The sequence below is a fragment of the Amblyraja radiata genome, unplaced genomic scaffold (assembly GCF_010909765.2).
Source record: "Amblyraja radiata isolate CabotCenter1 unplaced genomic scaffold, sAmbRad1.1.pri S100, whole genome shotgun sequence".
Taxonomy (NCBI): Eukaryota; Metazoa; Chordata; class Chondrichthyes; order Rajiformes; family Rajidae; genus Amblyraja; species Amblyraja radiata.
The window spans coordinates 26,118-87,500 of NW_022630093.1; the positions used below are offsets into that span (position 1 = coordinate 26,118).

A 61,383-nucleotide genomic window follows, 5' to 3' on the forward strand; every position below is an offset into this window, starting at 1 on the left:
TCTGTTGGGATATTCAACCTTATTAAAGGATTTTTTTTCTGTTGCTAAACTGCGGCAGTTGTTTTTCAGACGGATGAAGTTTTGACAATTGACCTATGGCACGTTATTGAGCAATGGGACTAGCGTAGATGAGGCATCTTGGTCAGCAAGTATGTCAACAACATTTCACATGTCTTTTCTCCAAACATCAGCAGTAATATCATTGTCTGCATCGCGTGTCAAGAATCACGAGATTCAAGAGTGTTTCGACTTCACACTTTAAAGATACAGCTTGAAAACAGGCCCTTCAGCCTACCGAGTTTGCACCAACCATCTTGGTTCCTGGTTTCTGTGTCCTCCAAAATATTCCAACTGGAATTTAAACTGGAGGTGGTGAAGGGAGGGATTAAGCCAGAGAGGGTTATTGGGAAGAAAGTGCGACTTTAAATTTAGTTGCATCTGGTTGGGTAACTATAGTTTGGTGGAGATTGTTCCATGCTTTAATTGTGCGTGGGTAGAACGAATTGCTGTACACATCTGTCTTTGTAGCTGGGATCACAAATTGGATCGAATGCCCTCGTCTGCTCCTAATTGGTTTGGGTTTGGTGTAGGTCTTGTGATCTATGTCTAGCTGACCATTTAACATTTTGTAAAAACAGGTCAAACGGTGAGCTTCACGTCTGTCTTGGAAAGAGTTCCACCCCAGAGAATTCAGAAGTTTGGTGACACTCGCTTCTCTCTCATAGGTGTTAGTAACAAATCGAGCTGCCTGTCTTTGGACACGTTCGATGGAAGAATTTTTTTTATTTGTGTATGGGTCCCATGCTGCAACTGCGTAGTCCAAATGAGGTCTAACGAGGGTGAAATATAGCTTCTCCTCGACAGAAGTTGAACAGTGATGAAAGTTGTGCCTCAGGAACTTTAGGACACCTGTTGCTTTCACCGTTGCATGATGAGTCTGACCATTCCAACGCAGATCATTCTGCAATTTGATGCCAAGATACTTGGTTTGTTTGGATTCTTCAAGGGTGGCACCAAGTATGTTGTTAGATGTTTCGCCTGGATTCCACTTTCTGGTGACACACAGGAAGAATATCGAAACTCTAAAGACAGCACCCGTGGTCAGGATTGAACCCGGGTCTCTGGCGCTGTAAGGTAGCAACTCAACCGCTGCCCCACTGTGCCATTCCGAGTTATCATGTACAAATATTATTCTGAATAATAACAAGTATCCAATCGGGGAAAGCAAAATTCTATTTGTGACCAAACAATAGCATTGACGTCACACCATATGTTGTTGAATAAAGTAAACTAATGACGAATATTGATGATAAGGCTCTAATGGCTACAAAGCACAGAGAGGTTCAAAGTTTAATAATTGCCAAGTCAAAATTATCTTACACTGTTTTCTATTCCAATAACATTGATTTAATAAGGCTTCGGTTTACTTTAATCAATGTCATATTGCAGAGGAAATTATGCATTTTGGTTCCGTCTCAAATTAGGTCCCATATAAATGAAAACAAAAATAACACTCGGAGACATTCAATTTACGCTGTTACAATCGTGAATGTACCTTCCTTTTATTTTAGAGTTATGTTCACATTTTGAGGAAATGTATAAAAATATGTTGTTTTCGATTATTTTTGAGAGACAGTATGGAAATAGGCCCTTTGGCCCACAGATTCCACAATGACCATCGATCGCCTCTTCACAAGAATTTTATTTTAACCCATTCTCTCATTCGCTCCCTACACACCATGGGCAACTTTTGTTTTACAGCAGCTAATTAGCCTCCACCTGCATGTAGTTTAATTTATTGTCAAGTACTGAGGTGCACTGAAAAGCTTTTGATCTCTGAAAAGTTATCAAGGATGCTAAGAGCCAACATCAGTACAAACTTGTCCCCTATAATCATTCGGACACACGCAGAATGTGGCAAGGTCTGAATCCTATAAACTGGCTGCAAAGCAAAGTCAGGCAACATCACTAGTGATAGTGCGGCCCTACCTCATCAACTTAATGTCTTCCATGCTTGTTTTGTGCAGAAGGCCAATGGGGCAATGACATCTGTCCCTTCAGACTCGTGTGCCTTTTCCCAAGGTGACTGTTGCAGGGGTTAGATCGGCTTTGTGATGTGATCTCTTTGGGATATGTGAGGAACCCGGAGCACCCAAAGGACATTTGCACGGTGACAGGTAGATTTATTCAACTCCACCCACAGCATCCGAGGTCAGGATCGAACCCGAGTCTCTGGTGCTGTGAGGCAGCAGCTCTATTAACTGTGCCATTGAAACCCGAAACGTCACCCATTCCTTCTCTCCAGAGATGATGCCTGTCCCGCTGAGTTACTCCAGCTCTTTGTGTCTATTGTCGTACCATCTGTAATGTTCTTGCATGCAATTCGATTATGGATTGATTGAAATTCATTGTAGGACACAGCATGGAAACAGGCCTTTTGTCCCAGCGAGTCCGCACTGACTATCATAGTCTGTTCGCACTTGTTCTATGTTATACCACTTTTGCATCCACTCCCTAAAACATGAGGGGCAATTTACAGAGGGCAATTGACTACAACCCCACACGTCTTTGGGACGTGGGAGGAATTCGGAGCACTTGAAGGAAATCCTTGCAGTCATAGGGAGTGTGTGAAAATTCCACACAGACACGTGAGATTAGGATCAAGCTCTGGAGCCATGAGGGAGCAGCTTTGCCAACTGGGTCATAGAAACATGGAAACATAGAAAATAGGTGCAGGAGTAGGCCATTCGGCCCTACCGAGCCAGCACCGCCATTCAATATGTTCATGGCTGATCATCCAACTCAGTATCCTGTACCTGCCTTCTCTCCATACCCCCTGATCCCATTAGCCACAAGGGCCACATCTAACTCCTTCTTAAATATAGCCAACAAACTGTCCTCAACTACCTTCTGTGGCAGAGAATTCCACAGATTCACCACTCTCTGTGTGAAAAATGTTTCCATCATCTCGGTCCTAAAAGATTTCCCCCTTATGCTTAAACTGTGACCCATTGTTCTGGACTTCCCCAACATTGGAAACAATCTTCCTGCATCTAGCTTGTCCAACCCCTTAAGAATTTTGTACGTTTCTATAAGATCCCCCCTCAATCTTCTAAATTCTAGCGAGTACAAGCCGAGTCTATCCAGTCTTTCTTCATGTGAAAGTCCTGACATCCCAGGAATCAGTCTGGTGAACCTTCTCTGCACTCCCTCTATGGCAAGAATGTCTTTCCTCAGATTAGGAGACCAAAACTGTACGCAATACTCCAGGTGTGGTCTCACCAATACCCTGTACAACTGCAGTAGAACCTCCCTGCTCCTATACTCAAATCCTTTTGTTATGAATAAGTTATTTGTTAAGGTGTTGTTCCCTCTGTAGTTATTATCCCAAATTCTTAGCTCTCTATCGCTGTGCACATACTGGAATTTTGGCTACAGGGAAAACATGATTAATATATTATTAGTTGCCAAGACTAGAGGGCCTGAGCTACAAGGAGAGGTTGAGCAGGCTGGGATTCTATTCCGTGAAGATCAAGGCGTATAAAATTGTGAGGAATAGATCGTGTAGACGTACATAGTCTCTCGGCCAGAGTAAGTGAATCAAAACCAGAGGCCGTAGGTTTGAGGTCAGTGGGGAAAGATTTGATGGGGTAACACGAGGGGTAACACAAAACATGAGGTGCTGGAGGAAGTAGTTGAGGCAGGTACTATCAGAACATTTAAGAAATATTTAGAGAGGTACATGGATAGGGCAGGTTTAGAGAGAGATGGGCCAAACACAGGCAGGTGGGACTAGTGTAGATGGTAAATGTGGTCGGTATGGGCAGGTTAGTCTGAAGGGTCCAGTTTCCACACTCTATGATGTTATGACTGCAAAATGCTATCTTAAATAAATAGGCAGAATCCAGCTCATAATGGAGTCAGACTTACACCTGCATATCCTGTTTGAATTGCTTGCTTTCCAGTTCATGCAGAAGATTACACTTGGTCACGCACTGGAAATATTAATGTCGTCAATTTTGTTCAGTCGCTAGCTCAATTTAGTTCTTTGAAATAACACTGTCTACATAATGAAGCACAGTTAAATATAGCATTATAACAACTTGAATTTTTAATATATAGCTTAATAGTGAAACAAAATGAGGCATTCCTCATAATTAAAACCCATGGGGAAATTGCTTTCTCCAATCTAATTTGGAATTAGGCAGTTAAATTGAATTTTAAATTTGACTATTCATATTGTTTTACGTTTGAGGAACATGCATGTTAATCATTTAAGGTTTATTATTATTCATTGAAGGATATTGGCTGCAACCTTTCCCCGCATCAATGAATTGTACACTGCAAGGGCCAGGAAGTGAGCAGGTAAGATCATCTCTGACCGCTCTCACCCTGGCCACAAATTATTTGAATCACTTCCCTCTGGAAGGCGACTCCGGACTGTCACAGCCGCCACAGCCACAGACATAAAAACTGCTTTTTTCCACAAGCAGTAGCTCTACTCAACAGCCAAAAGTCTGTAGCCTCCTTTAGCTCTGGTATTTTATTTCATTCTTCACATAGAAACATAGAACCATTGAAAATAGGTGCAGGAGTAGAGGCCATTCGGCCCTTCGATCCTGCACCGCCATTCAATATGATCATGGCTGATCATCCAACTCAGTATCCTGTACCTGCCTTCTCTCCATACCCCCTGAACCCTTTAGCCACAAGGGCCACATCTAACTTGCCCTTAAATATAGTTTAATTTATAATGTTTTATTTTTGATTGTCTACTGTATATCGTGTTGTGACTTGCGAGCAAAGCACCAAGGCAAATTCCTTCTATGTATGGATACTTGGCTATAAAAAATAGTTTGACTGGCATTTCATTAGAAACAGATAAAATCATATTTTTGCCGCACACAGCAGCAGTTATATGAAGGATAGATTTCACATAGATTTGGCCGGAGGAGAAACTTTTATCTGTTAGGGGGCGCTCCTCTGTGTGCAGCCAGTGCTGTCGGGGGGCGCTCCTCTGTGTGCGCGTCAGTTTTTCCAGCATTTAATTTTTTTTTTAGTATGTTTTAAAGTGTGTATGTTGTGTTTCTTCGTGTGATTTGTGTGGGAGGTGGTGTGGGGGGGGGGGGGGTGAGGGGGAAACCGCTTCGGTCGCCTCCTCCATGGAGAGGCGACTTTTTCCAGGTCGCCTCCCCCGTGGCCTACATCAATGATCGGCCCGGCCTTTCCCGGAGACGTGCGCGGGCTCCAGCGGCGGGCGCAGCGTGGACTCTCGACATGGAGCGGGTGAGCCCTCGCTGGGGCTCGCTGGAGGGGAGCGCTCCGTTTCGCTGGCCCGGGGCAGCCGGCAGCCTGAAGTCGCAGCCTGAAACCGCGGTCTGCAGAGCTCCAGCTGGTGCGGCGTCTACAGCCCGGGATCCCTCGCGGGGGACCCGGGGGAAGAAGAAACCATCACTGCCGGCCCGCGGCCAACTTCTACCGCGGGCGCGGCATGGACTTACCATCACCCCTGGAGGGGAGCTTCGACTGCCGGCCCTGCAGTCTACGGTGCTTCTGGCTGCGGCGGGGACTTTAAATCTCGACCGCCGGTCTGCGGCCTACAACAATCTAAAGCCGCGGTCTCCGGTGAGGAACAGCCGATCCTGGACTGACTGGACTCTGGTCCTGTACACGGGGATGAAATGGAGGAGGACTGGCCAAATTGTTGTGCCTTCCACCACAGTGATGAATGCTGTGGTGGATGTTTGTGTTACAGTTTTTTTGTGTGTTCTTTATTATTGTACTGCTGCTGACAACCCAAATTTCCACCAACCCTGGTTGTGTGGCAATAAATTATATCTATCTATCTATCTTTCAATGTCAACCTGACAGTATCCTGGACAGGAGGCAAGCATGACCACTGGAAGATGTTGACAAAGACTCGTGTTACAGTTTGATTAATCGTTGATGTTGGGATAGTTTACCTGGAGTCCAGTGACTCAGTTGTGAAAGATTGTAACAGGATCTGCATTGATTGGCCAGGTGGGCTTAGGAATGGTTGATGGAATTTAATGCAGAAAAGTGTGAGGTGTTGCATTTTGCGATGTCTAACATGGGCTGGACCTACACAGTGAATGGTTGGCCTCTGGGGAGTGTTGTAGAGCAGAAGGATCTAGGAGTGCAGGTACACAAAATTGCTGGAGGAACTCAGCGGGTGCAGCAGCATCTATGGAGCGAAGGAAATAGGCGACGTTTCGGGCCGAAACCCTTCTTCAGAGTGTATGGTTCCTTGACGTTCGAGTCACATGTACATAAGGTAGTCAAAAAGGCTTTTGGCACATTGGCCTTCATCAGTCAGAGTATAGAAGTTGGGAGGTCATGTTGCAGTCGTATAAGATGTCGGTGAGTGCTTTTAGAGTATTGTGTTCAGTTCTAGGCACCATGTTATAGGAAAGATATTGTCAAGCTTGAAAGGGTTCAGAGACGATTTACGAGGATGTTGCCAGGACTAGAGGGTGTGAGCTATAATGAGAGGTTGAGTAGGCTCCTTGGAGCACAGGAGGATGAGGGGTGATCTTGTAGAGGTGTACACAATCATGAGAGGAATAGACCCGGTATTTGCACAGAGTCTCTTGCCCAGAGTAGGGAAATCTAGGGCCAGAGGACATCGGTTCAAGGTGAACGGAGAAAGATTTAATAGGGGTAACTTTTTCACACAATGGGTGGTGAGTGTATGGAACAAGTTGCCAGAGGATGTAGTTGAGGCTGGGACTATACCATTGTTTATGGAACAGGTAGACAGGTACATGGATGGGACGGGTTTGGAGGGATATGGACCAAGCACAGGCAGGTGTGACTACTGTGTAGCTGGGACATGTTGGCCGGTATGGGCAAGTTGGGCCAAAGGGCCTGTTTCCACACTGTATCACTCTATGACTACTATAGACTACGTCAAACCTGCAGGTTTAACGATCAAAAAAGCCAATGCTGCAATGTTGTTCATCAACTCAAATTCCCTTGGATAGAGTCATACAGCATGGAACTGGGTCCTTTGGCCCAACTCATCAATGCGGACCAAAATACCTTATCTAAGCTGTTCCATTTGCCCACGTTTGTCTCATATACCTGTAAATCTTTCACATCCAGATAGTCATTAAAATTGGGATGCATGTTTCACTGTCCTTGTTTAGGAAGGAACTGCAGATTTAGTTAGATAATAATTGGTTTATACCGATGACGGACACAAAATGCTAGATTTGCTCAGCGGGTCAGGCAGCATCTCTGGGGAAGTGGAATAGATGACTGTTCGGGTCGAGACTGGGACGTAAGCCGGGTCCTGACACGAAACGTCACATATTCCATCCCTCCAGAGATGCTGCGTGACCCGCAGAGTTGCTCCAGGGGAAAGGGAAGCAAGAGATATAGACGGTGATATAGAGAGATAGAGAATACATGGATGAAAGGTACGCAAACAAGTAACGACTGATCAAGGGAATGGTCCATTGTTGGCTGTGGGCTATGTGAGGACGAGTTATACCAACAATGAATCTCACTGAGACGGTAGTGCAACAAGTACAATGAGTAGGGTGGAAGAGGGACGGAGAGAGTAGATGCAAGGATTACTTGAAGTTAGAGAAATCAATATTCATGCCGCTGGAATATAAGCGAAATATGAGGTGCTGTTCCTCCAATTTGAATTTGGCATCACTCTGACAATGACTCTCCTTCATCATCCTTAACTTTTTTACATATCTTTCATTCATTTGTTCTCTGTCTCTCTATAATCCCCGTCGAGTTGGAGGGATAGTTGGTGAGAACGGAAAGGTTGCCGACGTGACCGACGTTGCAGCGGCCCCTGCAGGCTGTCTGTCTTGTTTTGTTTTTTTTTGTCCAGTTGAATGTAGTTTGTTGTGTTCTTTTTATATCTAAACGAAGGAACATGGACTTTAGGAGGGCACATCATCCGAGGACGTACACACCATTCAGGATAAATGGGGATCCTGTGGATAGGGTGAACTGTTTTAAATATCTGGGAGTCCACATCTCCGAGGATACGACATGGACATCACACGCCTCAGCACTCGTGAGTAAGGCAAGGCAGCGCCTTTACCATCTCAGGTAATTGAGGAAATTCAGAGTGTCACCGAGGATCCTCCAGTGCTTCTACTCAGCGGCTGTGGAAAGCATCTTGTCCGAGAATATTACCATCTGGTTAGGGAATTGCTCTGCCCAGGACAAGAAGGCTCTGCAGAGAGTAGTGCGTTCGGCCGAACGCACTATGGGAATTTCACTTGCCCCCCTGCAGGAACTATACATCAGGAGGTGCAACTCCAGAGCCAACAATATCACGAGAGACCCCTTCCACCCATGCAACGGACTGTTCCAGCTGCTACGGTCAGGCAAACGCCTCCGTTGCCATGCGGTGAGAACGGAGAGGTTGAGAAGGAGTTTCTTCCCAGAGGCCATTCGGACTGTAAACGCCTATCTCATCAGGAACTAACTCTACTGAATGTTTTTCCTTCCATTATCTATTATGTAAAAGAATATGTGTGTTTATGATTGTGTTTATAGTTTGTTTGGTTGTTTGGTTGTTTGTCTTTTTGCACACAGTCCGCGAGCATTGCCACTTTTCATTTCACTGCACATCTCGTATGTGTATGTGACAAATAAACTTGACTTGACTTGACTTGATATTGTTTTTAACTGTGTATATGTGGGGGGCGGGAACTTTTAAATATCTTCCCTGCACGGGAGACCCAACATTTTTCCTGTCGGGTCCCCGTTGTCGTTGGGGCCTAGTACCGTGGAGCGGCCTCCAGCCGGGACGACATGGGGGCTCCAGTCGCAGAGCCTGCGGACCACTCACGTCATGGGGCTGGCCGGCCTCGGTGCTTGGGGAGCGATGGTAGCTCGCTGATGCGGCCCGATTCCGGGGCTTGGAGGCTCCAGCCGCAGGTCCGGTGTAAAGTGACATCGGGAGCTGGCGGGTCCCTGGTGGGAGACCGCTTTTCGGCGCTCCCGCAACGTAACTTCTACCGCCCGTGTCATGGGGTTGGAACGACCCGGAGCGGGGCTGTACATCGCCCGGCGTGGCTTTAACGGTCACGTGACATGCCGACGCCCTCCCGGGGCTCCCGCATTGAGACATTAAGACCTGGAGCGGCGCCGTACATTGCCCCGCGCGTCCTTAACGGCCGTGGGACTTACCATCGCCCGCCTGGGGGCTTTAACATCGGGAGAAAAATGGAACACAGCGGGGAGAAAAGACTTTGCCTTCCATCACAGGAGGAGATTCACTGTGAAGGATGTTTGTGTGAATTGAATTGTTTGTGTGTCTTGTAGGAATTGTTTCTTTTTGTATGGCTGTAGAAACAGAGTGTCGTTTGAGCCTCATTTGAGGTTCAAATGACAATGAATAAATATTGTATATTGTATTGTATCTCTAGTCTCTTGATTCTCAGTCTGAAGAATGTCTCGACCCAAAACATCATCCTTTCATTCCCTCCAGAGATGCTGCCTGACCCGCAGACTTACTCCATCTTTTATGTCTTTCTTTTGTTTAAACCATTGTGTAGGAAGGAGCTGCAAGTAAACTAAAGTTTACTTGCAGTTCCTTCCTACACAATGGATTTCATCAAAATAAAACCAACACGGGATACACATGACTAAGTGCAAAGCAAATGCTTTAATAAAAATGTAGTAAAGAATGTTAGTTTGAAAAAAGTGTAGTGCTAATTGACGTTGTGGTTAAATCCCGAATGATGTGCAGTAACTGAATGGGCAAGAGTTAAAAGATTTGACAGCACCTCTGGGTGTGAGGGAGGTAATTGGTTCAGGAGTCCAATACCAGTGGAGAAGAAGCAGTTCTTAAGTTTAGATATCTTAGCTTTCAAGCCCCTGTGACTTCTTCCAGAGGGCAGAAGAGGGAAAAGAGAATGGCCAGGGTGGCAGGCATCCTTGATGATACATTGAGTATAGGAGCAGGGGGGTTCTACTGCAGTTGTACAGGGTCTTGGTGAGCCAACACCTGGAGTATTGCGTACAGTTTTGGTCTCCTAATCTGAGGAAATACATTGTTGCCATAGAGGGAATACAGAGAAGGCTCACCAGACTGATTCCTGGGATGTCAGGACTTTCATATGAAGAAAGACTGGATAGACTCGGCTTGTACTCGCTAAAATTTAGAAGATTGAGGGGGGATCTTATAGAAGCGTACAGAATTCTTAAGGGGTTCAGCAGGCTAGATGCAGGAAGATTGTTCCCGATGTTGGGGAAGTCCAGAACAAGGGGTCACAGTTTAAGGATAAGGGGGAAATCTTTTAGGACCGAGATGAGAAAAACATTTTTCACACAGAGAGTGGTGAATCTCTTGAATTCTCTGCCACAGAATGTAGTTGAGGCCAGTTCATTGGCTATATTTAAGAGAAAGTTAGATGTGGCCCTTGTGGCTAAAGGGATCAGGGGGTATGAAGAGAAGGCAGGTACAGGATACCGAGTTGGATGATCAGCCATGATCACATTGAATGGCGGTGCAGGCTCGAAGGGTCGAATGGCCTACTCCTGCACCTATTTTCTATGTTTCTATGATATGCAGGGAATGGTGAGATAAAAATTATGTGCATGCAGATACGAGTTGGGCTTGGCATCATTTTCGGCACAGACATTGAAGGCCGAAGGGCCTGTTCTTCTGCTGTAGTGTTCGATGTATTCAGACGGTCTTTAGTTCTCGTGTCAGCACACCCTTTTTTCCAAATCTCAACACTTCATCTTTGTTTTTCCATAAGTACAGTATTATCTTCCCCTTAATTTTACATCACGCACCATAAAGATCATTGTCCCTTGTCAATTCTTCCCTTCCCTCCCGTACCACCCCCTCCCCGGGCACTTTCCGTTGCAACCGCAAGAAATGCAACACCTGTCCCTTTACCTCCCCCCTCGACTCCATTCAAGGACCCAAGCAGTCGTTCCAGGTGTGACAGAGGTTCACCTGTATCTCCTCCAACCTCATCTACTGCATCCGCTGCTCTAGATGTCAGCTGATTTACATCGGTGAGACCAAGCAGAGGTTGGACGATCGTTTCGCGAACTCCTCCGCTCAGTCCGCAAGAACCTACCTGAACTCCCGGTGGCTCAGCACTTCAACTCCCCCTCCCATTCTCAATCCGACCTCTCTGTCCTGGGTCTCCTCCATTGCCAGAGTGAGCAACACCGGAAATTGGAGGAACATCACCTCATATTCCGCCTGGGTAGTTGTGTCCGGTGGGCATGAACATTGAATTCTCCCAATTTTGTTAGCCCTTGCTGTCTCCTCCCCTTCCTTAACCCTCGAGTTGTCTCCTCCCGTCCCCCCGCCCTCGGGCTCCTCCTCCTCCCTTTTTCCTTCCTTCTCCCCCCCACCCCCTATCAGTCTGAAGAAGGGTTTCGGCCCGAAACGTCATTTATTTCCTTCGCTCCATAGATGCTGCTGCACCCGCTGAGTTTCTCCAGCATTTTTGTGTACCTTCCATAAAGATCATGATGGATTTTGAGTACAGTGTAGTGTTACCTGCTGGTGCTGGTAGGCAGTGAACCCTGCGGTCAGTTACCTTGGTTATGATTTTTATTTTTGCGCGTTTTCTGGGCTGGCCCCTGTCATTACTTCCATCACCGTTGTGGTAACATCGTTTGTATTAGCTGTCGTTCGATCCTTGTTGTTTTCACTGCTTTGTTAATAATGCTCGTTTGTGAAAACGACTGTCGTATCGACTCGCTATATTGGTGCCCACCTCCGTGCGTTGTTTCAGCGTCTCCGCGAGCAGGACCTGGCCATTAACCCCGTGAAATGCCAGTTTGGCCTCCGATCCATTCCTTTCTGGGGCACAGCGTGACCCCGCAAGGCGCTACCCCACTCCCTGCGAAGGTCGTGGCCATCAGGCAGTTCCCCAGACCACTCACCGTAAATGGACTACAGGAGTTTGTCGGCCTGGTGAATTTTTATCACCGTTCCGTGGCGGACAGCCATCATGCGGCCCCTGTTCCGGGTGCCTGGCGGGTAAGCCGCGGGACCTCGTGTGGTCCGAGGAGGTGGATGTGGCTTTCGAGGGTGCCAAGGCAGCCTTGGCTAACGCCACCATGTTGGTGCACCCGCGTGCTTCAGCCCCCACCGCTCTCACCGTCGACGCCTCGGTTGCTACTGTATGGGGGTGTTCTGGAACAGCTCGTTGTTGGCCGCTGGCAGCCGTTAGCCTTTTTCAGTCGTCAGCTGCGGCCTCCAGAATGCAACTACACCTTTTTCGACCGCACCGTAAGCGGTTGGCTGCCTGGGCCCACACCTGTGTCCCTTGTCAGACCTCCAAGGTCCAGCGACACATGCGGCCCCCCCGTACAGGAGTTTGCGCTCCCGAGGGTGGGTTCCTGCACATGCATGTCGACCTGGTGGCTCCCTTGTCACAGTCCCGTGGTATCACGCACCTGCTTACTATCGTGGACCGTTTCACGCGGTGGCCAGAGGCGATCCTGCTCTCTGATACCGCCACCGCGGGATAGCCAGGTTTGCGGTGCCCACCGACATTTCCACTGACCGAGGGGGCCCAGTTCACCTCTACCTTGTTGTCCGCCCTGGCCCAGCTCTACGGTGCCCAGTTGCATAGAAACATAGACAATAGGTGCAGGAGTAGAGGCCATTCGGCCCTACGAGCCTGCACCATTCGCCATTCAATATGATCTTGGCTGATCATCCAACTCAGTATCCTGTACCTGCCTTCCCTGATCCCTTGAGCCACAAGGGCCACATCTAACTGCCTCTTTAATATAGCCAAATGAACTGGCCTCAACTACCTTCTGCGGCAGAGAATTCCAGAGATTCCCCACTCTCTGTGTGAAAAAAGTTTTCCTCATCTCAGTCCTAAAAGATTTCCCCCTTATGCTTAAACTGTGACCCCTTGTTCTGGACTACCCCAACATCGGGAACAATCTTCCTACATCTAGCCTGTCCAACCCCTTAATAATTTTGTAAATTTCTATAAGATCCCCCCTCAATCTTCTAAATTCTAGTGAGTACAAACCGAGTCTATCCAGTCTTTCTTCATATGAAAGTCCTGACATCCCAGGAATATATACGATACGACTGCTTACCAACCGCAGGCAAATGGTCTGTTTGAAAGGTTCCACCGGCAACTTAAGTCGGCGGTGAAAACTCGACTTACAGGCCCGGACTGGGTGGACCAGTTGGCCTGGGTCCTGATTGGGATTCGCACCTCACCCAAGGAGGATTTGACTGCTTCCTTGCCGAGCTCGTGTACGGCTCGGCCCTGTGGGTGCCCGGGAATTTCTGCCCACCGCTCACGGTCAGGTCCCATCGGCCCCGGCGCTGCTGGAGGGCCTTCGAGAGCAGGTGAGCACGTTGGATCCCATTCCCACGTCCAGGTACGGTTGATCCGCGGTGCATGTGCCCGCGGTGTTACAACAGTGTGCATGTTTTCATCCGCAGGGACACTCACCGCTTGCCGTTACAACGGGTCGATGAAGGGCCATTCCGGGTGCTGCGAGCAGGAGTCGCCACGTTCACGGTGGACGTGGGAGGCCGGGAGTAGTTTGTCTCCGTCGGCCATCTCAAGCCCGCCCACGTGGATGTAGACAGCCCGGTGGTTTTTGCTGCGCCGCGACATAGAGGTCGTCCACCGCCGCCCGCCCGTACTGAGTACGCCCGTTTCCTCCAACCCTGTTCATTCTGCCCTGTTGCCTGTCTCTGGTTTTGTTCTGCAATGTTATGTCCGCCCCGTTGTCACAGACCCCGCGTCCTCCAGGCCCTGTTATACCGGTTCCTTCTGTACGTCCGCCTCGCCTTCATGGACCACATATTCTGATCGTTCGGTATGGGTCCCCGCTCGGTTCCGTAGCTCGGGTTCTGGAGGGGTCCCGTAGTGGCACCTGCTGGAGCTGGTAGGTAGTCGAACCCTGCGTCGGTTACCTTGGTCATGTTACTGTGGGAGGGGATTGATTTTTGCACGTTTTCTGGGCTGGCCCCTTTCATTATTTCGATCACCGTTGTGGTAATTGAGTTTGTATTAGCTGTCGTTCGATCCTTGTTGCTTTCACTGTTGCGCAGTGCTAGAGTTGCTGCCTTAAAGCATTAGAATCCTGGAATCGATCCTGATCTCGGATGCTGTCTGTTCAGAGTTAGTACGTTCTTCCTGTGACCGCGTGGTTTTCTCCAGGTGCACTGGTTTCCTCCCACATTCCAAAGAGTTGCAGGTTTGTAGGTTAATTGACTTCTGTGAATTTTCCTCAGAATTTAGAATTGAACATTCACGTGGACAAGCTTTTCCCATTGAGTGTAGGGAAGATTCAAACAAGAGGACATGACTTCAGAATTAAGGGACTGAAGTTTAGGGGTAACATGAGGGGGGACTTCTTTACTCAGAGAGTGGTAGCTGTGTGGAATGAGCTTCCGGTGGAGGTGGTGGAGGCAGGTTCAATGTTATCATTTAAAAATAAATTGGATATGTATATGGATGGGAAAGGAATGGAGGGTTATGCTCTGAGTGCAGTTAGATGGGACTAGGGGGAAATAATTGTTCGGCACGGACTTGTAGGGCCGAGATGGCTTGTTTCCGTGCTGTAATTATTATATGGTAATATGATAACTAGTGATCAATGGTTGGCAAGGACTCGGTGGGTAGAGGGGTTTGTTCCACCCTGTGTTACTAAATTCTCAATAAACTCTAAATGAATTGCTAAACCAAACTAGTTGAGCTTCCCCTCCCTTTGTGTCACCCACTTCACACTCTGATCCTGTAGCGCAGAATAAATCAAATGTTTGCAAGTTATTCACTGAACATGACTGATGGAATTTAATAAATGATTTAAAAAAACTGCAAGATGCTGAAAAACATTTATCCAAACAAAATTCTGAAAACACCAAGCAGGTCAGGCCGTATCAAGAGAGAAACAGTTATTGACCTTGCATCAGCTATATTTCTGTAGGAAGGTCAATGGTTTGAAATATTAACGGTGTTTCTCTCTCCTCTGATGAAACATGACTATTTCAAATACCTCCTAATTGTTTTAATAAACCATCCACAAAAACATCGTTGTATATTAATTCAAATGAAGATGCCAGCTGCTGATTATACCTGGCAATTACATATCCCAATAATTTAGGTTTGTGCCTCATAATTGTTTTACTCTATCTCCGATCATGTCTTGATTATATTAGGATGTGCAATGGAGTGCCTGAGGGAGACAGGTATGTGCATTCGCAAGGCACAGAGCCAAGGTCAGATATTATCCTGCTAATGGTCACATGTTCGCGCTGTATCTCTAAACTAAATTAAAGCAGGTTGTCAGACAAATGTTCAGGAGTCACATTAGTGGCAAACTGCGGGCCATCTGCTGAAGAAAAGCAAGAACACCATAAAGAAGAGTACAGGGATTAAAATTCATATGTGTAGGAGGGAATTGCAGATGCTGGTTTCTACCGAAGATGGACACAAAATGCTGGAGTAACTCATCGGGTCAGGCAGCATCTCTGGATAGAAGGAATGGATGATGTTTTGTGTCGAGACCCTTCTTCAGGCTGAGAGTTAGGGGGGAGAGGGAGACAGAAATAGGAAGTGTAAGATGTGAAAAGGAGACATGAAAGAAGATGGGAATCAAGGAAAATGTAGACTGGATCATTGTTAGCTAGAAGGTAACAACAAAGCATACAGAGAAGAAATGTAATCATGGGTTACTCCGACCAGTCTGACAGCCCCCTTGATTACATTTTATCTTTGTGTGCTTTGTACCACTGTGCCATCCCAAAAGTATAATTTGATGTAGTAAATGGATGAGTAAAGGATGAAATACATTACCCAGTCCCTCACTCTGATGTTTGCCGGGGCTTCACGGATAAGTGGTGGCTGGCAGCAAGGGATCTCATGCCCTGTTGCCCATTTCGGGCTCCTTCTGGTGAAGGTTGGCCTGGAGAACTCCATGGTCGTGGCACCGTTCTGATCCCAGTCTGACGAGAAGTCTATAGTACATAGCGGGAATATAGAATCAGGTGCTGGAGGAGGTTATTGAGCAGTATTATACCTGCATTTAAAAAATGATTGGACAGGTACATGGAAAAGCAAGGTCTGGAGGGACATGGGGCCAAATGGGATTGGCTTAGATGGGATATCTTGGTTTTAGTTTTAGTTTTAGAGATTCAGTGTGGAAACAGGCCCTTTGGTACGCCGAGTCCGTGCCAACCAACGTTCACCGGTGCACTAGTTCCATGTTACCCCACTTTCACATCCTGCACACTAGGGGCAATGTACAGAAGCTGATTACCCTATAAACTTGCGCATCTTTGTAATAATAATAATAATAATAATATATTTTATTGACATTGCACGTTAGTGCAACAAGATTTAATATGCAGCTCCACCAATGTACAAGAAAAGTAAAATAAATAAATAAGCTGTGTGAGGTGACCATCCGAAGGAGACTGTCCAGGGGGGTGGGTGGGGGGCACTCAGCAGGTCCGGTTCAGAGCCGCTATAGCTCTTGGAATAAAGCTGTTTCTGAGTCTGGAGGTTCGGGCGTAGAAGGCTTTGTAACGTCTGCCGGAGGGAAGTAGTTCGAACAGTCCGTTACAAGGGTGTGATGAGTCTTTATGGATGCTGACGGCCTTCCTGAGGCACCGTGTGTGGTAGATGCCCTCCAAGGCTGGTAGCTCTGTCCCAATGATCCTCTGCGCTTTGTGGATGACGCGCTGAAGAGCTCTCCTCTCCGCCTCCGTGCAGCTGAGATACCACACAGAGATGCCATACGTTAATATGCTCTCTGTGGCGCAGCGGTGTGTATGCGCTCTGTGGTCAGCAGCTGTTGGGGCAGACCAGTCTTTTTTAATATCCTCAGGAAGAACAGTAATTGCTGTGCCTTCTTGACCAGCGCAGCGGTGTCGGTGGACCATGTGAGGTCCTCTGAAATGTGAGTGCCCAGAAACTTAAAGCTGTACACTCTCTCCACACTTTCCCCGTAAATGGAGACTGGGGCGTATTGTCCATTATGGGACGTCCTGAAGTCAATAATCAGCTCCTTGGTCTTGGAGGTGTTTAGTGAGAAGTTGTTATGTGTGCAGTGGGAGGAAACTGGAGCAGGCGGTTGTTTGGTCCATGGAGTTGGATCAAAGGGCCTGGTTCCATGCTGTATGACCCCATCACTCCATAACTCATTCCCAGCATGCTCTTATAAACTAAAATACATATTAGCGATGAAGAAGCTTGAGATATTAAGAGAGGGAAGCCTTATTAGGGAAGAAGCCTTTATTAAGTTAGCACTTCCTCCCTAATCTACAAACGACAGTCAACTATTTAAACTAGGGATCCCCCTTTGAGATGGGAACAGGGGTTGTGTATTACATTCAGATGCCCAGCCACACTCGGGCATCTCCGGGAAGAACAGTTTGTCTTGTCTTACTTCTAAATTAATTTGCAACTCATGATCTGAAGGCTCATGCTTTAACGGCGCTTCTGTCCCCAATCAGGTGGAGGTGAATCAGTCGTTACCCAAGTTTATGGAAGGATCATTCAAAAGCCGGATTACAGAGGGGAAGAAGCTGTTCCTGTGTGCGCATATTCAAGATTCTGTACCTGCTGACGGATGGGGGCAGGGAGAAGGATAAATGGGTATGAGAATGAGTAGGATGGGATGTTTTTGATTATGGTGGCTGTTTTATCAAAGACTTATTCTAATCTGGTCATTCCTTCCCTATTAGTCCCTACTAGTATTTTACTTCAAAACTCTTGAAACATCACACCTCATTAATGTCCCTTTCCATATAACCATATACCCATATAACAATTACAGCACGGGAACAGGCCATCTCGACCCTTCTAGTCCATGCCGAACACGTATTCTCACCTAGTCCCATCTACCTGCACTCAGACCATAATCCTCCATTCCTTTCCCGTCCATATAACTATCCAATTTATTTTTAAATGATAAAATCTGCCTCCACCACCTTCACTGGAAGCTCATTCCACACAGCCACCACTCTCTGAGTAAAGAAGTTCCCCCTCATGTTACCCCTAAACTGCTGTCCCTTAATTCTCAAGTAACGTCCTCTTGCTTGAATCTTCCCTACTCTCAGCGGGAAAAGCTAATCCACGTCAACACTGTCTATCCCTCTCATCATTTTAAAGACCTCTATCAAGTCCCCCCTTAACCTTCTGCGCTCCAAAGAATAAAGCCCTAACTTGTTCAACCTTTCTCTGTAACTTAGTTGCTGAAACCCGGGCAACATTCTGGTAAATCTGCAACTTTCTAGTGAATCTATGTAATTTCCTATGTAATTTTCCAGAATGCTTCATTACAGTTTATATAAAATATGATATTTTGTTGTATGATTGATGCCTGCAGAATTTACACCTGCAAATCTTTTGCCAATTGTACATTGTTCCGTTTGTTCCATAAGAAATGCTATAAACTCAATTTATTCCCTTGACTTTTTTAAGTTTGTTTTCACTTTCGAATACATTCACGCATTGAAAAAAAAACCTGATGTGGAAACAAATGAATAATTCAAAGATTTAACTGTGAAATTATGAACCAAAGCTCAACAGTATCATTTTCAAGGTCAGAGCAAAAAATAAATTTGGCTTTGACAAAATATTATATGTTGTATGTTCATTAGATTATATTGCTTCAGCCAAGTTGAAATGTTGGATATGAAAAGTTGATTTTTCAAATTGCAAATTGTCTCTATTGGATAGAATAGTGTTAGTGTATGGGGATCGCTGGTCGGCGTGGACTCGGTCGACCGAAGGGCCTGCTTCCACTCGCTTTTTATTTTTATTTTTTTTACCCATACTTTTTATCTGTTGGAGAAAATCTATTTTTCAGACTTGTTTTTTGCCAGCCCATTATTCCAGCATATACAATCTTTATTTCAAGGTCTTGATCTCTCATCAATTGTAGTCACTGCAGGCCTGTGGGCCTGTAGACACTAGTCCCACAGGCCCGCGCGCAGCCCATATCACTCTAAACCTTATCAATCCACGTACCTGTCCAAATGTATTTTAAATGCTCTTAGAAACATAGAAACATAGAATATAGGTGCAGGAGTAGGCCATTCGGCCCTTCGAGCCTGCAATGCCATTTGATATGATCATGGCTGATAATCCAACTCAGTATCCCATCCCTGCCTTCTCTCCATACCCCCTGATCCCTTTAGCCACAATATCCACATCTAACTCCCTCTTAAATATAACCAATGAACTGGCCTCAACTACCTTCTGTGGCATAGAATTCCACAGATTCACCACTCTCTGTGTAAAAAATGATTTCCTCATCGGTCCTAAAAATCGACCCTCTCATCCTTAAACTGTGACCCCTAGTTCTGGACTTCCCCAACATTGGGAATAATCTTCCCGCATCTAGCCTGTCCAACCCCTTAAGAATTTTGTAAGTTTCGATAAGATCCCCCCTCAGTCTTCTGAATTCCAACGTGTACAAGCCGAGTCTATCCGGTCTCTCCTCATATGAAAGTCCTGCCATCCCAGGAATCAGTCTTATAGTGGCTGCCTCAACTACCTGCTCTGGCAGTGTGTTCCATATACCCATCACCCTCTGTGTAAAAAAGTAGCATCTCCCTGGAAGAGCGACATAGAATATGATTTCAATAAATAAATCTATTTACATGCATACAGTCATAGACTTATTTTTTCCTGTGGGAGGAGTGTCTGGGGGGGGGGGGTGATTGGCAGTCACCGAGGTACGTTGTTGAGTAGTGTGACAGCCGCAGGGAAGAAGCTGTTCCTGGACCTGCTGGTCCGGCAACGGAGAGACCTGTAGCGCCTCCCGGATGGTAGGAGGCTAAACAGTCCATGGTTGGGGTGAGAGCAGTCCTTGGCGAGGCTGAGCGCCCTCCGCAGACGACGCTTGCTTTGGACAGACTCAATGGAGGAGAGCGAGGAACAGGTGATGCGTTGGGCAATTTTTACCACCCTCTGCCGTGCTTTCCGGTCGGATACAGAGCAGTTGCCATACCATACTGTGATACAGTTGGTAAGGATGCTCTCGATGGTGCAGTGGTAGAAGTTCACCAGGATCTGAGGAGACAGATGGACCTTCTTCAGTCTCCTCAGGAAGAAGAGACGCTGGTGAGCCTTCTTGACCAGAGTTGAGGTATTGTGGGTCCAAGAGAGGTCATCGGAGATGTTGACCCCCAGGAACCTGAAGCTGGAAACATGTTCCACCTCCGTCCCGTTGATGTGGATGGGGGTGTGCGTGCCGCCCCTAGACTTCCTGTAGTCCACAATTACCTCCTTTGTCTTCTTGGCGTTAAGGGCCAGGTTGTTGTCAGCGCACCATGCTGCTAGGCGCTGGCCCTCCTCACTATAGGCCGACTAATCGTTGTTGCTGATGAGGCCAATCACCATTGTATCATATACATACTTGATGATGGTGTTAGTACCATATACAGGTGTGCAGTCATAGGTGAAGAGGGAGTAGAGGAGGGGGCTCAGCACAGAGCCCTGTGGGACGCCGGTGTTCGGGGTGTGCGTTGAAGAGGTGTGCTTGTCTAACCTAACAGACTGGGGTCTGTTGGTTAGAAAGTCCAGTATCCAGGGGAGACAGAACTAGAGATATAAAGAGATAAAAAGAACAAATGAATGAAAGGTATACAAAAGGACAAATCAAGGCCAGAGCAATGATTCAGGAAAGGTGGAGCCCACAATGATCTATTGTTTGCCGGTGGAGAAGGTGAGAATGAATGAACGTGCGAGTGAAATAGTGAAACCAAGTTGGACGACAGTGAAACATATTGGACGACTAGTGTGGGGGAGGGACGGAGAGAGAGGGAATGTGAGATTGAAAGCAAACTTATTTAACCTGCAATATCTCACAAAAATACTGTTTAATAATACTACTGCTTCTTCTCAGCTCTGGTTCCCTGTTGCAGCCATTAAAATGAGAAATTGCTGCATCCCCACGGATTCTATCCAGATCAGCCTAATCCCTGGGTTGAGTGGAACGTTATGCCCCTGTCCCACTTAGGAACCCTGAACAGGAACCTCTGGAGACTTTTTGCCCCACCCAAGGTTTCCGTGCGGTTCCCGGAGGTTTTTTTCAGTCTCGCTACCTGCTTCCACTATCTGCAACCTCCGGCAACCACCTGCAACCTCCGGGAACCGCAAGGAAACCTTGGGTGGGGCAAAAAGTCTCCATAGGTTTCCGTTCAGGTTTCCTAAGTGGGACAGGGGCTTAAGGCATTCGGGCCACACAGCTGAAGTCATTACATTGGAGTGCCAAGTCGATCCTGTTTTAGGGGTTGTGACATATAGTGCATTAAAACCTCAAACTGAATCACTGTTGAGATTGCACCAAGTAGCCAGCACTTCTGATTTCAATTCAGCGATTCAGCTGAAAAGTGGTCGTGACTTCCTAGCTACACAATTGGAGATCAATAATTGGTCTTTACTGAACTTTCCCTTGTACAGAATGTTATTCCCTTTATCCTGACATTGAAACATAGAAACATAGAAATTTGGTGCAGGAGTAGGCCATTCGGCCCTTCGAGATCGCACCGTCATTCAATATGATCATGGCTGATCATCCAACTCAGTATCATGTCTTCTCTCGATACCCCCTGATCCCATTAGCCACAAGGGCCACATCTAACTCTCTCTTAAATATAGCCAATGAACTGGCCTCAACTACCTTCTGTGGCAGAGAGTTCCAGAGATTTACTACTCTCTGTGTGAAAAATGTTTTTCTCATCTCGGTCCTAAAGAATGTCTTTCCTCAGATTAGGAGACCAAAACTGTATGCATTACTCCAGGTGTGGTCTCACCAAGACCCTGTACAACTGCAGTAGAACCTCCCTGCTCCTATACTCAAATCCTTTTGCTATGAATGCTGGATAGCACTCAACAAAAAAATCATTTCACATGACCTTTCACAAAGATCTGAGGCCATAGAATTTCAAAACTGAATCAATGACCTCTGCCACCAAAACAACGAATAAAACCGGAGGCAATTAAATTTGCTGCAACCTTAGCTATGCTCTCACTTCACTCTTGCATTCGGGAGAAGGTATCAGAGTCTGAAAACTGTGACCTCCAGGTTCAGGAACAGCTTCTTCTCAGCAACCATCGGGGTCTTGAACATTACATGAATTAGTAGGTTAACATATGATGAGTGCTTGTCGGCACTGGTCCAGTACATCCTGGAGTCTAGAAGAACGAGGGCGACCTCATTATACGTACAGAATAGTGAATGGCTTGGATAGAGTGGGTATGGAGAGGATGTTTCCACTAGTGGGAGAGTCTAGGACTAGAGGTCGTAGCCTCAGAATTTCTATAAGATCCCCCCTCAATCTTCTAAATTCTAGCGTGTACAAGCCGAGTCTATCCAGTCTTTCTTCATATGAAAGACCTGACATCCCAGGAATCAGTCTGGTGAACCTTCTATCACTTATGACCTGAGTCCGGGGTTCAGCCGCAGGCCAGCGGCTGCGTCCGCTGGACTGAAGGGCGGCAGCTTCGAACACCCCGGGCCGCGGTGTTTAAACCGGCCCTTTCGCGGGGTTCGGTGAGCCGCGGGACTGATTGTACCATCGCCCGGTGGGGTATCGCCTCAGCGCAGAAGGAGAAGAGCAGGGAAGAGACTGCAGCCCTAAGATTTTTGCCTCCACAACAGTGAGGTGGTGCTTGGTGGACTCACTGTGGTGGATGTTAATATGTGTTTATTGTTGTTTATTATTGTAGTATTGTATGTATGACTGCAGGCACGAAATTTCGTTCAGACCCAAAGGTCTGAATGACAATAAAGGAAATTCAATTCAATTCAATTCAATTCAATGACCTTAAATTCCAACTAAACTACAAGCTACGAACTGTTTTGGTGGCGTTTGGGACTTTGGGCTTTTGTTGTGCGCTAATATATTTATTTTTTAATTTATTGAACTTTAATTTTTGTTTATTATGTCTATGAGTACTATATTTACAGACCCGTTATTGATTTGATTTGATTCAACTTTACTGTCATTGTGCAAAGTACAGACACAACAAAAAGCTTTTTTTTACCATACGAATAAAATAAATAAGAACACAGAACACGATAGTCTTGGTTCTTGGTTTCTTGGTCCACTGTCCTCTTTTTTTGGGTTTTTTAATCAAAAATATTTATTCAAATAATAAAATAGTATTTACAATACAATAAAACAAAACAGCACCATAATACAAGACGAACACATATGCTAAGCAACTGCTAAACAACTATATTGCAATCCTTGTCCAGGATACATTCAAACCCCCTCGGGGCCCAGCGGTCGCGGAACTCCCTCAGGTGCCCGTAGGCAGGGCGTATTCCGTTTTCATCCGCACCCGGGTACGGACGTATACCCGGAAAAGGGGCAGGCAGCCGGCTCGGGTAGAGCCCTCCACTGTCTGGCGCCTTGACTCACGGATGGCCAGCTTGGCCAGGCCCAGGAGCAACCCAACCAGGACATCTTCAGCCCTACCCTCTCCCCTACGCACAGGGTGTCCAAAGATGAGGATGGTGGGTGAAAAATGCAGCCAGAAGGCAAGGAGCAGCCCCTTTAGATATTCAAACAGTGGCTGCAGCCTCACGCACTCCATGTACACGTGGTACACAGACTCTTCCAATCCGAAAAAGTGGCAGGCGGCTGGCGAGTCTGTGAACCGCGAGAGAAACAGTTTGCAGGGAACACCTCGGTGCAATACCCTCCACCCCATGTCCCCAATGTAGAGGGGGAGAATCCCTGCGTAGAGGGACCCCCACCGGGGGCCCCCCTCGCGACCGGAAGGCAACACCGACCGCCACTTGGTGTCCGGACGGTGGACCAGGGCGAGGAAGTGCAGGGTGTGGAGGAGGAGCCTGTACAGGACACGCCTCCCTGCCTCTCGCAGGGAGACGATGCGTGTCGAGGAAAGGCGGCTCAAATTGTGTGGGACCGGCTCCCGGGATGGATTACGGCGCCTGGGTCCGATGAGTACTTCCGGCTGAGCGGGGGCTTGCTCAACCACAAGTACTCCACACGTTTGAGCCCCCAGACACCCGATGGGGCGGTACAAGGACCGGCTGCTCTCATGACCGGGCTGTTACCCTCTGCCTGCGGAGGTGGGGCCCGGTCAACGGCAACCAGGTTCCAGACTCTCAACAAGTCCCTGTAGAAGCCAGGCATCCCCATCAGGACCGCACGACTGACGCCCACCATCGGGATCCGCATACCTCCTTGAAGGCAGCGGCTCCGTTGGAAAAAGTGCGTTGCCAGCACGTGCCACATGGGAGGATGCCCTGAGTACAGGTATCTCTGCAAGGTCCTGAGGCGGAGAGCCGCCAACTTGGTGCGAAAGCACACCAGCGACTGACTGCCCTCCTCGATCGGGTGACTCAGGACCGCTGCAGAGACCCAGTGCTTCCCGTTGCCCCAGAAGAAGTCCACCAACTTCTTCTGGATGATCCCAGCCAAGGTGGCTGATGGGACTAACGTGGTCAATCTGTACCAGAGCATGGAGGCCACGAGTTGGTTAATGACCAACACCCTGCCCCGGTAGGAAAGCACTATGAGGAGACCCGCCCAGCGCCTCCTGTCAGACTGGTCTCCGCACCGGGGCTCAGGTAGACTCCCAGGTAGAGGAGGTGCGTGGTGCTCCACGTGAAAGACCTCATCTCCTTCGGGAGTGAGTCCACCTGCCAAGGACACACCAAGAGTCCAGAACATTTCCCCCAGTTGATCCTGGCAGATGAGGCGGCCGTGAAGACTCGTTGGCACTCGCACATTATCTGCAGGTCGACGGGGTCAGTGAACATGAGGAGCACGTCATCGGCGTAGTCCGAGAGGACCACCTCCATTTCCGGCTCGCGTAGAACCATGCCCGTCAACTTCTTCTTTGTGTATATCTTTAGCATGAAATTTATCTTGGTAAATAATGAATGAGGGACTCCTATTCCTAATGAATGAAGCAACACCCTAGCAATAATGTCACCAGTTTTAATATTCATTCAAGGGATGTGGGCTTTGCAGACAGAGGCAGAAATGTATTGTCCTTGTTTTGCTTGGGAAGGTGGCGGTTAGCTTCCTTTTAAAAACTGATGCAGTTCTTCGCGTGTGGATATTCTCTCAGTGCTGTCAGGAGGGAGTTCCAGCATTTTAACTCAGTGACTCAGTTTAATCTAGCATCACAGAGGGTGTAAAGCTGATGCTGGATTCCCAAAAGGTTAATTTAGACTTTGGACTTTGGAGATACCTTTGCCTACCGAGTCTGCGCTGACCAGCGATCATCCCGTAACATTACCTACACACACGAAGGACAATTTATTTCTGCAACTTACCAAAACCAATTATCCTGTAAACCTGTACGTATTTGGAGTGTGGGAGGAAACTGGAGCACCCGGAGAAAATCAACGATGTCACAGGGAGAACGTACAAGCTCCATTCAGACAGCACCCGTAGTCAGGCTCGAACCTGGGTCTCTGGGGCTGTAAGGCAGCAACATTACCGCTGCACCATTGTGCTGCCCTGTGCTGTCTAAGGCAAAGATCCTATAGCAAGATAGCTTACTCCTGCGAAATGCAATGGGCTGACGTGTAGTACGCTACGGAGGGGATCCTGGGCATTTATCTCCGCCCATTTTAGTAACCGGAGCCTACCTGACCCGATCCGACTCGCAGTGTGATCAATGTTGCGGGGCAACAGTTTGTGTGTGTGTGATATAGAGTTAGATTCATAATTCATAAGTGATCGGCACGGACTAGAAGGGTCGAGGTGGCCTGTTTCTGTGCTGTAATTGTTATATGGTTATATAGTGCGTGTAGAATAGTGTTAATGTGTGTGGATCGCTAGTCGGTTCGGACATGATGGGCCGAAGGGCCTGTCTCTGCGCTGTATCTCTAAACTAAATTAAACCCAGTGGCATGGACATTGAATTCTCTAATTTTAATAACTTCCTCATACTCCCCCCCCCCCCACGACCCCACGCACCCTCCCCTCCCTCCTTGCCCCCTCCCTCCTGCCTTGTCGTTTTACCAGTTCCACAGTTCTCCACATTGTTTCTCTTGAGATCACTGCTTCACTAGAGAACAATGGTCTTACCAGGCAAAGCCCTGCCTGAGGTCATATGTGGCTGGCCCTTTTTGGTTCCGGTCTTTTCTTGTCTCCAGCTCTTCACCTCCCCCCTCCCTCCCCCAACCCATGTGAAGACAGGTCCTGACCCGAACGTCACCCATCCTTTGTCTCCAGAGATGCTGCCTGACCTGTTGAGAGAGGGAGGGAGAGGGAGGGAGAGAGAGGGAGATAGAGAGGGAGAGAGAGAGAGAGAGGGAGAGAGAGGGAGAGAGTGAGGAAGAGAGTGAGGGAGAGGGGGGAGAGAGTGGATGAGAGAGAGGGCGAGAGAGGGGGCAGAGATAAAGAGAGGTGGAGAGAGGGGGAGAGAGAGGGAAAGAGTGATAGGGAGTGAGAGATGGAGAGGGAGAGAGAGGGAGAGAGAGGGAGAGAGAGAGACTGGATACTCGGCTTGTACTCGCTAGATTTTAGAAGATTGGGGGGGGGGGATCTTACAGAAACGTACAACATTCTTAAGGGGTTGGACAGGCTAGATGTAGGACGATTTTTCTCGATGTTGGGGAAGTCCAGAACTAGGGGTCACACCGGATAAGAGGGAAGCTTTTAGGACCGAGGTGAGAAAAATCATTTTTTAAACGGAGAGTGGTAAATCTGTGGAATTCTCTGCCACAGAAGGTAGTTGAGACCACAGTTCATTGGCTATATTTAAAAATGAGTTAGATGTGGCCCTTGTGGCGAAAGGGATCAGGGTGTATGGAGAGAAGGCAGGTACAGGATACTGAGTTGGATGATCAGCCACGATCATATTGAATGGCGGTGCAGGCTCGAAGGGCCGAATGGCCTCTACTCCTGCACCTATTGTCTATTGTTCTATGTTTCTATGACTGCTGGTGAGGAATTTCACTGCACCCCCAGTGTGTTTGTGACAATAAACTGATCACAATGCAAATCTGACATCTGGTCACATAACCCTCTCACTGCCCTCTGTTGGAGAGCAGTAGAACTGGCGGATCAAGTGAGATGACAAACAGCGGCGTGGGAGAGTTTCGGCTCGATCGGATGGAAGATGGTGGAGTTGGGGATTGTGTTCCCGGCCTGCGCTGGGAGCGACGGTGATTAAAGCTGACACTCAGTGCCCCAGAATCCCAGGTTCAATTCCCACCTTACCTATATTACTAAATCTCTGATCTTGACCGATTTTGGCCCACTGTGCATCGATTTCCGACAGAATACCGCCACCTACGGCCGTCATTTTTGACCACCTTGCTCAGAGCCCCTCTCCGCCCTAAGAGTGCGGAGAATTTTTCCCATCGATGACAAATCAGAGAGATATTAACGTTTTTTTCCATTAAACACCATTCTCTCTGCTGCCCCTGCTTTGGTTTAAAGTTGAAAGGCACTACTTACTGCAAATGGTGGCTTCGGTGTTTTGGCTTGAAGTTGAAAGGCACTGACTGCAAATGGTGGCGTGTGATTTCCTTGAACTTGAAAGGCACTATTTATTGCATATGGTGGATTGGGAGCTTTGGTTTAAAGTTGAAAGGCACTACTTACTGCTAATGGTGGCTTGGGAGCTTTGGCTTGATGTTGAAAGTCAATACTTACTGCAAATGGTGGCTTGAGTGATTTGGTTTGAAGTTGATGGGCACTACTTACTGCAAATGGTGGCTTGGGTGCTTTGGCTTGAAGTTGAAGGTCACTACTTACTGCAAATGGTGGCTTGGGTGCTTTGGCTTGAAGTTTAAAAAAAATTACCATTCTCTGCTTGAGGGAGGGGGAGGGAATATAAAACCAGGAAGGGATGTGCCTCACTCAGTCTCTGCAAGGTGGATGAGGCAAAGGGTCACGTCTCTATGAGCTCTGAATATCACTGAACAAATGTCTACACAACTGTGAGTACCCTTAATGTGGTTTGAAAATGAAAATATGGTTTGTTTGAAGTAAAAAGGCACTACCTGCAAATGGTTGTTTGGTTGCTTTGACTTGAAGTTGAAAGGCACCACTTCCTATAAATGGTGGCTTGGGTGCTTTGACTTGATATTGAAAGGCACTACTTACTGCAAATGGTGGCTTGGGATCTTTGGCTTGAAGTTGAAAGGCATTAGTTACTGCAAATGGTGGTTCCATTCGGACTGTAAATGCCTATCTCACCAGGGACTAACTACTGAACGTTACCCCTTCCATTATTAATAATGTAAAATAATATGTGTGGTTATGATTGTGTTTATAGTTTGTTTGGTTGTTTGTCTTTTTGCACATAGTCCGCGAGCATTGCCACTTTTCATTTCACTGCACATCTCGTATATGTATGTGACAAATAAACTTGACTTGACTTGACTTGACTTGACTTTGGGTGTTTTGGCTTGAAGTTGAAAGGCACTACACTGCAAATGGTAGCTTGGGTGCTTTGCTTGTAGTTGAAAGGCACTACTTACTGCAAATGGTGGCATAAGAGCTTTGGATTGAAGTTTAAAGGCACTACTTACTGCAAATGGTGGCGGGTGATTTGCTTGAAGTTGAAAGTCACTACTGCAAATGCTGGCTTGGGTGCTTTGGCTTGAAGTTGAAGGTCACTACTTACTGTAAATGGTGGCCTGGGTGCTTTGGCTTGAAGTTGAAAGGCACTACTTACTGCAAATGGTGGCTTGCTTGCTTTGGCTTGAAGTTTAAAAAAAATTTATCTCTGCGGCACCTGCTTGAGGGAGGGGGAGGGAATCTAAAACCATGAAGTGGTGTGCCTCACTCAGTCTCTGCAGGGTGGATGAAGCAAAGGGTCACGTCTCTATGAGCTCTGAATAACACTGAACAAATGTCTAAACCACTGTGAGTACCCTTAATGTGTTTTGAAAATGAAAATATGGGTTGTTTGAAGTAAAAAGGCACTGCCTGCAAATGGTTGTTTGGGTGCTTTGACTTGAAGTTGAAAGGCACTACTTACTGCAAATGGTGGCATGGGTGCTTTGGCCTGAAGTTGAAAGGCACTATGTTGGCTTGGGTGCTTTAGCTTGAAGTTCAAAGGCACTACTTACTGTAAATGGTGGCTTGGGTTCTTTGGCTTGAAGTTGAAAGTCACGACTTACTGCTAATGGTGGCTTGGGTGCTTTGGCTTGAAGTTGAAAGGCACTCTTTACTGCAAATGGTGGCATGAAGTTGAAAGGCAATACTTACTGCAAATGGTGGCTTGGGTGCTTCGGCTTTTAGTTGAAAAGCACTACTTACTGCAAATGGTGGCTTGGCTGCTTTGGCTTGAGGTTGAACAGCACTACTTACAGCAAATGGTGGTTTGGGTGCTTTGGCTTGAAGTTGAAAGGCACTCATTATTGCAAATGGGGGCATGAAGTTGAAAGGAACTACTTACTGCAAATGGTGGCTTGGGTGCTTTGGCATGAGGTTGAAAGGGAATACTTACTGCAAATGGTGGCTTGGGTGCTTCGGCTTTAAGTTGAAAGGCACTACTTACTGCAAATAGTAGCATGAAGTTGAAAGACGCTACTTACTGATAATGGTGGCTTGGGTGCTTTGGCTTGAAGTTGAAAGGCACTATTGACTGCAAATGGTGGCATGAAGTTGAAAGTCACTACTTACTGCAAATGGTTGCTTGGGTGCTTTGGCTTGATGTTGAAAGGCACAACTTACTGCTAATGGTGGCTTGGGTGCTTTGGCTTGAAGTTGAAAGTCACTACTTACTGCTAATGGTGGCTTGGGTGCTTTGGCTTGAAGTTGAAAGGCACTCATTACTGCAAATGGGGGCATGAAGTTGAAAGGGACTACTTACTGCAAATGGTGGCCTGGGTGCTTTGGCATGAGGTTGAAAGGGAATACTTACTGCAAATGGTGGCTTGGGTGCTTCGGCTTTAAGTTGAAAGGCACTCATTACTGCAAATGGGGGCATGAAGTTGAAAGGGACTACTTACTGCAAATGGTTGCTTGGGTGCTTTGGCATGAGGTTGAAAGGGAATACTTACTGCAAATGGTGGCTTGGGTGCTTCGGCTTTAAGTTGAAAGGCAAAACCAGTTCGGCTTTAAGTTGAAAGGCAAAACCAGCAACACCAAGGAACTGATTGTGGACTTTGGAAGGAGTAGGAGGGTGACCCACAACCCCATTTATATAAACGGGTCGATGGTTGAAAGGGTCAAGAACTTCAAATTCCTGGGCGTGCACATCTCTGAAGATCTTTCCTGGTCCGAGAACGCTAACGCAATTATCAAAACAGCTCATCAGCGCCTCTACTTCCTGATAAGATTACGGAGAGTCGGTTTGTCAAGGAAGACTCTCTCTAACTTCTACAGGTGCACAGTAGAGAGTATACTGACCGGTTGCATCGTGGCTTGGTTCGGCAACTTGAGTGCCCTGGAGAGGAAAAGACTACAAAAATAGTAAACACTGCCCAGTCCATCATCGGCTCTGCCCTTCCTTCCATCGAGGGGATTTATGGCAGTCCCTGCCTCAAAAAGGCTGGCCGTATCATCAAAGACCCACACCATCCTGGCCACACACTCATCTCCCTGCTACCTTCGGTTAGAAGGTACAGGAGTCTGAAGACTGCAACAACCAGGTTCAGGAATAGCTACTCCCCCACAGCCATCAGGCTCTTAAACCTGTCTCGGACAAAACTCTGATAATTAATAACCACTTTCTGTTATTTGCACTTTATCAGTTTATTTATTCATGTGTGTATATATTGATATCATGGTACACATTTGTACATTTATCTGTTTTGGGCACATTTATCTGTTTTGTAGTAAATACCTACTATTTTCTGTGTGCTTAAGCAAAGCAAGAATGTTATTGTCCTATACAGGGACACATGACAATAAACTCCCTTGAACTTGAACTTGAAAGGCACTACTTACTGCAAATGGTGACTTGGCTGCTTTGGCTTGAAGTTGAACGGCACTACTTACTGCAAATGGTGGCTTGGGTGCTTTGACTTGAGGTTGAAAGGCACTACTTACTGCAAATGGTGGCTTGGGTGCTTTGCTTGAAGTTGAAAGGCACTACTTACTGCAAATGGTGGCTTGGGTGCTTTGGCTAGAAGTTGAAAGGCACCACACTGCAAATTGTGGCATGAAGTTGAAAGACGCTACTTACTGACAATGGTGGCTTGGGTGCTTTAGCTTGAAGTTGAAAGGCACTACTTACTGCAAATGGTGGTTTGGGCGCTATGGCTTGAAGTTAATAGGCACTACTTACTGCAAATGGTGGCTTGTGTGCTTTGGCTTGAAGTTGAAAGGCACTACTTACTGAAAATGGTGGCATGAAGTTGAAAGGCACTACTTACTGAAAATGGTTGCATGGTTGAAAGGCACTACTTATTGCAAATGGCGGCTTGGGTGATTTGGCTTGAAGTTAAAAGGTACTACTGCAAATGCACTTACTTTCTGTTTGCACTGTATATCGATTTTAGATAAAACGCTAACACGTACGGCTGTGATTTTTGGCCATCTTACTCAGTCCCACCTCCGCTGAGCAGGTGCAGGGAATTCTTCCCATCAATTAAAAATAAGTGTTATTAGTGTTTATAAAATGTTGAGAATCTCTATCCTGTCAATCACGCCCTGAAAGCCAGTCATTTTCCGGCGGGTGGGGTTATATAACCCAGAAGTGTGGGTGTAGCTCAGTCTCTGCATGATGGGAGAGTGTGAGGTCATGACTCTGTCTGAGCTGTGAATCAAATGAACACACTGAATGTCAACTGAACAGTGAGTTTGGTGTTTTGTGTGGTTTCATGGTGGTGTCACCCTGCATGAAATGGTATGAAGCAGCATTTGAATTTGATGGCCTTGGACCCTGCTGGAAGTGGTATGAAACTGCACTGAATTTGGTGGCCTTGCACCCTGTTGAAAGAGGTATGAAACCGCACTTGAATTTGGTATCCTTGGATCCAGCTTGAAGTGATATGCAACCGCACTTGAATTCAATGGCCTTGCACCCTGCTTGAAGTGGTTGGAAACTGCACTTGGATTCAGCGGCCTTGCACCCTGCTCATAGTGGTAAGTAACTGCACTTGAATTTGGTGTCCTTGCACTCTGCTTGAAATGGTAGGAACATGGATTTGAATTTGGTGGCCTTGCACCCTGCTTGAAATGGAATTTCAAGGAAAAGTCATGAGTCAACTGCCAGCCCACCAGCCGTGAGGGAGCTGCCAGCAGATCAGGCTTGAGGGACTGAGCTGCCACCTCAAGAACCCATACCAGCACTCCAGAACCCCCCCCCCCCCCACTTAGTCTAGCATAATCATATAACCATATAACAATGACAGCACGGAAACAGGCCAACTCGGCCCTTCTAGTCCGTGCCGAACACTTATTCTCTCCTAGTCCCATCTACCTGCACTCAGACCATAACCCGCCATTCCTTTCCCGTCCATAGACCTATCCAATTTACTTTTAAATGAAAAAATCGAACCTGCCTCCACCACTTCCTCTGGAAGCCCATTCCACACAGCTACCATTCTCTGAATAAAGAAGTTCCCCCTCATGTTACCCCTAAACTTATGTCCCTTAATTCTCAGGTCATGACCTCTTGTTTGAATCTTCCCTACTTTCTCTGTAACTTAGTTGCTGAAACCCAGGCAATATTCTAGTAAATATCCTCTGCACTCTCTCTATTTTATTGACATATTTCCTATAATTAGACGACCAAAATTGTACACCATACTCCAGAATTATTCTCACCAATGCCTTGTACAATTTTAACATTACATCCCAACTTCTATACTCAATGCTCTGATTAATAAAGGCCAACACATCAAACCCAGGCAACATTCTAGTAAATCTTCTCTGTACCCTTATCCTTATCTTTAATAAATTTAAAAAATAATTTTAATTCAGCAAAATGGCACCACGTAAAATTACTGACTTCCTCAGCAAAATACCGATTTTCGGGCACTGGAATATTAAAATGCTCGGAAAAAAACTGGCACCTCTGAGTGTATCATGATATCTCTAAGTTACAGAGAAAGGTTGAACAAGTTAGGTCTTTATTCTTTGGAGCGCAGAAGGTTACGGTGGGACTTGATAGAGGTCTTTAAAATGATGAGAGGAATAGACAGAGTTTACGTGGATAAGCTTTTCCCATTGAGAGTAGGGAAAATTCAAACAAGAGGACATGATTTAATAATTAAGGGACAGAAGTTTAGGGGTAACCTGAGGGGGGGACTTCTTCACTCAGAAAGTGGTAGCTGTGTGGAATGAGCTTCCAGTGGAAGGGGTGGAGGCAGGTTCGATTTTATAATAGTAAGATTAAACGAGAATTTACCAGTTTGAAGTTTGATCTTTATTTTATGAGGAGTAACGTTGAGGGATTACGTGAAGAACCCGCCAGGACGCATGCGTATTTCATCAAAGCAGTGGTGTGAAATCGCGAATAACAGTAATGAACTGAACATAGTAAGATTAGAGAAATATGATACCAGTTGAACTTTATGATCGATGGTGGGAGCGAAGATCAAACTTCAAACTGGTAATTTCTCCTTTAATCTTACTATTTTACTTCGAAGTCACGTGAGTGACTGCGTGATGATTTTAAATCTCTGTGATTTCATGCCGTATAAACGAGTCCATGCCTCACGTCTGCCTTAATTGACCAAGGGAGGAATTGTGTTAACGTATTCAAAAATGAATCCGACCTTGAAAACCCATGATGAACTTGTTAACTAACAAGATGGCGTCGCGTGCACAACGCGAGGCTCTGCGTCTCCGTAGTTTTTGTAATTTAGTTATTTTCCTATTAATCATTACCTTGGTTTTCGCCCGGAGCACCCGAGCGAAGACTCTATACGGCCGTCAGGAGCTATTGGAGCTCGGCCGTCTCTGCGTAACGAGCCCCAGAAGCGATTTTCAACTGCCGCCGGAGATCGCCAGGACACCGTGGTCTAGCGGGCCAGCTTCCCCGACAGGAAGTGCCCGGAGGCGGCGCAGGGACCGCAAACAAAGACGTGGGAAGCGGGGAGGCCATCGAGCTAGGCTGAAATTAAATCCTCACCAGCCAGCTCTGCCCAGCATTTTCCTCGCGAATATCCGGTCCCTGGTGAGTAAAATCGACGAAGTAAGTCTGCGGATCACCACACACAGAAGGATCGCCGACTGCAACGCAATGGTCCTCACCGAAACATGGCTCAACGACAACATCCCTGACAACGCCATCGAGCTGGAGGGGCGCACTGTCTTCAGGGCCGACAGATCAGTGGAGGACACCGGTAAGACCAAGGGCGGCGGACTGTGCATTTATGTGAATAACACATGGTGCACGGACGTTGTTAGGATTGGTAGTCACTGCTCTGCTGACCTGGAATACCTGATGTTAAAGTGCAGGCCCTTCTATTTGCCCAGATAATTCACATCGACTGTTATCACTGCAGTCTATGTACCCCCGGACGCTAATGCCAGGCTAGCAATGGAAGAGCTGCAAGCTGCTATCAGCAAACATCTATCTGCTCACCCAGAGGGGGCATTTATTGTTGCGGGTGTTTCCAATCACTCCGACCTTAAAACTGTACTCCCCAGGTTCCATCAGCATGTTTCCTGCCCAACCAGAGGAAACAATATTCTGGACTTAGTTTATACTAATATTACTGAAGCCTACAAAGCCCTCCCCCTCCCCCACCTTGGTCAGTCTGACCACCTCTCTCTGTTCCTGCTCCCCAAATACACACCTCTGATCAGACGTGTGAAACCTACCATGAGGACAGTGAATGTTTGGCCTGAGGGGGCTGTCTCTGTTTTACAGCAGCTGTTTCAGCAGACAGACTGGAGTCTGTTGGCTACTCAGTCCACCTTCAATTCACAAGTGGACATCAACTCATACACCTCAACAGTTATGGACTATATAAAATTCTGCACCGATAATGTCACTACCCACAAAGAGATAAAGACCTTCCCTAACCAGAAGCCGTGGATGAACAGGGAGGTCAGACTCCTACTGAAGGCTCGCGATGCCGCTTTCAGATCTGGCAACGCTGAGGGATACAGCTCATCCAGGGCCAATCTGAAAATGGGAATTAGGAATGCTAAACTCAATCACAAACGGCGGATTGAGGAGCACTTCCAAAACAACTCTGACCCCAGGCGCATGTGGCAAGGAATCAAATCCCTTGCCGATTACCAGAAAGTTAACACCCCTCCCCCAGACAACGCCACCCTTCCTGACGAGCTAAACCATTCCTATGCTCGCTTTGACCGGGGCAACAAAACCCCAGCCATCAAAGTTGCTCCACCCCCGAATGAACAACCCCTCAGTCTCTACACCTCTGCTGTACAAGATGCACTGAGCAAGGTGAATGAGCGCAAAGCTGCCGGCCCCGATGGCATCCCTGGCCGGGTGCTTAGGGCATGTGCTGGACAACTATCCCCAGTCTTCACCGACATTTTCAATCTCTCACTGGCCAAGAGTGTTGTCCCCACTTGCCTCAAGACATCAACCATCGTGCCAGTGCCCAAACAGTCAGCCACAGGGAGTCTCAACGATTTCCGCCAAGTGGCACTCACCCCTGTCATTGCTAAGTGCTTTTAGCGGCTGATCTTGGCTCACCTCAAAGCCAGCCTCCCCCCCACACTGGACCCCCATCAGTTTGCCTACCGGGCCAACAGGTCTACAGAGGACGCCATATCAGCGGCTCTACACTCTGCCCTGACCCACCTGGACAACAACAACTCCTACATCAGGTTGCTGTTCATTGATTTCAGCTCTGCCTTTAACACTGTCATCCCCGCCAGCTTGATTACCAAACTCAGCGGACTTGCCATCTCCACCTCCCTCTGCAACTGGACACTGGATTTCCTCACCAACAGACCACAGTCTGTTAGGGTCAACAACCTCACCTCCTCCACTATAACACTGAACACCGGCGTGCCACAGGGCTGTGTGCTCAGCCCTCTCCTCTACTCCCTCTTCACCCACGACTGCATCCCTAAGTACGGATCCAACGCCATCATTAAGTTTGCTGACGACACCACGGTGGTAGGACTGATCAGTGACAACGATGAGTCAGCCTACAGAGAGGAGGTCCAGCACCTGACAACCTGGTGTGCCAACAATAACCCTGTCCTCAACTCCAAGAAGACGAAGGAAATTATTGTCGACTTCAGGAAGGTCAGAGGAGGCAGTCATACCCCCATCCATATAAACGGGACTGAGGTGGAGCGCGTCTCCAGCTACAAATTCCTCGGGGTACATATCTCGGAGGATTTGTCCTGGTCCCTCAACACCTCCAAGCTGATCAAAAAGGCACAGCAGCGCCTTTACTTCCTGAGGAGGCACCAGAAAGCCCACATGTCCCCCCCAGATCCTGACCAACTTCTACCGCTGTACCATCGAGAGCATCCTGACCACCTGCTTCACGGTATGGTACAGCAGCTGCACTGTTGCGGACAGGAAGGCACTACAACGGGTGGTGAAAATCGCGCAGCACATCATCGGTGCCCCGCTCCCTGCCATGGATGCCCTCCACCGAAAACGGTGTCTGAGACGGGCTGGGAAGAGCATTAAAGACCCCTCCCACCCCAACCATGGACTGTTTGCCCTCCTCCCATCAGGGAGGCGGTACAGGAGCCTCAGGTCTCGTACCAGCAGGATGAGGAACAGCTTCTACAATTATACCATCACATTGCTGAACTCGGAGTCCCGCCGATAGATTCCTCCGGTCCCTCCGTCCCCATTGTTTAATTATTCTGTGTTTTTGATTATTCTGTATCTTCTTTTTTTAATTTCTCTATGCACTACTACTACGGACTGACGCAAAACTGCATTTCGTTGTACCCATACTTAGTATTTGTGCAATGACATTAAAGTTGAATTGAATTGAATTGAATTGAATTGAACAAAATAGTAAAATTAAACGAGAACTTACCAGTTTGAAGTTTGATCTGTATTTTATGAGGAGTTACATGAGGGATTACGTGAAGAACCCGCTCAGCGCGTATGCGCGACATACTTCCAAGCAGCGGTGTGGAATCACAGATAGACACAGTTATTGAAGTAAACATAGTAAAGAAAAGGAGACATCAGTTATCAGTTTGACCTATATTATGAGGGTGGGAGCGGAGGGCACGTAATCCCTCATCGTAACTCATAAAATACAGATCAAACTTCAAACTGGTAAGTTCTCGTTTAATCTTACTATTTTACTTCGGAGTCACATGAATGACTACGTGAAGACTTCAAAGCTCTGTGATTTCAAACCGTGTAACAGTTTTATTTCACTCACTGCCGAAGTTCTTGAGGGAGGAAGTGTGTTATCGTAACCAACCAATGAATCTGTTTTTCGAGAAACAAAAATGGTATTTAGTAACAATAACAAATTAAATTGCTCCCCCGTGCTTAAATTAAATATTTGCAGTTTGTAAAAAAATTCTGCAAACAAGTCAGGTTTCGTCAACGGCTTATTGTAAAAATTTCTGAATGTCGTTTCCCTCGACCATTCTGCTGTCGTCAGAATATGGTCAACCGGTACGTCCATTCTTTCGGCCGTTGATGTAGACGCTGCCCTGGTGGAATGAGATTTGAAAAAAGTTAGTGTCTATTCCGGCAGCCTTTAGTACCTGCTTGAGCCATCTTGCAATGGTTTGGCTCGTTACCCGGCCATGAGGTTTTTTGTGGCTGACCCATAAGGCTTTTTCACTCCCTCTGATGTTATAGGTTGTGTCTATATAACATAGTAGATAGGTCATGACACACAACCGCGGCTCTGGCGGGTAAGCCCGGATCACCACAACTGGATTGGCTATACCTGGCCTGCTCTGTTCTACCAGACCCTGGATGATGAACGAGATCTGGTCTGGGGTGGTCACCATGTTGTCCAGTCGCAATCGATGTAGTGACTGGACCCTCTGAGTGGATACAAATGCCATCAACATGAGCGTTTTCAGGGTAGTTAGTTCGAGGCTGAGGGATCTGGCTGGTGGCCATCCCCTGAGGTACGTCAGGACCACACTGACATCCCATAAATGGGTATACCTTGGTCTAGGGGTTTGATGTTATAGATGCCCTTCATTAATTTGACCACCAGTGGATGGGATCCCATCGGCTGTTGTCCTGGTGCTGGTTTCAAATAAGCAGACAGGGCACTCCTTGCTGTGTTGACGGCACTGTAGCTGATTCCTCTTTGTGGTGTAGGTAGGCCAGGAACTCCAGTGCGTTGGTGACTGTTGCTGTTGTGTACGTGGTCCCTGTTTCCTGGCAGTACTTCTCCCATTTCTTGATGCTGGTTAAGTACTGCTTCTTAGTGGATGTTCGAAAGGGATGCTGACATGGTGTTGATGGTTTGTTCTGACAATCCCAGTTCCAGATAAGGTCTGTTTAAAACCCTGCAACCCATGAGTTTGATTTTCTCATGGCATGGGTGGCTTATGCCTGATACCGGGTGAGTTAACAACTCTGGGTCACTGGGGAATACCATCGGTGTTTCAACAAACATGTCATGCAGTACTGGGAACCATGGCTGTGTAGGCCAGTCGGGTACTATCAAACCCTGATGCAGAGTCCATCTGTATTTTTCGTAGTACCTGACTGATGAGGCAGAAGGGAGAGAAAACATAGAAGAAGGAATTTCCCCAATCCAGCGTGAAGGCATCTACTACCGCTGCTGCCTCTGGGTCTGGTTCCCAAGCGACATGCATAGGTATCTGGTGATTTAGCCTTGATGCAAATAAATCGATATCTGGCGTGCCATATAGCTTAATAATTTTTGCAAATACTTTGGGTTTTACATCCATTCGATGTTGTCATTGAATTTGCGTGACCTGGTGTTTGCCACTGTATTTAGCTTACCTGATAGGTAATTTGCTGACAGCCAAATATGTATTTTTGACACACCATTGCCAAATTGTGTTGACCAATTTGTCGCATGATAACGATTTTATGCCTCCCATATGGTTAATGTAGGCCACCACCGTAGTATTATCCATTTGTAACCGTACATGCAGTGATGCATATTTGATGTATATGCTTTTAATCCATAAAAGGCACCCAACATCGCAAAACAATGAATGCCCCGTGTAAGTAGTAATGATGACTTTAGGTTAGTCCATCTACCACCTGTTAGATAATGATAGGGCTGAAACTATGCCAACTGTTTTGATATAGTTTCAGTGGGTAATTTCATGACCCGATCATAATGACCTGCATGATATTTTAATGCCTGTACCTTTGCTCTTTGTAGATTTTATAATGCAATGGTCCGAATTGTGTAGCCAGGAATGCTGCTACCATTTTCCCAATTACTCTTGCTACTTGTCGAATAGTTGGTTGCTCGTTGACCATTAAATTGTGGTTAATGTTACATCAGTTGATGTAACAATGAGGTGGTGGCTCTGACGTGATGCCCATTCTAAGTCATAAAGTAACTAAGAGTGCATTATTGGAAACTTTCCTGATTGCAATGCAGGAATACAAATGTTTGTGACTGAAGGATTGAGTCAATTTGAATCTAATTGCAGCAGCCCGAACTTTACTGGCAACATTCCATTCCCATCTGAAAAGTCACAAGGAAATGTCTGTCTGTGTTTTCAGAAAAAACAACAGTGCAGGGGTGAGTAAAAGCTAACTGGGAAAGATCTACAAACCAGGTTAGCAGCCAGTATAGACTATATGTTCTTCATTCAACTGCAGGGGGCAACATTAGCTGACACCATAGGCCGTCACTTGCCACCGGGAATTGTAAATCCCTGAATGCACCAACCATCAATTTATGCATCTGGAAACATGTGGGGTCACTAATCAGAGCAAGGGGCGCCCAACTCCAAAGGGCCCAAAAAACACTGACGGCCACACCCTGGATGAAATGACCAGGACCAAAAAAGATACCCCTGCCCTCTTCTACAACTCACAGTATGAGTTGAACAAACATCAGGAAGAGGACTATCCAACCGGTATTAGACCCTAAGTTCGCGGGCCTGTGTAAACCCGAAACCTCTAAGCAAAACCTATTATTTGGAGGTGACCTATCTAGAAGGTCAAGGAGTTGGACGATGAAGCCAAACTGGGGCTCATCAAGACGTCCAAACATCATCCTCAAAGATATCTCCCCTATGCACCCCCGGTCGGACCAACCACACTGGGAGAAAACTCGAGGGCCAGGAAAACCCAACAACGGCCTTATTAGACCATGGCCCAGGCCGGCCCTCCTGGAAGATGCGTACACCCACAACAAACGGCCTCGGGGATCCAGAAGGAAACAGTAAACCCACTGGTAACTGTGGACGTAGGTAGGCCTGGTTCCTTACAAGTTGAAGGAAGCATGGAGATTGGTGCGAGATTACTCTTTTTCTAGAGACATCGAATGTTAACTTCTGACACTTGTATCTTAAGCAGTATCCAGGGATACACAATAGAACTTTACAACAACATAATCCTCCAGTCCAGCACAAAAATAAGAAAGATGGTGCTTGCCGCATCATCATAGATTAAATATTTTGAATATGATATACTCACTTCAAAATGGAAACCTTTGTTATTGCTAAGTAATTGATCTTCAAAGGTTACTACATGGCAAGCATTGATTCAAAAGATGCTTACTATTCAGTACCCATAACAAATGACCACAGACGTTATTTTAAATTTAATTGGATGGCTCAGAACTGGCAGTATAGAGCACTACCTAATGGTCTTACATTAGCACCTAGGTTATTTACAAAAATATCAAAACCAGCCATAGCGTTCTACGGAAACAAAAAACACAATGGTAATGGCTATTTGGATGACATACTAATTGTGGGGAAACTTTAAAACTGGCTGAACAAATGGTAACAGCCACTAAACAATTATTTGGAAAATTAGGGTTCATTATCCATCCAATTAAATCAAAAATTAAAGCCTTCAACAAAAGGGATTATTTGGGGTTCACCATTAACTCAGTTCTCATGTCAGTGACGTTGCCAAAATAAGTTACAGCCTTGATAGAGGCATGCAGCAAATCATTGACACGGGAAAAAAGCATCCATCAGACTGGTAGCAAGAATAATTGGCAAAATAATGGCTGCGTTTCTAGCCACACATTTCAGACCCTTACATTATAAAATTTACAGAGGGTCAAAATAGGAGCTCTTAAAATTAATGGTGGTCATTTCGATAGAACGATGAAGCTACCAACAGAAGCCATATTGAAACTAAATGGTGGAAAAACATTGGGCATTGTTCCAATCCAATCATTGTCAGCAACCCGTCTATAGTACTACAAATGGACGCTAATGCACAAGGATGGGGTGCTACCAATTCCATCTCCAGCTGTGGAGGAAGATGGAAGACACAGGAGGCATCATTATTACAAACACTGGGCATAAACTACCTGGAAATGTTGGGTGCCTTTCATGGCCTTAAGTCATGTTGCTCTGGGTTATATTACCAGCATGTTAGATTATAAATTGACAACACCACTGTGGTAGCACATATCAAACACACGGGTGGAAACAAATCAACATCATGTAACAATCTGGCCAACACAATTTGCAATGGTGTATCCAGAGAGGTATTTGAATGAGAACACCGAATGGATGTTGGACAAAATAGTATTTGCTGATATTACAGCACGATATGGAACACCAGATGTCGATCTATTCGCATCCAGACTTAATCACCAATTACCAAATTATGTTTCATGGGAAACAGACACTGGACAGCAGCAACAGATGCGTTTTAGCTGCATTGCGGGTGGGGGGGAGGAGTTGTTTATCTGGGCATTCCCTCCCTTCTGCGACATCAGGCGGGTACTAAGGAAAATACAACAAGACTCTGCGTCTGGTATTTTAATAGTACCAGACTGACCTAACCAACCATGGTTCTCGGTGGTACTGGATATGATACTAGAACCATGTATCACCATTCCAAAACAGACGACTAAGACGGAAAACCACCCGTGCCATGAACATATCGATCTCTTAATTTGTAGAGTCTGAAAGCTCCACTATTACATCTGGGACGGACGACCAGAGCAATGGACATGATCACAGCGGCCCACAGACAATCAACCTAAAGACAATACCTAGTATACATTAACAAATGGGAGTTGTATTGCAACCAAAATACATCATCCAGCCTGTTTTGGAATCTTTGGTTAACCTACATCATGACGAGGGGCTTAGTTATAGTGACATCAACTGTGCCAGAATTGCCATATCTACTTACCTATGGCAAGAAACGGAACGGCAGCCTGTGGGGGCACACACCCCCTGGTAACGACGCTCATGAGGGGCATTTTTAATGTGAATTCCCCAAGGACCAGGTATTTCCAAATATGGGACATCAGCATCGTTCTAACGTTGTTAAGGAACTGGGCTCCAGCCACAGCGCTGTCATTACAGCCTTTGATTATAAAAACTGTCATGTTGATGGCTTTGGTCACGGCACTAAGGGCTCAGTCCGTACAAAAATTAAGGCTGGACAACATGACCAGTTCACCTGGCAACTTACACTTCTATATTCAGGAATTAGTAAAACAAAACAGACAGGGGTCAGCAGGCCTTAAAATAACATTTAAAGCCTACCCTACAGATGATTGATTCTGTGTTGTGAGACATCTGCAAATATACATGGAACAAACCAAGACCATCAGAGGCACATAAAAGGAACTTCTCATCAGCCACAGACAGCCACACAAAAGAGTAACAGACCAGACCATCTAAAATGGCTAAAATAGTATTGACAAAAGCTGGTATAAACACTAACTGTTTTAAATCTCACTCCACCAGGCTGCAGATACGTCGGCAGCATTTAAATTGGAGGTTCCTATGGATCAAATCCTCAGGACTGCAGGATGGTCATCGGAAAGAACATTTCAAAGATTTATAACAAACCAGTAATGGAAACTGGAACTTTTCAGAAACATTGTTAAGTTTTCTGTATCATAATTTACCCCAAAAAACAGGGGCTATAATTTTGTGATTAACTTTATGGTTATTTTATATACCATATTGATGTCTAATGTGTTAACACCATTCTCCCCAAAACCAAGGCAGACGTGATGCATGGACTCGTTCCACGGCTTGAATCATAGAGCTTTAAAATCTTCACGTAGTCACTCACGTGCTTCCGAAGTAAAATAGTAAGATTAAACGAGAACTTACCAGTTCGAAATTTGATCATTATTTTATGAGGAGTCCGTTGAGGGAATAGTGCCCCCCGATCCCACCCTTGATCATAAACACAACTGGTATCTCTTCTCTAATCTTACTATATTTAAGTCATTACAGGTATCTGTGATTCCCACCGCTGCTTTGAAGAATTGGACGCACGCGTCCTAGCGGGTTCTTCACGTATTCCCTCAACGGACTCCTCATAAAATGATGATCAAACTTCGAACTGGTAAGTTCTCGTTTAACCTTACTATTTACTAGAATATTGCCTGGGTTTCAGCATCTAAGTTACAGAGAAAGTTTGAACAAGTTAGGTCTTTGTTCTTTGGAGCGCAGAATGTTAAGGGGGGACTTGATAGAGGTCTTTAAAATAATGAGAGGGATAGACAGAGTTGAGGTGGATAAGCTTTTCCCATTGAGAGTAGGGAAGCTTCAAACAACAGGACATGACTTGAGAATTAAGGGACAGAAGTTTAGCGGTAACATGAGGGGGGACTTCTTTACTCTGGGAGTGGTAGCTGTGAGGAATGAGCTTCCAGTGAAAGTAGTGGAGGCAGGTTCGATTTTATCATTTAAAAGTAAATTTAATAGATATATGGACGGGAAAGGAATGGAGCGTTATGGTCTGAGTGCAGGTAGATGGGACTTGGGGGAAAAAAGTGTTCGGCACGGACTTGAAGGGCCCAGATGGCCTGTTTCCGTGCTGTAATTGTTATATGGTTATATGATTTAATAGCCTCCCGAAACAATTCATGATGGTAGATGTCACGGGCACAGCGCGGTTGTCCTTTGGGCATGATATCTTGCTTTAATTGGATTTAGGGATAATGTTGTTCTTCATGAAGCAGGTTGGTACCTCAGAACGGAGTAGGGAGAGATTAAAGATGTAGTAGGGACAGATTAAAGATGCTCTCGGGAGGCGGATTCGTGTGGATTGGATCAACTTCAATGGCCGGGAATGGAACTCCAGCCGACTGCTGGGAGGCAGCTGGTATGTCACCATCTGCTACGGAAGAAAGGAAACGCAAACTGTGTTTTTGTCATATTCGGGTAGCAGAGTAGTGGCGATCTGACGTATAAAATATATTTAAAACGAACGTTTTTCACACTGTGGATGTTGGTTATCCTGAACGAGTGCCAGGTGAGGTAGTTGAGGAAGGACAACAAGATTTCAAGTAAACTTTTGGATAGGTAGATAGGGGAAGATTAGAATAAGATATGAATTGAACTCGGCAAACATTCAAGCTTTGATGAACTATTTTAGATGGTGTGGTCGAGTTGGGCCATAGGGCGTTTCAGTACTGTATGATGTTATGAGTGTTGGCGGTGCCTGACCTTTCTCCATCATGTTCTGTGTATGTTGGAGTATTGTGTTCAAACAGGCGCCACATTTCAGCAAAGCTCTAAAATCACCAGAGAGCGGATACAAACGAATAACTGCAGGGGCAAGAATAATTTCAACAGGTTACACTTTGAAGAAACAGGCGTCCCTCAGTGTGATCATATCGTCGGGACATGTCGGGATCTTCCCTCGATTCCTGTAGGATTCTGCAATAAAGAGGCCAGGAAGATGCACTCGTAGGTTCACCGTTTTACCGGGAAAATTAAAGGGGCGGGGATTCCATCCCTGACCCAACGACTAGATCACAGTAAATAATAATTTGTCAATGAGTCCCGTTTACAACAATTCACCATTCATTATTATTATTAAAATGGGTAGAAATTGGAGTCTGCACGAAATCTCCAAAGCTCTCGGTAGGCGGGCTTCGCGTGGATCGGGTCAACTGCGGAGGCCAGGGGTCGAATTCCGGCCAACATCTTGCGAGGCAGATGGTTTGCACCATCGTGTACTGGAGAAAGGAGACGCAAAGTAGCACTTTTTCTTCAGATCCTGCAAGCGGACTATTGGTGATCTGAGGTAGCTAATTACCCAACATACACGCGGAACCTGCAAGTTTTCCATAAATGACATTGGTGGATTCGTGCCATTTCGCATGCAGTTCTCTTGCCGTCCACCTGTTGTCCCCATCATTGCAAAGCTGCAACTTGCACAACACCCGGTAATTATTGGATCAGAGCTTCATTGTTTGAGGAGCGAAGAACAGAATCGAACCGATCAAATGATTCAAAGGACCTTTATTGTCACATGTACCAATTAAGGTGCAGTGATATGCGAATTGCCATTTAGCCATACGCAACAAAAGCAACAATACACACAATTACATAAGAGTTATCATAAACATCCACCACAGAGGATTCCCCACATTCCTCACTGTGGAAGAAGGCAAACAAGTGCAATCTTGTTCTTCGGTATACTCCCCTGGTCGAGTCTATCGAACCACCGCAGTCGGAGCGATCAAAGCCCCGCAGCCGACGATCGAAGCCCCCGTCGGGGTGATCATAACTCCCGCGTCGGGGCGGTTAAAACACCCTCCCCGCCATGGAGCTCCCAACTCGGCCTCTTCTTACCAGAAATAGCGTGATCAACGATGTTAAAATCCACAGGTTCCGCGGTTGGAGCTTCGATCCCCGGCAAAGGTATCGCAAGCTCCGCGATGTTAAAGTCCCGCAGACTCACGCGGCTTGGAGCGCCTGATCGGTCTTCAGGAAAGGCCGTCAACTCCACGGTGTTAGGGCACAGTGCGGACGGAGATACGATGCGGAAAAAATCACATCTCCGTCGAAGAAAGAGATTGAATAAAAGTCCCCCCCCCCCCCTCCACAACCACACATAAAACAAACCAAGGAACACTAAAACATAATTGTTAACATTTATAATATGGATAATATTGAGAGTAACCCTACCACTCGATGTCCTCGAGTTTGAAATGTCTATGTATGGTATATGTGATTTGTTTGGATAGCATGTAATCAGGCAACACATCGCTTTTTACATGGTCTCATGTAACAATAACAAACTTCAACCTCAAGCTCAAACCTAAAAAGCCTCTCATCTTAAATGTCTACAAAATCGCGATCTCAGAGGGATATTTCATGGCTTATTGTTCATTTGTTCCAGATATACACATGCACATTTAAATAATATGTTTACACACATTCTTTGTTTTGTGCTTTTTACAGAACTCCATTTGTCCAACTGGTTATTCTCACTCTACACAAACCAATTCACATCCCAGCATAGTTCAGTTAAAATTTATAAATACGCAGATGACACAACCATCATAGGTCTCATCTCGAACAATAATGAAACAGAATGCCGCACTCAAACACACAAAGCAGTCACTTGGTGCACAGATAATAACCTCTCACTCAACACATCAAAAACACACGAACTCATCATTGATTTCAGACGTAAGGCACAACCCAAGACCCCCCTACTCATCTCAGGCGAACCCATATCCACCACTGACTCATACAAATTTCTAGGCACTCACATAAGCAATAACCTCAAATGGAAAATCAATTCAAATCACATCTACAAAAAAGCCAACCAGAGACTCTTCTTCCTCCGCCAGCTCAAGAAGTTTAGAGTAAGGAAACACCTCCTAATCAAATTCTACACAGCCATCATCCAAAGCATGCTCACTTCATCAATTACAGTCTGGTTCAGCAGTTTAGACACTCACTCCCGTAATAAATTACAACGCATAGTTAACAAAGCATCCAAAATCATCAGCACTCCCCTTCCATCAATAGAATCACTCCATCACAAACGGTCTGTGTCAAGGGTGAAGAAAATCATCTCTGATCCCTCCCATCCAGCTCACCACATCTTCCACCTGATGCCATCAGGAAGGCGCTACAGCTCACTGTCCGCCAAGACATCTCGATTTAAAAACAGTTTTTACCCACACGCAATCCGAATTCTGAACACACTATGATAACAGCACATATCCTCCCCATGCATGTACTGTATATTGTATGATGTTGTGTTTTATGTTATGTTTGACGGGAATCAGCCTACCTTGTAACATCATGTACTGAACCTGAATTCCACCAGCTTGACTGTGTGGTCATTAAATAATCTAATCTAATCTAATCCAGTTGGACGGAGAACTGAATGACACAATGTGACTTGAACGAAGGTTATTGATTCTCATAAATACACGGAGGATTCGTGGTTTGGCGGGAATAACCAACAATATTCAGCACGATATGCTATATAATACACTATAATCTGCATTCTGTATCTTCCTCCACGCTACAACTACAGGATTTTAATTGATTAAATCGATGTATGGCATATCTGGACAGAATAGATAAAGCCACGCTTTCCACTGCATCTATGACCATGTGACAATAATAGACCAGCCTCACCTTACCTGATCTAATGTTCTGATATAAGTTACAACCATGAACAGAGCGGGATGTTCGTACTACGATGGCTTTAAGAATGTCCATGTAACGGAAACAGTATATATTAAACTAGAGAAGGTGTTGAATGGCGGTTAACCACAAATGAACTGTTGGACAAATGTGAAGACAAGGTGACGAGTGGGCGCGGCTGGAAGAGCACAGTCAAACACCCGATACCGTATCGTGGACCGTATTAATTGCCGGGCATTTGCAATACAACATAAAAAAATATACTCAGCAGTCAGAAAACTCATATGTAATGTCAGAAGTAAATTATCTTACCTAAGTTTGTCCCTTAAACCCAGCACCATCTTTGTGTCAAGTCTTCCCTTCAGGTTCCTTGTAAATCTTGCCCCTCTCACCTTAACCCTCTGATATCTGATTTGTGATTCTCCATCCTGGATAAAAGGCTGCATTCATCCTAATTATTCGTCTCATGATTTTACACACTTTATATCATCACCCTTCAGCTTCCTCCGCTCCAGTGAACAAAGTCCTCACCATTCCCTACAGCTGGGTCACACAATGAGATGGCTGTACAGTCCTGCTATACCTACTGACGGTGATACCACATGTGGAGAAATATGCAGAGACTGGACCAAGAGTCATAGTCACACGGCAGAGAAACAGACACAGCGACTCTCTGTGTCCATGCGACCCAATTACTGAATCACATTTGCTTGCAATTGGTCCACAGAATATTATATCCTGGCTCTCTCTCTTTTAAAGACGATACGTCCCTTTGAAGCGGTGTAGAGTCAGAAGGTCAGATTTATCCAGAGCATAAAGTGGCTGTGTGACGATCTCAAATTAATCAGACCCTCTAATGTGTACAGTTGATAAGACCATCTAGTGAATTTATTGTCATTGATTTGTGGGACGGCGACGCCCTGACAGGATAGACCTTCAATACAATAAACAACGGGTATAAGGAAGATTACGTTAGGATCAAAAGATCAGAATATGAATTCACCTTGGAGTGACTGAGATGAGATGTAATTTACTCTCTCAGATATATCTGCATGGAGAGTACCCTCTCCTCCAGAAAACGATGATGTCCATTTGTTAAATACATACAAGCGAAGTTCCTTGTGGACAAGAGGGAACTGAAGACTAATGTGCCCAGCTATGGAAATTAACTTGATACCAGGATTGATAATTAATTGTCTGAACAGGCCTGAGCTTGGCATTGTGCCTGTGGCCGTGTGTACCTGTGTCCATGGCCTAGGAATGTGCTCCGCCCTCTGCCACTGCTTCCTCCGGAGGAGACTAACAACACCTCTACAAACAAGATACAAGATACAAGATACAAGATTCCTTTATTGTCATTCAGACCTTTCGGTCTGAACGAAATTATGTTGCCTGCAGTCATACACAGAACCAATAATAACAAAACATACAATAAACACAAATTAAACATCCACCACAGTGAGTTCACCAAGCACATCCTCACTGTGATGGAGGCAAAGTCTTAGTCTCCGTCTCTTCCCTCCTTGTTCTCCCTCTGCGCTGAGGCGATCGATCCAGGCCGGAGATGCCGCCCTCCAGTCCAGCCTCGAGACGGCCCGCCACAGCATCAGCCCCGGGTCCCGCAGTCTCCGCTCCGAGCCGCTGCACCAGCTCCAGGCCGCCGCCGAAAGACCGAAAGCCGCACCAGCAAGTCGGGCCACCGCAGCCTTAGCCCCGAAGACGGCCAGCCTCTCGTTGGTAAGTCCTGGCAGGCTCTGCCTCTGGAGCCTCGGGGTCGGTCGCAGGTTGGAGGCCACCAGCTCCGCCATTAGTCCTCAGCGCAGACGGAGGCAGAGAAGGGGGATACGACATGAAAACGTCGCATTCCCCCGAAGGAAGAGACAGAGAACAGAGTCCAGGCTCCAGGTGAGGCGACGCTGCGGCTGCTGGAGGGAGGGAGGGAGGTGATCGTTGTGGAGAAGCGAAGCCCGAATGGACGGCCGTTGGGGAAGAACGTTCTGGAAACGCGAGCGGGAGGGATGGCGGGAAATAACGGGCGTCAACGGCTGAGGGAGCGCGGGAGCGTTGACAGTTGGTGGGGAGGGGGGTGTTGACGTCACTCGGCCTCGCGCCGTTGCCCCCGCGCTCTGGCCCCGCCCACACACACACGCTCTGGCCCCGCCCACACACACACACGCGCTCTGGCCCCGCCCACACACACACACACACGCGCTCTGGCCCCGCCCACACACACACACGCGCGCTCTGGCCCCGCCCACACACGCGCGCGCTCTGGCCCCGCCCACACATACACACGGGCTCTGGCCCCGCCCACACACACACACGCGCTCGGATCCCGGGTGGAGGCGGGAGAACGGGTCGAGCACACGGTGTCAATCAAATGCAGCTGCTTCAAATTCATGCTTTTTACCCCTTTACCGTCGCTTTCCAGGTGTCCCAGCTCTGGAGCCGTTAACGGCGGCGATCAACGGTTGGTGAGTGAGTGGGGGGAGGGAGAAAGAGAGAGAGGGGAGGAGAGGAGGAGGAGGGGGGGGGGGGGAAGAGGGGGGGGAGAAAGGTGAGGGGGAGGAGGAAGGTGTTTATTTATGGCTTTGGAGGTGTTGGGGGTAGCAGGCGGTTGTGTGGGCCGCCGGTAGGCGGGAGGTTAACCGGCTGGAGAGTTTTGTCGGCCGGGGCGTCGAAAGCTGGAGCGGCCCGGGAGCGAGTGTAATACAGTTGTGGGGCCCGGGAGCGAGTGTAATACAGTTGTGGGGCCCGGGAGCGAGTGTAGTACAGTTGCGGGGCCCGGGAGCGAGTGTAACACCGTTGTGGGGCCCGGGAGCGAGTCTAATACAGTTGTGGGGCCCGGGAGCGAGTGTAATACAGTTGTGGGGCCCGGGAGCGAGTGTAATACAGTTGTGGGGCCCGGGAGCGAGTGTAATACAGTTGCGGGGCCCGGGAGCGAGTGTAATACAGTTGTGGAGCCCGGGAGCGAGTGTAATACAGTTGCGGGGTCCGGGAGCGAGTATAATACAGTTGTGGGGCCCGGGAGCGAGTGTAATACAGTTGCGTGGCCCGGGAGCGAGTCTAATACAGTTGTGGGGCCCGGGAGCGAGTGTAATACAGTCCTCCTCACCCCATTCCTCTCTCCCCCACCCCCTTCCCACTCTCCCCTTGCCCCCTTCCCCCTGTCCCTTTTCCACCACTCCCGCTACCCCTCTCCCGCTCCCTCCCTCCATCCCCACTCCTCTCCCCCCTCCCCCTCGCCACCCTTTACACTCTCCCCCCACCCTTGCCCCCCTCCCATCCCATTCTTGCCCCGCCACCCTACCACTCTTCCCCTCCCTCCACACTCTTCACACTCTCCCTCCTCCTTCCCTACTCCCCCTCCTCCCACCCCATTCTTCCACTTATCTCCCCTCACCCATCTCCCTCCCCACCCCTCTCTCCCCGTACCTTCCTTCTCCCTCCCCATTCTACCCCCTCTCCGCTCTCCCCCTCCCTCCACACTCTTCCCCCTCTCTCCCTCCTACCCCTCTCCCCCTCCCGCCACACTCACCCTCTTTCCCCCCACCTTCTCTCACCCCCTCCCGCATCCCCTCTCCTCCTCCCTTTCCCCCCTCTCCCCTTGCACCCCAACCCCCACCCATCTCTCCCCCCACCTCCCTCCTATCCATCTTTGCCTCTTCCACCACTCTCCCTACCCCACTTCCGCACTCTTACCCTCCCCTCTCCCTCGCCACTATTTCCCCTCTCTCCCCGCTACCCGTCTCTGCCTCCCATCCCACTCTTCCCCGCCCCCTACCACTCTCCCCTCCCTCCACTCTTCCCCCTTTCTCCCTTCCCCTTCTCACTCCTCCTTCCCCTCCCTCCTCCCCCCCTCCCCATCCCACTCTCATCCTCCCCTTCCCCCTCTCCATCTCCCTCTCTCCTCACCCTCTCCCTCCTTCCCTCCCACCCCTCTCCCTCCTCCCCTCCCGCACCCTTTCTCCCCCCTCCCACCCCTCTTCACCCCCATCTCCTCATACCCCCTTCCCCTCTCTCTTGCACCACTCCCCGCTACCCCTCTCCCACCCCCTACCCCTCCCCCACCCCTTCCTGCCCTACCCACTCTCCTCCCACTGCCCACTCTCCTTCCCCTTCCCATCCCCCTCTCACTCCCCCTACCCCGCTTTGCTCTCCCTCCCAAATCTCCCCCATTTCCGCCTCCCCCTCCCCTCCCTCCCCACCCTCCCCACCCCATCTCCCCCTCACCCCCTCCGCCCACCTGTGTGTTTGGGGGGGTGGTTAGTGTGAGTGTGATGCTGCAGCCTCCCCCCCCCCGCAAACGCGCGTTCTAGTTTGGCCCATAAATCCACGACAATGAGATTTTAAAATCATGCTATATTGTGAATTCTTGTGTGAATGTTATTTGGACACTTAGGCTAATTAAAAATGTTAAATCTTCTCTAAAAAAATGGATAACAGTTCTGTACTCCCCCAATCCTGCATCTACCCTGTCCAATCTCTCACTCATGTTATACGATTCTATAAGATACCCGCTCATCCTTCTGAATTCCAGTGAATACAAACCCAGTCGACCCATTCTTTCAACATATGTCAGTCCCGCCACCATCATCATTTCCTGAGAAGGTTGGCATTTTCTTTCATTATTGATAACACAACATGAATTCTGAAGATTTCCGAAGAACACAGTCAGGCCAGGAAAAACTTGTTTTGTTTGTTAGGCAAGGCACAAATGCGTCAAGACTTTATTTTAAAAAAAACACACTTTAAAATGCTTTTAAGTGTTTGGGCCAGTGGCAGGCAGCTGGTACTGTGAGCCATCGGCTGTGTGCAGCTTGGCTCACTTTTGCATTTTCATTTGGGTACAGTATGAATGAGAAGATGCTGGTACTGTTGCTTGTCTGCTCCTCGACAAAGCCAAGGAGGGTTTGTATTAGGGACACTTCACCATCCGTTGCCCACCACGGATGGCCGACCTGCTGAGATCTACCAGGACTTTGGAGGGGAATGGCCAGGCAACGTGTCGGGTCTGGACATTTCTATGGACTCATGGAGTCGTGAGGGGGGAGGGGGGTGCTGGAAAAAATAGTTGGGGTCGGGACAGACTCCAGGATTTCATTTGGATGAGGGGAGAGTCTCCTCAAATTGGAGAATTCTGTGTTCACGTCATTGGGCTGTATGGAACAGATAGGTGACGTTTCAGAATGCTGGAGTAACTCAGCGGGTCAGGCAGCATCTGTGGAGAACATGGATAGGTGACATTTCGGGTCATGACCCTTCTTCAGACTGACATTATGTTGACAGATGAGGGAGTGATCGGCAGATGAGTGAAGTGACAGAGGTGAGGGAAAATAAGGAGATAAAAGAATGTGAGATAAGGAGAGAGGAATGTATATGTGCAGCTTTAAGGGACATTGGTCAGGTAGCATTTGGAGTATTGCATACAGTTCTGGTCACTCCATTACAGGACTGATGTGGAGGCTTTGGGGAAGGTGCAGAGATGGTTAACCAGAATGGTTTAAAAACAAGGAACTGCAGATGCTAGTTTACAAAAAAGGACACAAAATGCTGGAGTAACTCAGTGGGACAGGGAGCATCTCTGGACAGAAGGACTGAGTGATATTTCGGGTCGAGACTGAGGAGGGTCTCGACCAGAAACGTTACCCATTCCTTCCAGCATTTTGTGTCTACATAAACAGCGCTTATCTATCCACGTGGCGGTGTGCCAGCAGGCTGAAGGAGCGGGCAAAGGCCTTGCCAGAGCGGGCAGGTGAAGGGGGGCTGGCCCGGTGTGGACTCGCCGGTGCTCCAGAAGGCGGTCAAGGCGTGTGAAGCCCTTACCACAGGACGGGCAGGGGAAGGGACGCTCACCAATGTGGGTACGCCGGTGCTGCTCGCCGGCGTGGGTCCGCCGGTGCTGCCGCAACTCCCGCGAGCTGTCAAACGACTCACCACAGTACGGGCAGTCGTAGGGCGGGCCACTGGTGTGCACGTGCTGATGAGACAGGGCATGGGAGGCCATGGCAAAGTGCTCTCCACACACCGGGCTGGGGACGGGACGGTCGCCGGCGTGCACCCGCTGGTGGGACAGCAGCCGGGTGGAGCGGGTGAAGCCCTTGCCGCACTGGGCACAGGTGTAGGGGCGCTCGCCGGTGTGGGTGCGCTGGTGCGTCAGCAGGGTGCCGGACTGGGTGAAGCCCTTGCCGCACTGGGCACAGGTGTAGGGGCGCTCGCCGGTGTGGGTGCGCTGGTGCTCCAGCAGGCGGTCAGAGCTTGTGAAGCCCTTGCCGCACTGGGCGCAGGTGAAGGGGCGCTCACCGGAGTGGGTGTGCTGGTGCACCAGCAGGTGACTAGACTGGGTGAAGCCCTTGCCGCACTGGGCGCAGGTGTAGGGACGCTCGCTGGTGTGGGTGCGCTGGTGCCTCAGCAAGTTCCTGGAGTGGGTGAAGCCCTTACCGCACTGGGCACAGGTGTTGGGGCGCTCGCCAGTGTGGGTGCGCTGGTGCACCAGCAGGCTGCTGGATTTGGTGAAGCCCTTGCCGCAGTCGCTGCATGTGTAGGGACGTTCCCCGGTGTGCCCGCGCCTGTGCACCTTCAGTTCCTTGGACGACTTGAAGCATTTGCCGCAGTCGGAGCAGGTGAAGGGCCGCTCACTGCTGTGCACCCGCTGGTGCTCCCGCAGCCCCGACAACTGGATAAAGCTCTCGCCGCATGTGGAGCAGCCATAGGGCTTCTCGCCCGTGTGCACCCGCCGGTGGGCCTTCAGCACATCCGCCCTCTTGAAGCTCTTGCCGCACTCTGTGGAGTTGAAGGGGCGTTCTATCCTGTGCTCCCCCCGGTGGGTCTCCAGCTTGCTCGGGCTCTGCCAGGCCTTGCCACACACGTCGCACTCATAACGCTTCTCCTTGTTGTGCCCCGTCATGTGGTCCTCCATCGAAGATCAGCCATTGAAGCCCGGCCCGCACACCGAGCAGATGGGGGGCTCACCGGCACCCTGGCCGCCCTCAATAGCCGCTCATGTTCCCGTCTCTCCGTCCACAGTAACGGCTCCTAAACCCTGCAGGAGGGGAACACAGAGGGTCAACAAGCTGGCAAACAGGACATTCCTAGCACATACTAGCACATATTGGGTGCGTTTATGGCGGAGGAAACCATTATATAATTCTGTGCTGCACACTGGCGCAGCGGTACAGTTGTAAATCAATCGGCCTCCACAAAATAGCTAAATTGTCCCCAATGTGCGTTGGATAGTGATCGTGTACGGGGTGATCGCTGGTCGGCGCGGACCCCATGGGCCGAAAGGCCTGTTGTTTCCACGCTGCATCTCTAAACTGAACTAAACCAAAGAAGGGTGTCGACCCAAAATTTCACCCATTCTTCTCTCCACAGATGCTGCCTGACCTGCTGAGTTACTCCAGCACTTTGTCATAGAGTCATGGAGTGATACAGTGTTGGAAAGAGGCCCTTCGGCCCAACTCGTACCCGCACTCCTAGATCCCTCGGCTCTACACATTCCGCAAGGCTCAGAGTTCAGAGTCCTAATGAGACCACACCTGGAGTATTGTGTGCAGTTTTGGTCCCCTAATTTGAGGAAGGACATTCTTGCTATTGAGGGAGAGCAGCGTAGGCTCACCAGGTTAATTCCCGGGATGTGGGGGACTGTCATATACTGATAGAATGGAGCGGCTGGGCTTGCACGCTCTGGAGTTTAGAAGGATGAGATGGGATCTTATTGAACCATATAAGATTGTTAAGGGTTTGGACACGCTAGAGGCAGGAAACATGTTCCCGATGTTGGGGGAGTCCAGAACCGGGGGCCACACAGTTTAAGAATAAGGGGTAAGCCATTTAGAACAGAGACATGGAAACACTTTTTTTCACAGAGTTGTGAGTCTGTGGACTTCTCTGCCTCAGAGGCCGGTTCTGTGGATACTTTCAAGAGAGGGCTCTTAAAGATCGTGGAGTCAAGAGATATGGGGAGAAGGCAGGAACGGGGTATTGAATGGCGGTGCTGGCTCACAGGGCCGAATGGCCTACTCCTGCACCTCTTGTCTATTGCCCCAGCGCCCTCTCTCCCCCTCTCTCCCTCTCTTCCTCTCCCTCTCCCTCTCCCTCTCTCTCTCCCCCTCGATCTCCCTCCCTCCCTCCCTCCCTCCCTCCCTCCCTCCCTCCCTCCCTCCCTCCCTCCCTCCTCCCTCCCTCCCTCCCTCCCTCCCTCCCTCCCTCCCTCCCTCCCTCCCTCCCTCCCTCCCTCTCTCCCGCTCTCCCTCCCTCCCTCCCTCCCTCCCTCTCTCCCTCCATCCCTCCCTCCCTCCCTCTCTCTTTCTCGCCCTCCCTCCCTCCCTCCCTCCCTCTCTCCCGCTCTCCTTGCCCCCTCTCTCTCCCTCCCTCTCTCTCTCACCGTCCAGTGCGGGTCGGCTCCATTTTGGGCCAGGCGTCACGTCATATTCGGGCTGAGGCGGGGCAATGGGCAGCCGAGGCTGTCTGCTACGTCATTTCCGGGCCGATGCTGTTGGGGCTGTGGTTGGGGTTTGTGTTGAGGTTGAGGTTGGGGCTGGGGTTGGGCCTGGGGTTGGGGTTGGTGTTAGGGCTGGGCCTGGGGTATGGGCTGGGGTTGGTGTTGGGGCTGGGGTTTGGGCTAGTGTTGGGGTTGGGCCTGGGGTTTGTGTTGGGGTTGAGGTTGGGGCTGGGGTTGGGATTGGGGTTGGTGTTGGGGATGGTGTTGGTGTTGGGTCGGGAAGGGGATGGGGTTGGTGATGGGGTTGGGGTTGGGCCTGGGGTTGGGGCTGGGGTTGGTGTTAGGGCTGGGCCTGGGGTATGGGCTGGGGTTGGTGTTGGGGCTGGGGTTTGGGTTAGTGTTGGGGTTGGGCCTGGGGTTTGTTTTGGGGTTGAGGTTGGGGCTGGGGTTGGGGTTGGGGTTGGTGTTGGGGTTGGGCCTGGAGTTGGGGTTGGGGTTGGTGTTGGGGCTGGGGTTGGGCCTGGGGTTGGTGTTGGGGTTGGGCCTGGGTTGGTGTTACGGATGGGCCTCGGGTTGGGGCTGGGGCTGGTGTTGGGGTTGGTGTTGGGGCTGCGGTTGGGCCTGGTGTTGAGGTTGAGGTTGGGGTTGGGGCTGGGGTTGGGCCTGGGGTTGAGGTTGCGTCTGGGGCTGGGGTTGGTGTTGGGGTTGGGGTTGAGGTTGGGGCTGGGGTTGGGGCTGGGGTTGGTGTTGGGATTGGGGTTGGGTCTGGGGTTGGGGTTGGTGTTGGGGCTGGGGCAGGGGTTGGTGTTGGGGCTGGGGTTGGGTCTGGGGTTGGGCCTGGGGTTGGGGCTGGTGTTGAGTTTGGTGTTGGGGCTGGAGTTGGTGTTGGTGTTGGGTCTGGGGTTGGGGTTGGGGTTGAGGTTGGTGTTGGGGTTGGTGCTGGTGTTGGGTCGGGTAGGGTCTGCGGTTGGTGTTGGGGTTGGTGTTGGGCCTGGGGTTGGGGCTGGGGTTGGTGTTGGGGTTGGGATTTGTTTTGGGGTTGGGCCTGAGGTTGGTGTTGGGGTTGAGATTGGGGTTAGTGTTTGGGCCTGGGGTTGGGGCTGGGGTTGGGGTTGGGCCTGGGGTTGGTGTAGGGGTTAGTGTTTGGGGTTGGGGCTGAGGTTGGGGTTGGGCCTGAGGTTGCGGTTGGGCCTGGTGTTGGTGTTGGGGCTGGAGTTAGGGTTGGTGTTGGGACATGGTTTGGGCCTGGGTTTGGTGTTGGGGCTTGGGTTGGGCCTGGTGTTGGGGTTGGGCCTGGTGTTGGGGTTGGGCCTGGGGTTGGTCTGGGGTTGGTGTTGGGGTTGGGGTTGGGGTTGGGGTTGGGCCTGAGGTTGGGGTTAGTGTTTGGGGTTGGGGTTGGGATTGGGCCTGGGGTTGGGCCTGGGGCTGGAGTTGGGCCTGGGGTTGGGGTTGTGGTTGGGTCTGGGGTTGGGGTTGAGCCTGGGGTTGGGCCTGGGGTAGTGGTTGGGTTTGGGGTTGGGGCTGGAGTTGGGGCTGGGCCTGGGGTTGGTGTTGGGGTTGGGCCTGTGATTGGGTCTGGGGTTGGGGTTGGGGTTGGGCCTGGGGTTGGTGTAGGGGTTGGGGCTGGAGTTGGGCCTGGGCCAGGGGTTGGGTTTGGGGTTGGGGCTGGGGTTGGGGTTGGCGTTGGGGTTGGTGTTGGGCCTGGGGTTGGGGTTGGGCCTGTGCTTGGGGTTGGGTCTGGGGTTGGAGCTGGGGTTGGGGTTGGAGTTGGGGTTGGTGTTGGGCCTGGGGTTGGGGCTGGGGTTGGGGTTGGGCCAGTGTTTGGGGTTGGGTCTGGGGTTGGGATTGGGCCTGAGGTTGGGGTTAGTGTTTGGGCCTGGGGTTGGGGTTTGTGTTGGGGCTGGAGTTTGGCCTGGGGTTGAGGTTGGTGTTGGGGCTGGGGTTGGTGTTGGGGCTGGGGTTGGGGCTGGGGTTGGGGTTGGTGTTGGGGTTGAGCCTGGGGTTGGGCCTGGGGTTGGTGTTGGGGCTGATGTTGGGGTTTGTGTTGGGGTTGGTGTTGGGGTTGGGGCTTGGGTTGTGGTTGGGCCTGGTGTTGATGTTGGGGCTGGGGTTGGGGTTGGGGCTGGAGTTGGGGCTGGGGTTGGTGTTGGGGCTGATGTTGGGGTTTGTGTTGGGGTTGGTGTTGGGGCTGGGGTTGGTGTTGGGGTTGAGGTTGGGATGTGGTTGGGACTGAGGTTGGTGTTGGGGTTGGGGCTGGAGTTGGGGCTGGGCCTGGGGTTGGGGTTAGGGCTGGAGTTGGGCCTGGGGCTGGGCCTGGGGTTGGGGTTGGTGTTGGGGTTGGGCCTGTGGTTGGGGTTGGGTCTGGGGTTGTGGTTAGTGTTTGGGCCTGGGGCTGGGGTTGGTGTTGGGCCTGGGGTTGGTGTTGGGCCTGGGGCTGGAGTTGGGCCTGGGGTTGGCGTTGGGCCTGGGGTTGGGCCTGGGGCTGTGGTTGGTGTTGGGGTTAGGGTTGGGGATGGGCCTGGGGTTAGGGTTGGGCATGGAGTTGGTCCGGGGACTGGGCCTGGGGTTGGTGTCGCGGTTGGGCCTGTGGTTGGGGTTGGTTTAAATCCAGACCCACAGTGTCACTTCCATCAGTAGCACCTCACATAATGTCAGTCCATCTGTGCTACCACAGTGTGTCAGTCCATTAGCACAACACACAATCAGTCACATCATTAGTACTACACCATATTTTATCACTTTATCTGTACTACCTCACAGTGTTTCACTCTATCAGTATTGCTCCACAGTGCGTTACTCCATCAGTACCACCATAGTGTGTCCCTCCATTAGCATTACTCCACAGTGTTTCTCTCCATCAGTCCCACCACAGTGTGTCCCTCCGTCAGTATCACCAACGTGTGTTCCCGTATCAGCAGGGCTCCAAATTAACGGTTGCCCGGGTGCCATTGACCACTCAAAGCGCTGCCGGGCAACCTAAACACCGAGTCCTTTTGCCCGGTTTGGCAACGAGATACTGGTTTATACCGAAGATAGACACAAAAAACTGGAGTAACTCTGCGGGTCTGGCAGCATCTCTGGAGAAAAGGAACGCAACATTTTGTGTCGGCGGTGACGGCTGTATTGCGTGGGCAAGACACTAGGTGCGGGGTGACGAAGGGTCGCAGCGAATGACGGGCCCCGAACAGCGACAGCGGCTTCATCTCCTCCTTCCTCAAGGCCCGATAAGGGCCGCTGCATGCAAACCCGCTAACCAAAGATCTTATAGCACTCCATCAGTACCACCACAGTCTCCCTCCATCAGTACCAACGCAGTGTGTCACTCCATCAGTACCACCACAGTGTGTCCCTCCATCAGTACCAAGGCAGTGTGTCCCTCCATCAGTACCACCACAGTATGTCTCTCCATCAGTACCACCACAGTCTCACTCCATCAGTACCACCACAGTGTGTCCCTCCATCAGTACCAAGGCAGTGTGTGCCTCCATCAGTATCACCACAGTATGTCACTCCATCAGTAACACCACAGTGTGTCACTCCATCAGTGTCACAAACGTGTGTCACTCCATCAGTACCACCACAGTGTGTCACTCCATCAGTACCACCACAGTGTGTCACTCCATCAGTACCACCACAGTGTGTCACTCCATCAGTATCACCACAGTGTGTCACTCCATCAGTACCACCACCTTGTGTCACTCCACCAGTACCACTACCGTGTGTCCCTGCATCAATACCAGCACAGTGTGTCACTCCATCAATTCAACCATAGTGCGGCCATCCATCAGTACCACCGCAGTGTGTCGCTCCAATAGTGGCAACACATCATGTTGCTCCATCAGTATCACCATCGTGTGTCTCTGCATCAGTACACCACAGTGTGTCCCTCCATCAGTACCACCACAGTGTGTCCCTCCATCAGGGCCACCAATGTGTCCCTCCATCAGTACCACCACGGTGTGTCCCTCCATCAGTACCACCATCGTGTGTCTCTGCATTAGTACCACCACAGTACATCCCTCCATCAGTAGCACCACAGTGTGTCACTCCATCAGTACCACTACAGTGTGTCACTCCATCAGTAGCACCACAGTGTGTCACTCCATCAGTCCCACCACAGTGTGTCGCTCCAATAGTACCACCAGAGTGTGTCACTCCATCAGTACCACCACAGTGAGTCACTGTGTCAGTTCTGCCCCATTTTTATCCCTCCATCAGTACTATCCCACTTTGAGTCACTCCATCAGTGGACGGAGAGAGGGCAGCCCAGAGAGGGGGAATAGAGAGCGTAGGAGAGAGAGTAACAGTCCAGTGAAAGTGACATCAGTAAGGATGGAGGGAGAGAGAACGAGAGGAGGGAGAGGTGCTGCATCGTTTGCCGATTTATTTAGGTTTAGGACAATTCTGAGGCGGCAATGTTTCTGTTCTCTGAGTGTCTTTGGGTCGTTCTTCCTCAGAGGTGATGAAGGAAGGCAGAGATTGTTATTGCCCCATGGTATAGTCAGATCTATTCCAGACAAGCAGGGAGTGAATGGTTCCCGTGGTCAGTCAGCGGGAGCGTGGGGTTGAGGTCACAGTCAGTGAAGCCGCGATCATATTGAGTGGTGAAGCAGAATGGAAGGGGGGGGGGAGGCACTTTAGTCCGAGGTAACGTATTGAACTAATTGCTCAACCTGTGGACAAATGTCGCCCAGTCCAGTCCACCTTCAAACTGGGCACCAGAAACCCTGAGAGGATCCCTGGAATTTGGCATTGCCTTGCTGAGTGAAACGGATTGAAGGAAATCAGACAAGCAACATGAGGTGGAGAGTTGGATCTGATGGAGTTTGAAACAATAACCCCTTTGCTGGAACAATGCCGCCCGCCCGCCGCTCCCAATTTCCATCCCTCAGTATCTATCGCCACAATTCCCAGTCTTTGGAGTTTCTTAATCAATTCCCTGAATAAATTACAACCTGTCTGTCTGTCTCAGCAGGGATTTCACTCGGCTGATGTCATCTGTTTGTGAATCATTTCAAAATCTCTATTTTTAAACTCTGTTGAAATTTCACTGTCCCGGTGGAGACGGAAAATGGTATAAAATCTCCATGAATGTTGTGTCCCAGCATTTCATTCCGAGACATTACCGGTAGTTCACGGGGACACGTCGCTGGGCAGAGAAAATGTGGGAAAAGCTGCTGGAATATTACGCCGTGGAGAAAATCCTGTACGCGATCATTGCTGCCGTTGGAGTCCCTGGTAAGTGAGCAGAACAATTCAAGTTTTATAACTCCATCCGTGTGTTAACTGGTGTTGACCTGATTCTCATCATGTTACAAGTTCCCAACTGATGATCGTTGTACAAGAATATGTGAAGAATATCAATCCTCTCTGTGAAATATTTGTGAATTAACGCTGCTGTGATTTGTCTTATTTTCAGACAGCTGAAACTAAGCATCTTTTTCTCTCACTGCTGCCGGCCGGGAGCCACTAGAATGTTGTTCTTGCCTTCAGTGGCACCTTGCCCAGGGTTGTCACAGTGCTCGGGACAGGCAGGCAGGCAGCTCTCCGGGACAGTGTGACTGGG

The 61,383-nt window shown here is 48.5% G+C and overlaps 1 protein-coding gene across 1 annotated transcript; it reads right to left on the reverse strand.

Annotated features, from left to right (window-relative positions):
• Positions 1-13,741: 13,741 nt before the first annotated feature.
• On the reverse strand, positions 13,742-60,570 carry LOC116969079 (extensin-like). The gene is made up of 5 exons (XM_033016026.1): positions 60,491-60,570; positions 58,211-58,401; positions 56,524-56,714; positions 53,787-53,953; positions 13,742-13,940 (listed from the first exon to the last, which is right to left on the reverse strand). Exons 1-5 carry the CDS (start codon positions 60,568-60,570, stop codon positions 13,742-13,744), a joined length of 828 nt encoding a protein of 275 aa, XP_032871917.1.
• Positions 60,571-61,383: the final 813 nt, after the last annotated feature.

Excerpts from the sequence above, each read along its gene's own strand:
- LOC116969079 (XM_033016026.1), bottom strand. The coding sequence starts at position 60,570 with ATGCCAAATTCCAGGGATCCTCTCAGGGTTTCTGGTGCCCAGTTTGAA. Across the intron at positions 53,954-56,523 it reads CAGCCCCAACCTCAACCCCA|AGGTGCACAGGCGCGGGCAC; the intron begins ACCCCAACACCA and ends CCAAGGAACTGA. Across the intron at positions 13,941-53,786 it reads TCACCCACTCCAGGAACTTG|TAACATGACCAAGGTAACCG; the intron begins CTGAGGCACCAG and ends CCCCTCCCACAG.